The sequence below is a fragment of the Xenopus tropicalis genome, chromosome 2, assembly GCF_000004195.4.
Source record: "Xenopus tropicalis strain Nigerian chromosome 2, UCB_Xtro_10.0, whole genome shotgun sequence".
NCBI lineage: Eukaryota > Metazoa > Chordata > Amphibia > Anura > Pipidae > Xenopus > Xenopus tropicalis.
Genome location: NC_030678.2, coordinates 149,733,062 through 149,805,150, shown reverse-complemented (window position 1 = coordinate 149,805,150; position 72,089 = coordinate 149,733,062). Strand labels below are relative to the sequence as shown.

The 72,089-nt window shown below is 40.8% G+C and overlaps 3 protein-coding genes across 7 annotated transcripts in view; 2 read left to right on the top strand and 1 right to left on the bottom strand.

Annotated features, from left to right (window-relative positions):
- The window catches only part of c2h13orf42 (chromosome 2 C13orf42 homolog), an 8,936-nt gene extending 7,235 nt beyond the window's left edge, over positions 1-1,701 (top strand). Inside the window, exon 3 of the mRNA XM_031896368.1 lies at positions 1,404-1,701. Within this exon, the coding sequence (XP_031752228.1) occupies positions 1,404-1,633 (230 nt within the window). The 3' untranslated portion in view covers positions 1,634-1,701. The remainder of the gene's footprint in view (positions 1-1,403) is intronic.
- A 2,824-nt stretch (positions 1,702-4,525) lies between these two features.
- Positions 4,526-16,543, bottom strand: rnaseh2b (ribonuclease H2 subunit B). Of its 5 annotated transcripts, none has more exons than XM_012956951.3 (11): positions 16,450-16,543; positions 15,205-15,276; positions 14,033-14,140; positions 13,208-13,284; positions 12,839-12,956; positions 12,001-12,065; positions 10,693-10,798; positions 8,736-8,817; positions 7,164-7,206; positions 6,675-6,752; positions 4,526-4,726 (listed from the first exon to the last, which is right to left on the bottom strand). In XM_012956951.3, the coding sequence occupies exons 1-11, from the start codon at positions 16,502-16,504 to the stop codon at positions 4,619-4,621; spliced, it is 912 nt and encodes a 303-aa protein (XP_012812405.1). In that variant the 5' UTR covers positions 16,505-16,543; the 3' UTR covers positions 4,526-4,618.
- Positions 16,544-32,371: 15,828 nt separating this feature from the next.
- Positions 32,372-39,823, top strand: dleu7 (deleted in lymphocytic leukemia, 7). The gene is given in 2 exon segments (NM_001007981.1): positions 32,372-32,832; positions 37,384-39,823. Coding segments are annotated over 2 exon segments (636 nt in total). The 5' UTR covers positions 32,372-32,403; the 3' UTR covers positions 37,591-39,823.
- Positions 39,824-72,089: the final 32,266 nt, after the last annotated feature.

The window sequence follows — 72,089 nt, the reverse complement described above, 5'->3', positions numbered from 1 at the left end:
ACCCCTGTATTCCCTCATTGCTGAAAAGCCATCCAGCCCCTTCTTGAAGCTATATAGTGTATCTGCCAGTACAACTGATTCAGGGAGATAATTCCACAACTTCACAGCTCTCACTGTAACAAACTCTTTCTGAATATTCAGACGGAACCTCCTTCTAATATGACTGGGTGCCCTTGTGTCTGCTTGTTCCTTACTGGTAAATAAAGCATTAGAGAGATTAGTATACAATCCTCTTATACTGCATATTTAAACATACTATGTAAATAGTGAAAAAAATAAAGCAAGAAGGGATCCTTATTATTTCAGGGGGGTCAGTTGGTTGATGAGAACTGGGAAAAAGCAGAAATTCGGAACTGCTATTTTTCATGTCCACACAACAGGGTGGGGGGCACATGGGACATAACTGTGCAGTTAGTTTGTGAGCACACAGGTCAGATTTGAATGCAAACTAACTAAATAGTTATGTCCCATATGCCCTCCCTCAAGTCACTGATTGGTTACTGACCGATAACAGCTTACAGAGCTGTAAAGCAGGAAGTAAGAGTTCTGGCTATTATGTTAGACATCTGTTCACTCCAGCCTTTATAGATTACATTTTTGCCTAACTAACTATATTGAAAACATTTTTTGCGCAATCTATCTATTTTACCCAGTTTTATTTTGAACCTGAACTATTCCTTTAAAAGAGGCTTGGATAATATCTTAAACAAGCATAATATCCAAGGATATTGGGATACTAAAATGTCCAGTTAGTATTGATGTTGATATGTGAGTCTATGTGTGAGTACAGATAGGTTGATATGGGTCTATGTGTGTGCACTGGGGTTCGCTTGGAGGGGTTGAACTTGATGGACTTAGGTCTTTTTTCAACCCAACTATGTAACTGTGTGAGTTAAACACTGGCAGGGTGAGCCGATAACACAGAGGGGCAGACCTATGATGTATAAAGGCAGGATGATGATGTGGTGGGAGCAGACTAACTACACAAAGGGGAGGATCAGAAATTGAAGGGGCATTTAGAAGGGACAAAGAGGACAAGTTAAACACAAATTGGGGCATGCCAGGGGAGGAAGTAGAGGGTGTTACAAATTCACCAGAAAATACCATTAACTGACTAGGCCAGTAAAATACCAGCCACTCTGCTCTTTATTTTGGTTACATGGAATATAGTGGACTTTGTGACAGGGGGAGCAAAAGAAAAAAAAATATTCTGGAGTGGAGGGAATGTGTTAGTAGCTGCTGCTTCTTTTTGGGTCCCTATAGATTCCCATAATAGCAAGCCTCTTGGCCTAGCTCTGCTTTATCTCATAGAAAGCAATAAAGCTTATTTGCAGGGGGCTGGATCTAGTTCTGTAAGCCGAGCATAGAAATGATAAAGTGAATGTTTTCATTGCCTTCCCTAGTGGCCACCAGCAGCAGAGAACATAGCTTACATTCCAACTGGATCCTTCGGGCACCAAGGAGGAAGAATGAAGAGATCTGCACGGCAGCCGTTGTTCAGTATCAGACACAGAGAACCGGCAAGGGGAGCACAAGCATCAAGAGAATAGAGAGGCATCCCATCTATTTACCAAAAGCTGTGGAAGGGGCATTTAACACACTGAAATTTAAGCCCAATACCAAGTCAAAATAAAACAAAAGACTGCACATGTAGAATAATGGACTGCAAAGGAAACACATGTTTTGGGTCAAAGGTCGACTTTTTTAATAAATATTTAAAAGGCCACTACACTACTGAGTGTTTTTTTAATATGAAAATATCAGGAAGAGAAGTCATAGTTATTTCCCATATTCATTTTCTATGAAGGTGTGTTTCAAGTTTTAGCTATTCCCAAGCTGAATGCTTTCTCAAACTGGCCACAGCCATCCTAATCCCCTGCCCATGGCCCTCCTATTCTGTTCCAAAAGGAAGCAGTGGGTGTGACCAGTCAATGCAAAAGTCCTTTTTCCAGACTCAGACTATTTAACTGAGCTTGTGAGTTCCCAGTGGGCCTGTACCCATGGAAACAAGCATTAACGAAGAATGCAGTAAAAATAGCTCTTATTTTGATTGAGTCTAATACAGATCTCTGGTCCTGCGGGCACAGACCCATGGGGAAACATTAGATGAACTCAAGTATTGCTGTGAGCTGAATAATTACAAGAGAATGCTCTCTAAAAACAGAAATAAACCCAAGGATTTGTGACCTGTTTGAGTCCTATATCAACATGCTCTTTAGAGAAAGCTTTTGAAACTTAAAGGGAAACTATACCCACAGAATGATTACTTATCCAGCAGATTGTTTATATCATGTTAGGTGGCCAACTAAAGAATCACACCAAACTGGAATATACTGTATAAATCAGTAAATATTGCCCTTTACATCTTTTCCCTTTTGTGATGGGCTGAGTGCTCCCTCGGAGATCACCTGACAGGAAATAATGCAGCTTTGACTGTAACAGGACGTAGTGTGGGAGTAAAAGACAAAACTTTGCCCATTCATTGGCTGATAGCTTTGGCACATACTACTAAAATAGTATAATTTTACACAAGTGCTATATTTAGATGAAACAGGGTTTTACATTAGCAATATATTTTAATAGAGACCTACATTGTTCCGGGGTATAGTTTCCCACTGATTCATGTTCCTGGGGGTGGGGGGCTAAACATGCAGATACAATAGGAATGGCTTTCATCAAAAAATGGGCATATATGCTTACTTCTGTAATCTCTACAAAATAAAATCCATGACAAAAGTGCTGAGCCAAATTGGGATTTCCCAGCTGCCCCCATAAAGATCTGATATTTAGAAGGCTTAGCAAATGGGGTGGCTTTATTCCTGCGGTACCTCAACATTATTAAGTGCCCTTATGCCCAAACCACTGAACTTCCTGAGCCTGAGAATATTCACCTCTCCTTCCAACACAGATAGAATGGAAATATCTACACTTCCCTGCTTCTAATGAGCACAATTACCTTTTGCTTGCTGGAGGAAATGACTAGAGAAGCAGAATAGAACTCATCTTGCTTTAACCACAGCTGTCAGAGGAGGGTAAACTAAGGGGCTGATTTATCAATGGGCAGTATTTGCTGTGATTCAAATTTTTTTTTTTTTGCTCTAAAACTCATGAATGTAAATTAAGGCTCCCAAAAATTGAATGTTTATTTCTCAAAAAACTTGAATGTGGAACAATAACAATAAAATTGTAGCCTCACAGAGCAATAGTTTTTTGGCTGGGGTCAGTCACCTCAAATAATTAAACTTTCAAAAATAAACAATGAAGGCCAAATGAAAAGTTTCTCAGAATTGCCAATTCTATAACGTACTAAAAGATAACAAATATAAACCACCCCTTTAGCAGTTTTGTTCAATCAAGTTTTTGAGAATCACAGTTTTTAATGAAATAAGCAAACATTCTGGTTTATTTGAAAATATCCTTAGGGGCAGGTTTAGCAAAACATGAGATTAGAGCTCACCACAGAAAAATTCAGCCACTTTTTATTCATTCCTATGGGACTTTTAGAAGCGGATTTATCAAATAGTGAACGTTGACCCATTGATGAATACACTTCTAAAACTCCCAAATAAAAGAATAGAAAGTGGCTAAACTTTTCTGTGAGTCAGTTTCTGTTCAGTCATTTAGTAGTCTGGTTTAACAATAGATTAATGTCAGTAGGAGAAAATACATATATCATTCAAGATGAATATCCTGTGATACAGAGCCCTGTATTGCCTTTAAATCATGAAGGATTTTTTTATTAACGTGTACTCACCCAACTGGCCAAGGGCTGTATGTGGCCAGGCAGAAAAAGGATGGTGTTTATCTGGATGAAACATTACTGTTCCTGCTCGGCCTTACACTGCAGACTTCCCTGTTCCGGCTCTCGGATTTATAGGCGCGTGCCCGCCACTTTTGTGACATCATCCGTGGACAGGTTGGGTGTGGGTTTATAGAGGGGACTAGCCGGGTCTGGTGGGGTTCAGGCTGGGAGAGAGTGGGTTAGGGTCCAGTAAAACTCGACCCGCACATGACAAGTGCTTTGTCACCCGTGAGTTGTCTCTATCACAGGCTGCAAGTAAAACACTTTATATGCAGCAGCTCAGGGCAAATGCATGAAAATGCCTTCCTTAGGTGGCTATACATGAGCCGATAAAGCCACTGACGACTGAGTTTATTGGCCTACGCATGGGGGGTCCTTCCGACTGGCTTCCATGGCTGATATCTGTCCAAAAATTAGCTAGATGTCGATAGGACAGGTTTAAAAATCCCCAAAGGCCTGAATTCTGTCAAAGTGATGCAATCATTTGAGGAAACAATCGGATCAATCTGGCATCACTCACCCCAAGGTGGGAATATGGGGAAAGAGCCTCACCAAACAGATCTCAGTGTTTGGCCATGTTGGTGCATTAAAGTGTCACATGCAATGATTTCAACTGAAGGGGAAAGCACCCCATGTGCCAATGTCCTAATGGACAAACATGGAGGCTGATGCACAAATAATAGTAATAACATACAATGGCACTAAAGAATACAAGAGCAATGCTACAGAAACAACAAAAATATTTTTATTTTATAAAATACATAAACGTTCCAACCAGAACAACAAAAATATTCTCTCTTTTTTTCTTTTTCTTCTTCACTTTGTGGCCTTGGCCTTGGGACTAAAAAACGCTGATATGTTTTTCATCCCACTTTTATCCACTTTAGCCAGTGATTTTTGGGCTGCTGTCATCTTGCTATTGGACTGCAAAGGCAAATGAGCACAATAGGACATGGTTATAAACTCTCGAAACTGTCCCTACCTGTATGTTATATAATTCCATGACAGGCTCTGTATGTCAATGGGATGCTGGGAGTTTTAGTTAGAGAAAATCTAGAAAGCCACAGAGGCCCTTCCCTAATTATTTATATATATGTCATCTCCCCCAGATATTCAAGCACTAGCCCTCGTGCTGTTAATAAATGTGAGCACACCCTTTACAGCTATGCTAGGAGTTACAGTCCAATAACAGCAGGATATCACTGGCGGCACATTCCTCATCTGCACTTTTCATGTTAAATGTTAACCTAAAAGGCAAACTGATCAACATGACAACGCATTTTGTAATGTTTAATAACAGATATCAGGCATAGTACACTGCATAACACTATGATAGGACCTATAAAGTTCTTTTGCTGATACCGTCTCTTCTTTTGCAGTTTGACTTGAGAATGTTTTCTTGTGTTTTTTTTTTAGCAAACACCCCTAGGTGTTACTATGGGAAATACTGCATGGCGCTGTGCTTCTCTGAAAACCCCACATCTCACCCATGTGCTGTGCCTTTACCCTCAGTGTAACGTTGTGCTGTAATAGTTAAGTACAACAGACAGCACTGTCGTCTACTGAACAGAAGATATCAAGAAAAATGGCATTTAGTCTTATTGGTTGCTATTGGTTACGGCACTTGGGCAAACTTTTTGCCTTTTACTACATATTGGGGGTATGTTTTTATGTTTTCATGCTGTAGAATAACACATTAAAGCAGAGAGCAATTTAGATTGAGGCTCTGATTTATGATGTATCAAAAAAACTGTACACAGTGGTAACACCACCAACATCCTAGTATTTAATCATTTGCTGCACTGGAACAATTCATTCCAGCATGGAAAATCCCCAGTACAATAGGTACCGGGGCAAAGATACAGACAGGGGGTATTGCCCAAGGCTGAACATTATCACTAGAGAATGATGTTCCGCTGCTCAAAGCAGCCAGACACATTCCGACAAACTGACACAAGGTTTGATATAAGCATCAATTTGTTTGAACTGCCCTGACTTAAAGGAAAATGTGTTTTTTTTTTAAAAAAAGGGGAAAATATCAGGCTACTGGGAGTCCTTTAAGACCAGCCGTATTTCAGCACCTATCTGGTTGCTAGTATCTCACTTCCCCTAGCAACCAGGCAGTGGTTTGCATGAGAGACTGGAACAAGTATAGGAAAGTATAGGAAAGGGACAGAATAGGTAATAAAAATTAACAATCACAATAAAATTCTTAAAGAGAAATAGTTTTTTGTCTGCTGGGGCCAGTGAAAGCTGAAAAGGGGTAGAAGAAGAAAGCAAATAACTCAGAAACGACAAAGAATAAATAATGTAAACCAATTGCAAAGTTGCTAGGAATAGGACATTCTATAACATATATAAACGTATGCTTAATAGCTGTAGCATATGCCCTCCCTGTGCCTGTCAGAGTGAAAGAGTTCCAGCTTGGAGGTAAATGATTCTATTACTAGAAAGGGTGGGCTCATATACAAACAGTGAGGGCTGTTACCACAGCTCCCAGCCTGCAATGTGAATATTTGAGTCCCAGTGCAGGATTTCATAGCAAATATGTTGTGCTTTGATTACTAAGCCAGTGTGAAACTGGGCCTCAGATGGCCCACCATAAAGTGAGGCGCGGCGGGAGATTCCCACCCTGTACAAAGCAATGCGATACCGTAAAGCAAAAGCGCACAGCAAGTGCAAGTGTAAGCAAAATCATCAGGATGAATCCACAGAATTTTAAAAGCATACAAGCAAGGCAGGGGTATGCACTGCAGAACTATCTGGCTCATCGAAATCACCCGATCCCATTGTACCAGTTCACCGCATGCAATGGCATTTTCTATATGCTTCATACACATGCTGTAACTGGCATTAATGTGACAAAGCCCACCTTTTTGTTCTTGCTGTCTGAATTAAACTTTGTGTAGTCCTCCTCTGCTTCCACAGGCGCCTCAGAAACTTTCCTTTTCTGCAATGTTAAAGTAAGGAAGTTGCTCAGTTAGTCCCTGTTCCACCACCTTTAGCAGCTCACCCTCATACGGCAGGTGCTGTGCCATCAAACTGAAGGTGCTACAGGCAACATGCATTCATAAAAGTACAACAGTGGTGGCACAGCTCCCCTAACACTATCACATGCCTATGTTTATTATGTAAAAAAAAAAATAAAATAAATATATATATATATATATATATATTTTTTTTTAATCTATATGTAAAAGTAATTTGTGTGTTTGAATAAGCTGAGTAATAGTGTTAGTATTCACATCACTGTTCACTGATTTCAGTTAGAGAGTCAGAAGGTTTTGTGCATGCCGAGAGCAAAGCAAATGGAGGAAGAGACCCCAAAGCAGCATCTGAAACAGAAATGTTGTACATGTACCTTTACTGGGGGCTCAGGAGTCGGACTTGACAGATCTGGAAGCCTGTTAATTAAAATATTAAGAAACACTAAAATGCTTGCAATATTGAAACTCTGTTTCTGATATAAAACAACAACCAAGAATTGCACTTTTTTGAACTTAAATAGCAATTAAAAAAGTCAACAAAAGCCAGACCTTGTCAGCAAGTCTCATCTTTCAGTAATATTTAAGTCACTTCATATTTCTGCAGATAACTGTACCCCATCTATGGAGAAAGGTTAATCATGCTACCTAACAAGATCGCTAATGAGCCATTAAAGACAACCCATATATAACATATTTTCAGTAACTGGCAAGAACCACTTGAAAGATTCATACAATCAAAAGTGCTGATACCGGCCTATATAGTGGGTGGGTAGAATTTTGGTTAAGTTTATATTTCTGTAGAAAGCCCCCAGGCAGCATCATTATACAGCTATGAGTATAATAACAAAAAAAGATACAGATACACAGATACAGTTTACCAGAGGCAAGAGCCCGTGCAAATGGGGCCCATGTCACAACGGGGGAGCTATAGCTATTTTGCCTCTGCTGCTGGAAACAAGTAACAATAACAGTTGCTGAATATTGGATTTTGCTTCCCACTGTGAAAAAGTGTCCCACCCCACATAAGGTAACTCCTGCACAACTGCAGTATGTGCACAGGGACAGATTCTAGTTGCCTACAAGACTGGCATGATAAAATGTTAAAAATTCTCCCAGTGTGATGTTGCCCTTTGTTTGTTGTTGGCAGTAGCTTCCTAATTGGACCTGCAATTAGTCTTAGCGATCAGTTGTCAGAAAGTGAGGTTTGCTTTTCACTTGTACTTACTCTATTGTCTATTCTTATTCCCAGGCCAGGATCTGCAATCTGTGGATTCTGGCAAATGCCAGAAAGCTGTAAGATGCTAAAGAGCAGGGGTCCCCAAACTTTTTTTAAGCCACATTCAAATGTAAAAAGATTTGTGGAGCAACACATTAAAAAAGGGCCTAGGGTGCCAAATAAAGATTGTGATTGGCTATTTGGCAGATCCTATGTTAACTGTCTCTGTTTGGCAGTACACCTGGTTTTTATTCAATCAAAACTTGCCCCCAAGCCAGCAATTCGAAAATAAGCACCTTCTCTACTGGGAGCAAAATCCAAGGGGTTAGCCATTTGCTCAGGAGCCACTGGTTGGGGATCACTGCCATAGACAGTTACTATTTATTGGGCTGGTGGGGGCTGTTGTGAACCCCCAGTCCAAACTGGTGTAATCCCACCACTAGCATTCTAACTACAGCTCTTTTCCTTACATCACTATGATCTGCAAAATACAACCCCTTATTTTACATAAACTTCCCTTTTACATCTTCACTGTGCTGTTCGGAAAGGCCACATCCCTGTGCAAGTTAAGTGTCCAGTTGGACATGAATACGACAAACATCTCTGGGCAGGGAGCCAGTCTGACAGCACAGTACCCAGAACATGTAATGATTCAATGAAAAGGCAATAACTTTAGTTGCATAAGACTGCTGTACATGGAAAAATATTTAGCCTACACTTGATGTCTTACCCTAAATACTTTGACAAATCCTCTCGGAGATCTTCGGTGAGATATTCTGAAATCAATCCATGTGCATACCGTGTGTAGTCTTCTACATGGGAAGAGGCAGAAGGACAGGCGATAATCAATTATATTCAGATTAACTCCCCATGAGAACATTGCTAATTGCAAAGAAGCAGGTTGCATAGAATTGTGTGTGTTTAGGGCTTCCCTGCTTTGTAATAAAGTGTGATGTGCAGGCTGGAGCATGGGTGTTTCCAGATTTGCTGCTTGTGTGATTATTACCTTCCCATTGCTTATACACTTACAAGTATGGCACTGGGCTGTAGCACACTGTTATCTGCAATAGGTCTTAATGGTTAGGGGATTGGTTCATGCTTTTTGATCATACCATAAGGGTAATGCTTCCCCAAGCATGTTTAGTCTTCTGGTCAACCAACTGCTAAGGTTGCCCAACTTAAGGCGAAATCGGGCTGATCCCATCGTTTGGCTCTAGGCCAATGATTGGATTATAACTCCCACCAATGCAGACTGTCAAGAAGAGGAATGCGCCAATGCGTTCTTAGCCCCAATGAAAAAATCAAACCCGCCTGCTGAGTATCTGCCCAATTTTTTGTCAGATATCAGTCAAGCATGCCGACACTGTCTGGCTGTAAACTTTTATTGGCCTGTGTATAACCACTGTAGGGGTCAAGCAAATAGTGTAAAGTTGGCAATACACAGAAAGATTTGCTGGCAAACTTTCCAAACAAGCAGATGGGTGAAACTGAACAATTTGGCCCAGGACTAGACCCAGGGACTTAAGGGTTCCTTGCCAAGTGGGATTTCCAAACCTGCCATTTTTGCCCAAACCGACCTTATATCAGCCAGACACCATGCTGTTTTCAGCCCAACACATTTGCAGCTTGTAAGGTTGTACCCTTGTATGTTACAATAAGTTGATGTTTCTAATGGTGAAACATAACAATTGCTATGCTAATACAGCCAATAAATAAATTTGTCTATATTGCAGTAAACTGCTAGCAATTTGCTTGTACAGACTCATAAAGACAATGGTTTTAACAAGCAAAAAAGATTTTCACATTGGGCGGTACCACAGAACAGATCTGACCTGCAGTAGCACAGCTCAAACATGACCTGAAATTCTTAGAGAGGGTGCAAAACTGCACTGTGTAAACGGACTGGAAGCAAAGTCAGCAGCAGGTCCCTCCCTGATTTCACACAAACAGAAATAGTTGTGCTCGGGACCCACGGTGTTCATATCAGAAAAAAAATGAATATTATGTAGTGCATAATCTTCCACTTCCACCTAACACTAAGCAGAATTTTTATTATTGCACAATATATTGAAAAAGTCCCAATTTCTGGTACAAAAACTGTGGGAAATTCTTTTAGCAACTTGCTTGTGGAAGGGCATCTTTGGCAAGTTCATTCTGCATAAAATGTTTTTCTGCCTGGAGGTGTTAAATCGGGAAACTGCCAGAAAACTAATGATATATTGCCAGTATCGTGCAATAGTAAAGTTCAACAACCAATAAGCAGCTTTGATTCTTGCTTATGTGCGTCATGCTTTTCTAATTAGCTACTACTTGATTTATAGAGACAGCCAGCAATTCTCTACTTTTTTAGTTACAGGTCAGTTACAGTGTGAGGCATTCTAAAATCTCAACATTTTAAGGGTCCAGGTTCAGTTTAACCAGGCACTTGGACCTATTCATGCAAAAAAAAAAAAAATCTGGTGCATCCCTAGAATACTCTAATCATTGCCAATGGTTGGGTTAAGTCTGTTACAGCAGGTGATAAATAGCTCTACAAGCAAATCTGAAAAAGACTTTTGGGAAAACCAGAACTGACATTTCAGGTCACTCGCTGCCACAAATGAAACCATTGCTCTGATAAAAGATCAAGAGCCACATTTGGTGCGACATTAGCCTAAGATGCCACCGTGTTTGTTAAAATCTCTTACCTTCTTTAACATCTGATCCTTGTGTATTGCGAATAAAGGTAGCAGACTGTACACCTCCTCCCACACAAATATTACTACTTTTCAGAACCTTAACTGTCAGCTCAACCTGCAAATAAGAAACAACCAGGACTCCATCAAACAGTTTATTTAGACAAGTACAATAAATAAAGCAAACAAGATCACTTATCACTTATGAGAATAATGTATTGGGGTGCGTGAATTACACTCTCATTACTGACTTTTTTAAGCTGGCCACAACTCCTAATGGCTATGGTACACACAGGCTTAGGGTAGGGGCACATGAAGCTGATAAGTTATGCGCTCCTTCATGTATCCTCACTACGGGCATGGTGTCGGCCTGTGCATACTTTTTGCATTTCAACACCATTATCTGCTCTGGGTAACTGCACACAGGCTGACAATGTGCCTGTCAATGGAGCTACTGGAATGAGTGTTCGACAGTAGATTGACTTTCCTCCCTCTGTGTACAAAATGCAGGCAGAGGAAAGTGGATGATCTGCTCTGTGTGCCCCTGGCCTGCGGTAAAAATAGCCTTTAGAAAAATAGCCTTGTGTCATTTGTCTTATGTTTGGGACCCACTGTGTGTGGCTTCCCCACTAACATCAGAAGGATAGGCCACAAACCGCCCAGCAAACCCATTTTCTCCCAAAATTGTGCAATTAACATATATCTGTATCATGTGCTACCAACAGAGCTTTTCTATGTGGAGTGATTTGCAGAGAGAAGCAAAAGTCAAAATGTCCCGTGTGCCACAATCCTAAGGGCAAAGACAGACGGGGCAATTAGTTGCAGCAATTTAAAAAAAAAAAAAAAACTAGTCTCAGTGACTAATTACCCAGTCGCCATTACTAATTGCCATGGCACTACCTCCATACTCAAACATGCAAGTCACCGGGTGTGAAGGTACCCGCACAAATACAAATTTCGGTTACTTTGGTGAGTAGTCGCTGTGGCTAGATTTTAAAACCTGCGGTGACAAATCAACCTGTCTTTCTTGGTGGGATTATATAACATGCCCAACAGATATCTAGCTGACTTTTGGAAAGAGATCAATAGGGACGGACATCAGTTTGGCTCCATACATGGGACAATAAGCTACTTGGTACTGATTCAGCAGCTTAAATTGACCAGTGCAGAGCCAACAAGTCAATCAATCCCTGACATACCCAGCAGTCAGGGCCTGCCCATGCAAATTGTTTCATGCAAAAGAAGACTGGGTTTCTTGTGCTTCCTTACATGTAAAATGTCCAGGGAAGAATTAACTTAAAAACAAAAGATGACATTTACCTTTTTCTTTAACCACACCAATGTTTTTTCTTTGCTGTATTTGTAAAATTTCTTGCTGCCTATTTCTAGAAAATAATAATAATAAAAAAAAAACATTTAAATCTTTATTAAAAGGCATTATTGTACTAGAGCAGTGATCCCTTTCAATAGTGGCACCCTTAAAGTTACATAGTTAAACTGGGATGAAAAAAGACCAAAGTCCATAAAGTTCAACATTTCCAAAAGAATCCCAGTAAACATATAAACATATTAATACCAACCTATCTCACATATATAAACTATATAGACCAATATCTATAGTAATCATAGATTATTGTATCGCAATAGCCTTTATTATTATGCTTATTCAATCTAAGCCCCACTTAAAGGCATACACAGAATCAGCCAACATAATATTACCCGGAAGGGCATTCCACAAACTCACTGCTGACACCATTCATTATGGTTGAACGTGATGGACGTATGTCTTTTTTCAACCCAACTTACTATGTTACCATGAAAGACCACCTATGTAGCTTCAAATAAAAGTTCTGTTTCTGATGCATTGATCTGTTTTTGAGAGAAAAGATCCCTAGCTATCTGCCTATAACGTATAATGCCTATAATGTATGCCAGTCTATAACCCCCTCTAATGTACTTGTGAAGAGTAATCATGTCCCCTCTCAAGCATAAACATCCCTAACCATGACAATCTAGCCTCCTCGACATCCCCCTGGCTGCACGCACCCATGCGCTTGTTCACATACATGGGGTGGGTGAGGAGGCCGACCAGGGTGCCTAGGGTAGGACTGCAACTTTATTACTCTACCCAACCAATTGCAAGTTTTAGTAAACTTACCCTTTTCTTCTGTCACGTGGTGAAGTGATTTTGAGACTGGAGTGCACTGAAGTAGCATGCTGCATGATGGGAACTCTTCATCCACAACAATTTGCTCCACTGGCTGAAATTTTCCTTGCTTAAAAAAAAAACACTACAGTTACGTTACATGTACCCGCTATGCTTATGTTTCTTTTCATTTGTGTTTTATAGCCTTTAAGACTAGTGCCAAGACATGGATAGGCCATGCCACTATATTATTATTGTTTCTGTAATATTAAAATACAGATAGGTTAGGCTAAATTAAAGTGACTGTGTGTAACTGTGTCAGTTTTACATATATGTTAGGTTTAAATAATGGAAGCACCTGAATATCAATGCAAACTGTACCTCTTTATCAGCTTTTATCAAATAGTGCAAAACTAAAAACATTGGATCTATTGGTGTTGCAATCAACAGTCTCCCATCTAGAAAAACAAATAAATAGTAATTACATTACTTCACACATAATATCCAGCATTTGTACTTCACATCAACTGCTAGACTCCCAGCTCAAAATGAACCACTGAAAACTGGCTTTATAATAAAAATTATTTTCAACCAATCAAATTTATGGTTTGCTTCTAAATATTTCTATATATGTAGCTTTGATTACCACCTTACTGCTTTTGGACGAATTGGTACCTGCTGAATAACCTGCATAGCTGTGTCCTGTCTAGCGCTCTTCATTTAGGCATAAGCAAGACATGCACTAGTTTAAGAGCTAATCATCTTGCTCACACACGGATTGTAGTAACCTAGGAAAACACACTACCACTGGCTACGGGGTTGGTACAAATTCCTATCCTCCCCTATTTTTTTTTAATTTAGCTTAGGGAAGGACTGCTGAGTTGCAGGGTTACAGAAGCTCATATTCACCATATACCATACATCCCTTAGCCATTATATGGGCTTTCATATAGCCTTATATTTCTAAAAAGGCTGTTGCAGTCCTTAAAGACAACTTTTTGTTTACCCAACCCAATACAAATCTTTATAACTAAAAATTTCACACAACATTCTGTTTCCTTATAAATGCACAATATGATTTGTTGGAAAGTTTCAGACTGGCAGCATATTTTATGTTGAACTGTGTTGACTTGACTTTTAAATTTAAAAAGCAAGGTAGATATTGCTAAAAAGAAAAAAATACAGAAAATAATGACAATCTCTCACCTTGTTGAACAGTCTGACCTATAAACCATGACCGATATTCTTCATGGAAAGCCTTTACCTCACAGATTTGCTGACCAGAGTCAATAAACAAGAACATAGATCCCTTATCTAGAAGACAAAAATAGTTTATAACATTATAAATTCTGTTAGGATACATAAAATTGCCCTGCAACATCAAAGGCCACAACTTATTGTATCCTTCTTTGCTTGCCTTACATCTATCTATTTGCTCCCTGTTAAAGGTCTTCTAAAGGCAAAAAATAATTTTTACATTTTTCCATTAAAAAAAAGAAAGAGATCGCCAATATAAAAAAAAGTATGCAATACTGTGCATTGGAAACAATCTCTCCTCTTAAAAGATTTGAACAGCCACCAGCTGTTCTGAAGGGATACAGCATGCGGAGTTGTTTCTCATTGAGGTTAGCCCTAGTGAGAAACCAACACATAATTCTGCGCACTGCTTCCTTACCCTTCAGAACTCAGAGGAAGAGTGAGGGGGAAGGGGGGAAGGGGGAATTCAACAGCAACAGATTAGGTTTCTTTTTATAAAAAACGTAAAAAAATTGTTTATTTTAGATATCATTCTTTTTTTTAAAAAAGCTTAACGTTTTTGCCTTTACGCTGTAGAACCCCTTTAAGCTGAACACACAGGCCAGTCCGCTCATTTGTTACCCAACAGCTATATTGGCTACATCACTTTAAATTTCAGCTTAAAAAGATAATTTGCTCGATCGAAAACCAGGGACTAGCTTGGAAAAATCAGATCAGCCGATGATATTATATAAATGCAGTCATACGCAAGCCTACTGCTAACCTTATGCAGATACAGTGGGGAGCAGCACAGATTGCAGTTACTTGGACCAGTTGTTATAGGTCAGGAGCCCATTCTCTGTGGTCAACCCTAAAAATGAATTAGTGCTCTCCCTAACCGTAAAACCAGTGTCGGATAACGATAAGATCTGTTCATGTATTGTGTATGTGACAATATCCTTGGGGGACCTACAGTGCATTTGCAGGAAGTCACTTTTGTACGATTGGTGTCAGTCAACTATTTCATGTTTAGAATCATTGCATTTAAACATATGATTGATATCAGAACATTTGTCGGAAGAAGACAAAACCGTAACTGTGTCCCAATATGTACCCCGCAGAGCCTAATGCTTCTAACATACCTGTACATGGAGCTCGCAACTTTGCAAAAATTGTCTTGTCACTCAAGTTCTTGGCATCATCAGAAAGTGATTCTAAAAGAAGATAAAATAAAACTATGAAATAATTGAACACAAATGAGATGCTATCAGGGCAACCTTGGAGCTGATTTCCCCCAACGTGCCTGGGAGCCTTACTCCGGCTCTCTCATAGTGTGGGAACCGCTGGCATCATACACGGCAGGCAGAGGAGGGTGCGGGAAGGAGCTCTGGGTTCAGGGTTACAGGGCACACTATAATATGCTGCCACACTGGCACTTACTATTATGGGGTGTTTATTAGTGCCCATTTGATGAACAGAATATGCACATTTAATTGGCATACTTGCCCTATATCAACTTATAAGATATAATGCATGTACTGAATTCTATGTACTGACCAGGGCCGCTGCTGGCCAAATGGGTGCCCTAAGCAGAAATTTACTTTTGTGCCCCCTCCCCCAAATATTATGGAAGTAAAAATAAAATAATAAAAAAAACACCTACTATAGGGGCCCCACACACAGTGCCCCCATAGTAAGTGCCCCCATAGATTGATTGAACTATCCGGGACAGTGGGATGCACTATAAAAACTGGCGGGACAGTGTTGGGGGGGTATGTTATAATATATAAAAATGTTTTTTTTTTGAGCAGCTGGGATGGTGCCCCCATGGGAGTAAGTGCCCTATGCAGACTGAGTACTCTGCTTATAGGGAGCAGCGGCCCTGGTACTGACACAGGCCATGCCATCCTATCCGGCTATTACTGAACTACAACTCCCAGTATCCCCTAAGGACTATGCCAATAGGCAGACAGATGAATCCCTTATATTTTATAAACTCTTGCTGAAAAGCGAATTTGAGCCCCGTACACTGCACAATGAATGCCCCCCAAGCCCCGTACCGACACACCCCAATGTACCCGGTGCCAGCAGCACCCACTGCTCGCTCTGCCCACTCCCGGGCCGCTGTCTCCGGGACACCATGGTACCGGCCCAATAGCGCGCTTAGCTGCCAGCACTCGGGGGCGGAGCCTCCACGATTGAACCGGGCGCCAGCGTGAGAGAGCACATTGGGCGGGGGGGTACACGCGTACAACCGAAACATAAACTTCAATGCTAGAGGAACCGAGGAATAACATAGTGCGTAGGACAACTCATTTTACTTTGTTATATTTAAGTAACAGTATCTCTCTTTCCTAGAAAAAAATACATTGGATTTATTAAGTTACTCTGTTTCGCGGATCCCCAGTGGCGCCTGAGATGGTAGCAGCCGGCTGTCGTCATGAAGCTGAGGAAAACAGAAGCCTTACTTCCGGATGCCCGCTGAGTGATGCTTTAGCTCTCTGGGGGAAGTTGAGCAGCAAGTTTTATGTTGGTGCTGAGTTTTCCGGTGCCAGGCCATTTTGTTTTGCGCCCTGTGAGTGTATACTCTAACAAATATCCAAAGTTCATATCACTTATTCGATCGCGATGTCCCCTCTCGGTTTGTGCGCCTGTGGTTCATGTAGTGCAACTTTTACATGCTACTGAGGGCCACAGAGAAAGCATAATTATTTGTAACTGTGGTTGTCTATGGTCACTAAGGAATTCTTGTCTTTGTTTACACATTCAAAGAAACTAATACCGGACAACTTGGAACAACTACTTGTTGGCCTGGGTGCAACGTTTGCAAATACTTCCAAATATCCAGCATCCCTGCCAAGAGACTTATTCACCTCCCCTATTTCTGTGGTAGTTAAAAGGGCTTTTCCCAAAATATTGCCACAAAGGTGAAAGCACAAGCAGGTAGTATTCTCTTTGCATCTGCCTAACCCACACTCATGTGCCAGATGGCATTCCACTGCTTCAGGTCGAAGACACGCAGAGCTACTTAGTAGCAGCTATTTGTCACAGCTACTAAACGCCAGAAATTACCCTGCCATAGACAATACTGAGAATTTCCTCTGCTAAAACACACATAGAGACTGTTATCAGTAAATGATCAGCATTGTCTTTTTCTGTACCTGTGATAATTAGCTGCTACTAGTAGCTCTGTGTGTCTTCACCCTTAGGGCTCTGGCACACGGGGGCAATTAGTCGCCGCGACAAAACTCCCTGTTCACGGGCGACTAATCTCCCCGAGATGCCATGACCCGCCATCCCGCTGGCGAACATGTAAGTCGCCGGCGGGATGGCACACGCGGCAGCGCGATTTCGCGCAAATCGCCCCGCTGCGTCTGCCATCCCGCCGGCGACTTACATGTTCGCCGGTGGGATGGCAGGGGTAGGCAACTCGGGGAGATTAGTCGCCCGCGAACAGGGAGTTTTGTCGCGGGCGACTAATCTCCCCTGTGTGCCAGAGCCCTTAAGGTCCCCAGGGCCAAACAATCGAATTCGCCTACATGCCTCCCCGTTATCACCCACCCGTAGGTGGGGATGTCGAGTGAAGATCTGCTTGCTTGGCGACATCGCCAAGCGAGCGGATCTGCCCGTGTATGGCCAGCTTTACAGTCCAGGGGCAGTATGCTTTCCAACACTCCAGCGACATTGGCACTGTGCTACTAAACATTTCCACCTTACAGAAACAGAATTAACAAGTTAATCAGGGCAGGCCTAGCAGGGTAGAAACTTGACAAACTGATTTATTGGAAAGGTGCCATCCTATGATGGAGCCATGCTGAAAGCCACAAAGTTCTTCAGTACTCTTCATGTACTACAAACAATTGCAGGAGACTGCATGGCTCTTTTCTTGAATATGTACAGTGATAACTAATGGGGGGGGGGGGGGGTGAGGAGCCAAACTCACTAATTAAATGTGGTGTCTATGTGCTTTTGCCCATGTAGCACATCTGCTCAGTTTAAAAAAAATTGTGGATTTAAAGAAGTCTAATTTAGCAATGGTTTATTAGATTAATAAAATATTTGTTCTCCCATTTCGACAGAATATTTTGTTTACAATGTATTCATTCAAAATGCCACGCAATGATTCAACCATTTGTATAGCTGAGGAATCCAGACTAATTGTGACTCTTTGTAGAGCATAAACCGTAACAATATGCTTCTATGATATTTTTTTGTGGCTACCTATAAAAAGTGTGCGTTCATGTATCTGAATCAAACTGGGCTGCTTAGTTTGGATAAATGTAAAGTCATGTGCAGAAGACTTTTGATCAATGGTTAAAGGCTTGCCAGGCGCAAACAATAATCTGCGACAGTTGTGTATGGCGGAACAGTTTATTGACAAATGCCCTCCAGATGTTGGATGATGGGTATGAGATTGTTCTCCTAAACAGTGGAAGCTGCCTGACTTTCTTAAAGGGACAAGCCTAAATTCACTGTTGGCAACCTGGTCGCATACCCCCAACAATCAAGGGGCAATCAAGCCCATTACCCTTAATGATATTTAATTCACAATTCCCATGTTAGTTGTCCCTGAGATTAGATCAGACCCTAATCAGAGCACAAATAACTGTTAATAGTTACTGTTAGTTATGCGGACCCCCTGCATTTAAAGGTAACGCTAATGTAACGCTAAAAATTAAGATAAAATTCCATCATATCCCCCTCCAACAATATTTGTACCCTGCACAATGTGCTTGTAGCAATAAAACATGCTTAGTAATAACACAAGAGCCTGGAAAATCATCTGTAAAGCCACAAAAACTGACTTTTGGTTTGAGGCGGTGATGTGGAGCATGCACATAGGGTCTGGCAGAGTTTTTGTCGCCCTATCGCCTTTATAAGAAAGCAATTTATCATACTCCCATCTTTGCATTATGTTGGTTTTTGTGCTCTTAGCACTGTATGTCTACTTAGAAGGATCTGGTGTTCAGTTTTGTACAGTAAATACCAAGCTTTGTAGCAGCACTTAGTGCCAAACACCTACTGCTGATGCTAATAAAATCTTGGTATACATAATAATGGAATGCAACATGCTTTTACCCTGTATGAATCACTGGTTAGGTTACATCGTAAGTATGGGCTGCTGTTTTGGGTATCTGCTTACTGGCATCACCACTGGGACATGACTCATGGTGAGAAGTGGAGGTTTTGATGAATGCTTATGTGGTATTCCCAAAGGGCATATAGCACCAAAGTGTGAAAAAAAACATTTATCCATAAAATATTTTCAAAGCCTATACATGTGAATTGTGTTAGGAAAGGCATAAGGGTAATGGCATATGGCACGTTTTGCTGAAAAACACCCTCCCGTAGACAAACATGATACTTGTGCCGACCCTGCTGATGCAATCACACAATTATTGCTTGCAAATGCTCACTGGTAAATATTCTATAATTGCACAACCATTTTATTACTATGAATGGCATTTTGCCTCCCATCCAAAAGTTGCAATGGTGTCAAAACACGCTGTGTGCCATTAATGTGTATTTTAAACAAGCAGACTCACGGCTGGCCTTAAAGGAGACATATCCTATAAAAATTACGAATGTACCAGAGAATTAAACTCCTCTAGATATAGAAGGATTGTGCTAAAAAAGTTGTATTTCAGACTGATTTATTTAGAAATTCCACCAAAACTCCACTAGCCCTGCCCATCTGTTCCACTTCTCTGGATGAGCTGGGGAGCCGGCGGCCCTCCGTACCCTGCACTGTAGGAGAGGAACCAATCAGCAGCAAGGCTGACCTGATAGGGAACTGAAGCCTGTCTGTGCTTGTGTGACTGCAGGGCTGTGATTGGCTTTCCCCCTCCTACTGTGCTTCTGGCAGGGACCGTTAGGACACGCCCACTCTTCATTTCACACTGGAGAGAGAAGGATCTATAGGGAGCTCCAATAAAGGTGCCATTGTTACAGATAGGGTTAATGTTTAGCCCAAAGGGAAACCAGCACCGGATATTATTCATAATTGCCTACAAAATTAGGGTTTTCCAATTTATACTATATGTCTCCTTTAAAGGATAAGTATTTTATTGTAAGGGCTGTGACACACGGGGAGATTAGTTGCCTTTCTTCCTGCATGCAGATTTATTCTGTTTCTCTATTACAAGCAGCTGAACTGCAGCTCTTTTACTGACTTACTTGTCTAGTGTGAAGCTCTGCCCCCTTTGTGTCGATAGCGCTATTAGTAAGCAACTGATTTTGAGCAAGTAGGTTGTGTCCATGGATGCAACTGACAAGCAAACCTTGAAAATAACCCCAGGTCCAGGCTCACAGTAGTTCCAGAGTTTCCAAACATTGTCGCACGTACAGTGGATATAAAAAGTCTACACACCACTGGTAAAATGTCAGGTTCCTGTGCTGTACAAAAATGAGACAAAGATAAATCATTTCAGAACTTTTTCCACCTTTAATGTGACCTATAAACTGTACCACTCAATTGAAAAACAAACTGAAATCTTTTAGGTGGAGGGAAGAAAACCAAAAAAACTAAAATAATGTGGCTGCATAAGTGTGCACACCCTTAAACTAATACTTTGTTGAAGCCCCTTTTGATTATATTGCAGTACTTAGTCTTTTTGGGTATGAGTCTATCAGCATGGCACATTTTGACTTTGCAAGATTTGCCCACTCTTCTTTGCAGAAACGCTCCAAATCTGTCAGATTGCGAGGGCATCTCCTGGGCACAGCCCGCTTCAGATCAACCCACAGATTTTCAATCAGATTCAGGTCTGGGCTCTGGTGGGGCCATTCCTAAACTTTAATCTTCTTCCGATGAAGCCATTCCTTTGTTGATATGGATGTATGCTTTGGGTCGTTGTCATGTTTAGCTTTCTAGCAGAAGCCTGACGGTTTTGTGCCAATATTGACTGGTATTGACTGGTATTTGGAACTGTTCATCATTCCCTCAATCTTAACTAAGGCCTCAGTTCCAGCTGAAGAAAAACAGCCCCAAAGCATGATGCTGCCACCACCATGCTTCACTGTGGGTATGGTGTTCTTTTGGTGATGTGCAGTATTGTTTTTGCGGCAAACATATTTTTTGGAATTATGGCCAAAAAGTTCAACCTTGGTTTCATCAGACCATAACACCTTTTCCCACATGCTTTTGGGAGACTTCAGATGTGTTTTTTGCAAAATGTAGCCTGGCTTGGATGTTTTTCTTCGTAAGAAAAGGCTTTCGTCTTGCCACTCTACCCCATAGCCCAGACATATGAAGAGAATGGAAGATTGTTGTCACATACCACACAGCCAGTACTTGCCAGATATTCCTGCAGCTCCTTTAATGTTGCTGTAGGCCTCTTGGTAGCCTCCCTGACCAGTTTTCTTCTCGTCTTTTCATCAATTTTGGAGGGACGTCTAGTTCTTGGTAATGTCACTGTTGTGCCATATTTTCTCCACTTGATGATGACTGTCTTAACTGTTTTCCATGGTATATCTAATGCCTTGTAAATTCTTTTGTACCCTTCTCCTGACTGATATCTTTTAACAATGAGATCCCTCTGATGCTTTGGAAGCTCTCTGGGGACCATGGCATTTGCTGTGGGATGCGACTAAAAAAATGTCAGGAAAGACCAATTAGAGCAGCTGAACTTTATTTGGGGTTAATCAGAGGCACTTTAAATGATGGCAGGTGTATGCTGACTCCTATTTAACATGATTTTGAATGTGATTGCTTAATTCTGAAGACCGCTACATCCCCAGTTAGAAGAGGGTGTGCACACTTATGCAACCACATTATTTTTTTGGTTTTCTTCCCTCCATCTAAAAGTTTTCAGTTTGTTTTTCAATTGAGTGGTACAGTTTATAGGTCACATTAATGGTGGAAAAAGTTCTGAAATGATTTATCTTTGTCTCATTTTTGTACAGCACAGGAACCTGACATTTTACCAGGGGTGTGTAGACTTTTTATATCCACCGTAATTGTGTGCAATTCTTCAGTGCATTCTAAGGGTGCAAGTACCTTTGTGAATAGCATCAATGCCTGCAAAATTTACTATGAATTCTAGAATTTGTATTTGTGCTTGCGTTTATGAGCCCTATGGTTCTGTCAGCCAGCTATGACAGAGCATGGCCTTGTGGCTAGTTTAATAGCTTATGTTGTTTTTAAAGGCAGTGTTTTTTAAGTGAGCATACAAATAGGTTTGCTCTGCCTGACATTGCCCTAGAGCTGTTCCTTTACATACACAGTGGGATAAAATGCTCTGAGAACAAGAAGAGACCCCATGATATTATCCTCTCCTAAAACATGCAGGTTTTCACTCAAACAGAAAAGTTGAGATGCACCATGCTGAGAAATGCTGAGAAATGTAAATAATTTTGTGATTCTTTTCCTGCACTCAGCAGCAAAGGCACAGACAGTACTGTAGTATCTGCATATTCACAATGTCTATGCAGGTTATTAAGTAAAACAGGAAGGGAGCAATTTATTTCCATACCAAATGCTTTACAGCAGAGCTCAGCCTTTCAAATCTACACAAGAATAGGTCCTGTTCCTTTTTCAAGGTAATCAGCTTGAAAAAGGAACTAAAATGTTCTGAAAGCTTGCTATGGTTATCTTAGTTAGCCAATAAAGGTATCACCTTTATACCACTTTTGCTATTTTTTATTTCAAAAGGGTTACCCTGTAAACATTCATATCTACTTGGATAAGTCTAACAGCACCCTTGTATAGCTAACAGGGATATTATAGTGTGTGCTATTTCTGTTACATATTCACCTCTATAAGAAGTATATAAGGTTTAACATCCAAAAGATTGCTCTCTTGTCCCACCCAAGCAAGTGTTTTTTGAGCAAAGGCCCATCTGCCACTGCACCATATCTCTCACATACAGAGAAACTGACTCTATTTAATAACATAAGCAGGGGTGACAGGCAGACAGGGGTGCTTTGTGTACCGTATAAAGACGGCGAGGATCATCATAGTCAGTCATAAATGCCAGAGTCTCGCCTTCCCACAAAAGTGAAAATAACTTTTAAAGGAGAATGCAAATCAAAATGTAAAAAGCATACTGCCCAATAGTCCTCCTATTGTTTAGTAAAAACGCCACACTTTTGGCTCACCTAATCAAATATTTACTCAGTCACACTTACTTCACATTTTCTAGAACAGGCAGCCATCTCTAAAAAGGTATTCTCCCTTCCTTTCCCTCCCTGCTTCATACTGCACATGTGTTTCATTCACTACCCCCCCTCCCCTCTGCCAGATCCGCTTCTGATTGGCTGGTGGGCATGTGTAGCTCAGAACAGGAGACAGGACCCAGTTACACACATGCTCAGAGAATAGGAAGGCTGCCGCTGGCACCTACAGGAAAGGGAGAGAGATTTCAGTGATGTCACTGTAGTCTTCACACTGCTGTAGGCTGCCAGCACCATATCTCAGAGAAGCAAGCAGGGATCTGGGAATTTAGATATGCAGTAAGTACTTAAAAAGAATGCCTTTAGACTTACTTTTAATTTATATTAACCTTTCTTTGTCCTTTAAAGGAACAGTAACACCAAAAAATGAAAGTGTTTTAAAGTGATTAGAATATAATGTATTGTTGCCTTGCACTGGTAAAAGTAGTGTGTTGGCTAGAGGAACACTACTATAATTTATATAATAAGCTGCTGTGTAGCCATGGGGGCAGCCATTAAAGCTGGAAAAAGGGAGAAAAGGCACAGGTTACATAGCAGATAACAGATAAGCTCTGTAGAATATAATGGGGTTTTATCTGTTATCTGCTACGTTACCTGTGCCTTTTCTCATTTAAATGGCTGCCCCCATAGCTACAAAGCAGCTTTGTTTATATAAACTATAGTTGTCCTTCTAAGGCAAACACACCAGTTGTACCAGTGCAGGGCAGCAGTACATTATACTGTAATTACTTTTATACACTTTCATATTTTGGTATTACTGTTCCTTTAACAATATCAGCAAATTATTTGTTCTCCAAAACAACTTCTTTACTTCTTTACAGGTGGAGAAAAGTGAACCAAACTCATAGGGGCACATTTACTAAAATGCGCTTTTTTTTCTGGCCTTGAAACGCAATATGGTAAAAATTTGAAGTAACCACAATCATTTCTGTAGTTCTAAAATGTCTCAACAATGCTTTTATTGTGCGTACGAAAATATCGTAATTGCGTTCCGAAAGTCACAAAATGTTCGGGCCGAAAAGTTCGTAAACACCACAATAACCCCTCTGGCTTTGAAGCCTTCCATAGCACTCAATGGCACTCGACAGATCAAACCTGGCGAAAAGATACTCCCGATGAAAATGTAACCAAAGCATTAAAGAATTCTGAAATGTTTGTATTCTTTGCGCAAAATATGTTTTTTGTGGAAATTTACCAAAATTCTACAATTTAGAAAACATGCGAATATATCTCAAAATTGTTTAGTAAGACATGGGGAAGCATCAAAGAGTGTTGCCAGCATTTTGCCACCTGTATGATTTCCAACTTGGCGCTCTGGGTGGCAAAACAGTCCCATTTGCCCCTGCATTGACTTTTATGGTAATCACCTGGACCTTGCCAGTTGACTTGGGGTGAAATGATGCTTGGTTTTCAAGCAATAATTACCTGATACACTAGGTGATTACCATTCAGGTCAATGCTGGGAAATTATGACCATTTTGTCATACAACATAGTAGTCTTTTAAGAAACAATAGCTGGCACATTAAAAATAAGACCCACTTTGAAATTTACATTTGTGCAACAGTGTCTGGGTAGGGTTGTCACCTATATTAAAAATTTACCAGAAATGTACTTGCTGGTCAATTTGTAATGGCCTATAAATCCCTCCCATTCCTCAAGTGCTGATCACCCTTTATAACCGTGGGTCTACCTTTGCTCCGCCTATAACCCCGCCCAATTACTGGCCCCACCCAACTTTCCACCACCCAGTCCACCCCTTATGTCATAGCCCCGCCCAAAACCTGAAGGCCAGCATTAGTTACAGAAAAAGGTGGCAACCATATATCTGGGAAACACTGGAAAGGTACACATCTCCCAGAATGCTCTATGAGACCCAGCATATGATGAGAATAACAGAGCCTGTGTGTAATCAGCCTGAGGTAACTAGTACAGGTGTGTGAGTGGTGAGTCACCTCCTGGGGGCAGGAAGCTCTCTGCCATGGAAGCAGGAAGCAGTGAGAGAGTTGCTAAGGCTGATGCCACACCAGGCGTAGGGCTGATTTTTTCGGCAAGCGGAAAAACGCTTGCCGAAAATTCAGCCCTACGCCTGCTACTTGTGCCTTCCGAATGAATGGAATACGCTCGGGTGCAGGCACATGTAGCCGATATACTATATATATAGACTTTGCATTCTCTCGCGTTTTCATGCGTATATCGGCTACATGTGCCTGCACCCGAGCGTATCCCATTCATTCGGAAGGCACAAGTAGCAGGCGTAGGGCTGAATTTTCGGCAAGCGTTTTTCCGCTTGCCGAAAAAATCAGCCCTACGCCTGGTGTGGCATCAGCCTAAAGCAGGGATATTATTAAAAGGAAACTCCTAAGGAAAGCGAAGGTAGTTAAAGAAAACTATATGATGAACTATTTGCCCTTAGTGGGGCTAGGACTTTGTTGGAGAGAGCAAAACCTGTAAGGCAACCCAAAAGTCCTGGCCTCTGTGCCATGTTGAATGGCAAGAGATTACCTTACACTATAAACAACATCGCTTTTAGCATGTGATCAGTTGTTCAATGAAAGGCACATGTATGGTTCAGAACCAGCATTTATCAAACATTAATGCCTTTTCACTCAACAGGAAAGGCCACGATGGCGCTATATAAATAAATGATGATGATGATTATTGTAAAGGTTTTCTCTTTTAGCATCACTGCCTAGGAATCATTAACTACAGTAATGGTAGTGAAATGGAGATATAACTGTACTGAGTGCTTCCCTGTAGCATTCTGGCAACACCCAGGGTGTGATCTGAATGTTGCTGGAATGTGCTGAGCAAGGGAAAATTAAGCTTCTGATTCTGAAAAAGAAGTTATTTCACAAAGGAGTAAAATAGTCAAATAGTATGCATATTTTCCTTTTACATGGGTTGTGTTCCCATCTTTGGAGACAGGTTAAAGGGTTAGGGTTGCCACCTCTGTCCGAATCATAATCTGGACAAATGGTGTGTGCCTGCGACATCAGTGGGCATGTTGGTGGCACAGTGGTGGGCTGGTGAGGTTTAGGGGTGTGTATGTCTATGATATCATGTGCCTCATGGATCGGGAGATTTTATCAGTTTTTTTAACCTTCAGAAACTGGGGAGGGGGTGGCAATCCTATAAAGGGCACTCAAACGGGGGTGATGGAAAATACAACGGCAAACATAAAGGTATATGCTTTATACATGCAACAACAGCTATTTTGCAGAGCTTTCCTCCTTAGAACAATGACAAACAGATGTTTTGGTGCTGTGTTTTAGGAATGCTCTACATTATTTTACACAGCAAGACAGATAAGAAAGCCTCACTGGGCTGGAGGTGATGCCATTTCAATACAAATGTAGTGGGGAAAGCATTCAACAGAATCTGCATATGATTTACCCAAATGAACTATAATTTGTGTTCATATTGGCGCACCGTGCTCAAGTTGTTGAGGGTGCATCTTAGCATTTAAAAACTTAACTTCTAGACAAAATGTGCCACCGTGATTATATAAACATGCATTTTGCATCTAAAAAACTGTGCTTCCTATTTAAATGGCACGTCTTGAGTTACAGGAACTATATAGGGATTGGCTGGCTTAGTGTCGGTAACACTACTAAACAGCCTGGAAAGTGGAACAGCAGCATGGTGCTAACAAGGTCTGGTGTTTGCCAGTAAAGCAGTAAAAAGACAACATTTAAAGGCACATTCCTTCTGTTTGTAGCGCAGTATTATGCAGTGGCAAATATTGTTCTTGCCACTAACCCCCAATTGTAATCAAAGGCATTAATTTGCCCAGGTGCAGTAACCCATGGAAACCAATAAGATGTTTGTTTTCAACAGGTGGCCAGTAAACGCTACCAACTGATTGGTTGGTATGGGTTACTGCACCTACACAAGGGAGTATATTTATCATGTTGTGTAAAAAGTGGAGTAAAACATCAGCGGTGATGTTGCTCATAGCAGCCAATCAGATGCTTTGCTTTCATTTTCTAACTGTTGAAATCTAATTGCTGATTGGTTGCCCTGGGCAACATCACCGGTAATGCTTCACTCCACTTTTTACACAGCATGATAAATATACCCCCTAGTGTCTTTTTTTTTTATTATTATTATATTTATAACCCATATATCTTCCTTTTAAATGCTTGCCACATACTGTAGGTTACCCCGTTACCCAGAAACATAGCCTCTACTGCACTCGCATGGTAGTACTTCCCTCTCAGCGCTAGAGGTACTACGATTTGTGAAACGAGACTCACACACTATTCATATTAGGGCTGTATTAGCCAAAATTCCTTACAAACCTCAGTACAGGAAATGCCATCCAATAATCATCTGGTGTGCATCCTAAACTTATTTTTTTATAAGTGACCCAGAAATCCTGTCAAGTTTGGATGATATTACTTGGTGTCCCACCCAAATCAGTATTGGGCCCTGTCATTTTATTTTCTGCAAGTCTGAATGTCAAATTGTATATTTGTCTATAAATTACATAAGGTTATTTAAGTCAATAAACTCCCTTATAAGCACACAGTGCCCTCAAACATCGCCATGCTGCCGGCTATAAATGAACCACTGTCACACAGCAATCACTTATTATTACTATGGGTATGGGATCTGTTATCTATAAACCTGTTATCCAGAAATTCCTTAGCGACCTGGGAGTGCTTTGAATGAAAGACCTGAATAGAAAAATAAGTAATAAAAAAAAATACATGTTAAGATTTTAAAAGAGGTTTGTTATGGTAGGATCAAGCTTATCCTGAAACGATAGTTTAAAAGTTCAATTTTCCCATCAACAAAAACGACCATTTCAAATGATATCATCTAGTTCAGGGGTCCCCCACCTTTCTTACTCGTGAGCCACAGCCAAATGTAAAAAGACTTGGGGAGCAACACAAGCATCATAAAAGTTCATGGAGGTGCCAAATAAGGCTCAGCTTACAGGAAGCTTTATTTGGTAGTAACTTTTTATTCAGCCAAAACTTGCCCCCAAGTCAGTAATTCAAAAATAACAACCTGGTTTGGGGACACTGAGAGCAACACCCAAGGGGTTGGGGAGCAACATGTTGCCCCCGAGCCACTGGTTGGGCATCACTGATCTAGTTGAAGCTAGGAAAACTGCCTGCTTGGCCCTGCAAACAATTGGGCAATGAGCAAATGTCATTGTTAGCAACAAAAATTTTCAAACCTGCCCAACGGATATTCTGTCCAATATCGGATGAAAAATCACCAGATGTGCAATCGTTCAGTCCCACTAACCTTATGAAAATTTGATGGATTTGTCCGATCACTCTGAAATTGGTAGTTAGGGAGAGAAAAATCTTAAGGTGTACGGATAGCTTTAGAGGATAATGGCACATAATTCAAATAAAAAATAAATAATGAAGACCAATAGAGAAGTTGCTTAGAATTGGCCATTCTATAACATACTTAAGTTAACATAAAGATATACTACCCCTTTGATGCGACTGCTTGAATTGCAGTTCACAAACACCTGGAGGGCTGCACTTTATACATCTCTGATTTTTAACCTGGGGCCCCAGGATTTTTCTTTCTCAGTAGTCCTATCCCTGGCGCTCAGGTCCATAACCTGTACGTATGAACCTGTGATTAGTGCAAATTAGCCTTAATATAAATGACATAAGAATGTATTTTTTATAGCGTAACCTTCCATGATAAACAGGGTGTTGATTAATTCCACCCTTCCTGAGTTTCAGCACAGCACGCGTGGAATGGGCCATCTAGTAGAACCTGTTGTTTCACTTTGGGTTATTTCTTCCCGCATCTAAATATAATTATCTGGGCTGAGCATAATTCTTAGCTGTTATTATCATTCTCGTAGCTACATGGGGAATAAAATAGGAACAGTCACTCACAGTCACGGGCACCCACATTACGGTAAGGCTTATATTCTCTACTTATGGCTACAAGATGGGATAAGCTGTGGGAGGAGGGAGCAGGTGTGAAACAGTCTGGCCCAGGGGTAGTTAGGATGTTTAAGCACCCTCAGTGGTTATACTCAGAGGGAAAGGGGATTTATTAGAATGTGTGATAAGCTCATCTATTTCTTAAAAGGACAAGAAAAAGGTGGATTCACTGGGAGGCTGCCAAAATGTTTGGGGCCCCACAGTGAATCAATCACTAAGATTTATTCCCTAGGCTGGTGATGTTTTTAGAAAAAAAACCACAGCAACAGCTTTTTCCAGGCATCAAAAAAGTATTCCAAAGTAGCGCATAATTGGAAATTGTTACTATGTGGGCCCAAACTGGAAATAAGGGTGAGTATACATGGGCAGATTTTAGCTGCTGATTAGGAACCTTCAGATTAATTCAGCAGCTTATCTGTCCATATATAGGGCCCTCCAACGGGCCTCCCGGACTGATAGTTGGTTGGTTACATCTGATTTTCCCGTCAGATCAAGGACAGCTTATTGATCCCCACTGACTTTGTCAAAGCACTTGAATTGTCAGTTTTTTTTGGTCACCTCCAATCACCCGACAACTGATTGAACAAAGGTTTTCAGGAAGTTACAGGGAGCAGTGTGGTCCTTTTGGGGGATTTGGGGAAAAAGTAGATTGAAAGATAAATGGCATACACTGGTAAATGTGTATGGCTAGATAGACAAACAGACAGACGATAGATAGACAGACAGACATATCTCTTTTCTTTAAACCTAAAATTCAGAAAGGTCCAAATTAAAGCTGTATATATATATATATCATATATCATTTGGTGCAGGTATGTTGTTATATTGCACTTTGTGTTTTTTTAGAAAAATGTCTTTTTAATCACTATGATGCTGTATTTAGCAATTTTTTTTAACTTAATATTGATTGCCTGATGTAGGTATGCTGATGCACTGCACGTTATGCTATAATTATGTTCACTGATATGATGTCACTTTTATCAATTTGGGATGGGCTATTTATGTATGGTTGTAATTAGGGTGGCGTTACCTTGAGGAAGGTCCCAACAGGGACCGAAATGTAACGTTGGCTGTATGTTCCTACTTATATATATATATAAAATAAATAACAGAGTGCTTCTCATTGTATATATAATTTAAAGAAGGAGGAAAGGACACATAACAATAAGGATATGACTATTTCCCCCCAGCAGTTAAATGAAATCTATTAGGGCTCTGGCACACGGGGAGATTAGTCGCCCGGGACAAATCTCCCTGCCTGCGGGCGACAAATCTCCCCGAAATTGGAAATCGCCGGTGGGATGGCATATGCGGCGCATCACGAAGTTTCCTCTCAAGGCAATTTCCCTGAAATCGCGGACGACTAATCTCCCCGTGTGCCAGAGCCCTTAAGAGTTTTTTCTTCAGTGGATCCCCACCATAAACTGCATAATGAAAGAAGCTGTAATTCTAAGCAACTTTATATTAAACATTAATAGTAAAAAAAACCCTTATTGGTTTTAAAGCTTTGTGCAAATGTAACTGGAACTGAAGTAGTGTTTGTTTATCTCTTTCTGTTTTCTGCACTCACTGCTGGTTCTGACCTTGAAACAATATAGCAGAAATCAGTTCTCCTCCAGGATTGTTAATCCGCTGGCTTCTGCAACATTTTCAGATGTCAGACCTAGTCATACAGGGACCACTGCAGCCTTCAATGAAAGTATATTGTGAGAATCCCATTTGCTTTCTTAACCACAAACAGAACCATTTAAATAAAAGCAGGAACACCATGACAGACGGGAGATTTGTAGCCCAGCAGTAAATCTACGCTACCGTGGGCGTCAAGTCTTCCGAAAATGCCTTCCCATTTACTTGCCTTTAGATGGCTGCAAGTGAAACACATTAATTGCCGTGACCTGGCTCAATTGTGGTAAAATGCGAAAGAAGCCAATTTCCCACGATTAAGCCAGATTGCTGAGAATAATGTGTTGTGGTGATCCGAAGCTAAGTGAAGGGGAAGACATTTTTAAAGATTTAGTGAGATTTGATACAGATGGGAGTATACCTTCTTTTGGGAAAACACCAGATGTCCTGTTTCGCTTTAGGTAAACTCTACATATATTCTCAGAGCAAAAGAAATGCTGAGTACCTTTATCTAAATGACTCATTAACATTTAATGTACATTCAGCTGGGTGGTTTGGCCTATTCTAACAGCATAGCCTGAACATCTGGGCATGTATGTCATGGGGGAACCTAAGAAAAAGGAGCACAGTGCAAGGCCCAGAACACCAGCATACAAAAGAGGCTGGTACTTTATATGAGGGGTCATTTACGATTCCTCAGGCAAAGGCGCAAGAGCGCACCCCTTGGGGCTTATTTGGCCAGTACTTTTGTCTGGTGGAATGGCTGCACTGTGCACCTCACACTGGATAGAAACTGCAGCACAAGTACACAACAGCAACAGGCAGGTCAGCGCGGCTCTGACAGACAGGATGCCTTGTTACCACATGTAAAACACTTTATATGCAGCAATACTGGGTAACTGAAGAAAAATGAAGGCGCAAGTACCTGGAATTGCTACTAGAAAGTGATTGCATGCTGTGATTCCAGTGAATCCAGGAGGAGCTATTTCCGGGCACTTTATCGCCAGTGGGAGAGAAGATTTCTGATGGACGATAAAGTGCTCTGTCATTGGCCTTTGTTATGCCACTATTTCCAGGTCACTGTCACCTGAAAAGGTCAGACACAAGTGTTGCAGGCAGTTCCCATGCAAGTCAGCTGCAGTGGATTTTGGCACTTTGGTGCCATATTTTTGCAATACATAAAGATGTGCTATTTCTGCAGGGTCAGTGGCAGACAGGGCTCAGACAAAGCCTCATTTATTAGTAGCCCTGAAAATGTTGCTCCAAAACAACCCACAGATTTAAATGTAAAATGTCACTACACTTTTCCAGTCTATAATGGAAGTGGTGACACAACAACAAAACACAGCGATTAAAGTAGCCCATGTGCCCTACACAACATGTTAATGTGATTAGCAACCAACGTGTAAATGTAATTACTCCAGCCCAGTGCGCACAGTAGCCATTCATGGAGCCCTTCTTACTATCTGCGCTATGTACTAACAGGCACTCCCGATAGGCACCCTGGGGTCAGTGGGAGGTCTCAGGTCGGACCGCACACTGTGAAACAGCAGTATATGGACTTTACACCTCAGATCTCTCATTGCAGTTAGTGAGGGTGCGATTGTGTCGGAGACATGATGCAGAGACCCGGAATGGTCGGAGTCGCGCTAAACCACCAGGTCACAGCGTTCCACACGCTCAGGGCTTTGCTGCAGGACAGGGGCTCAGAACCCTGTGTTCTCATAGAGGAACCGCACCCCCTGCCCATTACCGGCCTCACTGCACTGAATGATGAATGTGCCGGGGAAGGTACCAGCACCAGTCGCACCAGGACTGCCAGGGAACTGCAGCCAGACTCTGCCAGCTTATACTCTGCCTCCGTCACTACATCCAGCGCACTAAGGGCAGGATCTGCAGCGGGGACTAAAGCCCCTACACTGGCACAGATGGCATCGCAGAACCGCCTTTCCAGGGTCACCAACTCCACCGCTCAGCTCTTACTGGTGGAACAGAACATGCTGCAGCACCTACCGCCGGAGCGGCCCCTTGGCATTCAGCTGAAGGTAAGCGCTGCCCTGTAATAAGCCTACTGAGATACTGCCATCTAGTGGCCATTTGCGAGGTTTCCTCTATATAGTTTTACCTTGATATTTGTACCCTGCTTGTTATAATACTGCTTCTGCTACTGCTATTACTAAGGGAATGGGACCTGCTATGTAGAATGGTTGGAATCTGGAGTTTTCCAGATGAGGGATCTTTCAGTAATTCGGATCACCATGCTTTCAGTCTACTAAAAATAACTTAAACATTCAATAGAACCAACAGGATTGTTTTGCTTCAAATAAGGCTTAGTTATAGCTTAGTTGGGATCAAGTACAAGATACTGTTTTATTACTACAGAGAAAAATTAAATCATAAAAAAAAAATATATATATATTATTTTGTTGAATGGAGTCTGTGGTGTCTAAGGTTTCCAGATAACACATCCCATACCTGTATTATAAGTATAATCTGATCGTTCATCCTTACTATACGGATTACTATAATCCGCCTCATTGTTTATGTAGGTCAGACTTTACTATGTCTGTCCCTGACCTAATGAGCTCTATACAGTCACACTCCTATTATCACCTGTCAAACAAAAGGACTTAAATTAAACAACCTTTTATTTTGCCCTCTGTGTCCTGTCATAAAATTGTTTCTGTAAATGGTTACTAGGCTGCCCATAAAAGATTTCCCCTATGACAAAATACACCTAAAAACAATAAGGAAATTAAAAACCTTTAAAATCTATCTATCTATCTATTATATACAAATATTATACAGTAATGCTATAGTGTACATAGTTAGGAGGTCATGGTTTTCCACTACCCTATTGGCCATCCAAGGCCGTCACTGCCAACATGAATGAGGATACTGTTCCTAACTCCATAACTAAGCCTCTGTCATTGTGGCTTCTTATTTTATGTATTAAACTACAAACCTTCCCTAAACCTAAAGTTTAAACAAAAAGACATATTTTCCTGTCTCTGACTCCAGGTACCCAAAATTGCTTCCAACTCTGCAGCTCTGAATAGAAGAGTCTCAGCACGTCATTTGACAAAAGAATGCTGTTTATGACTAAAGACACAACAGGATATTCCTGACTCTCGTGCCTGAATGTGGCAAAGCTGCGTGTATTTTATAACTTGGCACTGCTATGAGTAATCGGATGAAGTAACATCCTTTCTTATGAAACTGTGCCCTGTGTGGGCCAAATATTCATTCAGGGCACTCTTGTTGTGCTTTATAGGCGAGTATCTTTCAGACATAGCCGTGCCAAAACTTTACCTAGCAAAAAAAAAAACCAAATTGTAAAATGTGCAGTATTTTCTCTACCTACAATGATCAGTAATAATGATTCATTAAATATAACTGAGATTTCATGACTGACCCTTCCAAAAATGAATTTTGTTTAAAACATAGTATAGCAGTTATAAGTATTCAAATTAGGAAACTTTCTAACAAGTGTTGGTTGTGCACCACCAGAAAGCCAATTACTTGTGCAGATCTGCTTTATCTCGCACCCCCTGCATACAATGGACAATGGATTGCCCAGCTGCTATTTTCTTTTTCCCTCGCTAGTGATAAATCTAATTATCCCGGAGCCAGTGGGTAGACATGAGATGTCCCATTGCTGATTCCATCTTAGTGTGTTTAATGTCACAATGAGATCACAAGGCAATTTACAGTATATTTACAGTTATTTGTGGGTGAGGGGCTTAAGGTGCCCATACACTATACAGTGCTGTCCAACTGGCGGCCCGCCTCTGTGTGGCCCCCCACCTGTCTGGCTGCTTTGATGGCTTACTCTTGTGTAAGATTTAAATGGTATCAGTACTGTGATTAACTGTCCCCCTGCATGGTTAACACCTCAGATTCAGGCTGTAATCCCCCTGTATTGTTTAAACATGTAATCCCCTGTGTTGTTCACACCTTTTAATCTCTGCATTGTTCACCCCCTGCCAGGGCCGCTGCTGGCCAAATGGGTGCCCTAAGCAGAAATTTACTTTTGTGCCCCCTCCCCCAAATATTACGGAAGTAAAAATAAAATACTAAAAAAAAACACCTACTATAGGGGCCCCACAGACAGAGCCCCCAATAGCCCCCATAGATTGATATAACTATCCGGGACAGCTGGATGCGCTATAAAAACCGGCAGGACAGTGTTGGGGGGTATGTTATAATATATAAAAATGTTTTTTTTTTGGAGCAGCTGGGATGGTGCCCCCCTGGGCACACATAGGCAGGGTAGGGCAGGCAGAGTATGGCACACACAGGCAGTATAGGGCAGGCAGAGTATGGAACACACGGGCAGGATAGGGCAGGGAGGGTATGGCACACACAAGCAGGGTAGGGCAGGCAGAGTATGGCACACACAGGCAGTATAGGACAGGCAGAGTATGGCACACACAGGCAGGGTAGGGCAGGCAGAGTATGGCACACACAGGCCAAGTATGGCACAAGTATGGCACAAACCAGCCAAGAATGGCACACACAGTCAAAGTATGGCACACGCAGGCAGGGTAGGGCAGGCAGAGTATGGCACACGCAGGCAGGGAAGGCAAAGTATGGTACACGCAGGCAGGGTAGGGAAGGCAGAGTATGGCACACACAGGCAGGGTAGGGAAGGCAGAGTATGGCAGGTTTTTGCTGTACTACAACCATTAATATGGGTATGGTCATGTGATAACATGGGTGTGGTTTCAAGTGGGTGCGGTTTCAAAAAGGGGAGTGGTCAAAACTGGCTTCCATTATTGGCCCTCCACCACGTAGGTCGGAAAAATTCTGGCCCTCGGTACCACAGAAGTTGGACAGCACTGCACTACGCACTGCACCCGCCCTACGGGTGGGCGATAGCGGGTAGCAAGATCATTTGGCCCTGGGGCCAAATGATCAGATTATGTAGGCGGCAATGGGGAAGTCGGTTCGGGGACCGCATCAACTAGCCGATGCGGTCCCCGATCCGACTGGATTTTCTAACCTGGCCGATCAATATCTGGCCAATTTCAGGCTAGATATCGGTCGGCCAGGCTGCTCTGTTCTGCCCATACATGGGCCGATTAGCTGCCGAATCGGTCCAAGGGACCAATATCGGCAGCTATAGTCGGCCCGTGTATGGGGACCTTATCATTTTAGCACATTTCCTGACTACTGATCTAAACTGATTTGATGCCTAAAGTTATAATTAATTGCAGGCCTATGCCCAGGGCCAACATCAGAAAATTTGGGGCTCTGTACAAGTTATTAATATGGGCCCCCCATAAACAGAAGCGCACAATACTAAAATCCTGGCCCACCCCTTGTGTGTGCAATATAAACAGCTGATGTTACTCTATAATAAGCAGTAGGTCTTTATAAATATATATTGCATACAAGCTCATATGTAAAACCCTGCTTCATCTAAATAAACCATTTTTATAAAAGTATACTTTTTTAGCAGTATGTTCCATTGGGTAATCCTAAATAGAAACACAAACAAGCCAAGGCACACATACATGCTAGGCCCCATCAGCCAATTAATGGACAAAGTTCTGCCTTTTGCTCCCACACTACTTCCTGTTACAGTTAGAGCTGCATTATTTCTGGTCATGTGATCTCTGAGGGAGCACTCAGCCCATCACTAAATGGTGGCTCAAGGGAAAGGATGTAAAAGAGCAATATTTACTGATATATATATTCCAGTTTGGCGAGATTCTTTAATAGGCCACTTAACAAAATATAAACTATCTGTTGGTTAAGTATTCATTATAGGGGTATAGGGGTCCTTGAAAGTAATGTAAGTTTTTGCACAAGTTACGTAAATTGCATAAGTGTAAGGGCCCAATAATGATGCTGGTCATGTAATTCAGTAAATAGATCCCAATATAAACAGCTGATGGTACAAGGATCCCCAACCTCTTTTTAACCTGTGAGCCACACTCAGATGTAAAAAGTGTTAGGGAGCCACACAACCATGAAAAAAAGTTCTTAGGGGATGGCTAATAAGGGCTAGCCCCATGTGGCCTGCTGGCCAGCAGGAGGTGCTGCTTGGAGTAAAACTGCATTTTTTTCCTCCATTGAGGCCACTGGGAGCAGCATGAAGAGGGAGGTAAGCAACATGTAGCTCACGAGCCACTGGTTGGGGTTCACTGTTCTATAACAAGCAGCCCATATAAATAGTTGAAACAATAGTTAATTAATGTGCAAATAAGTCAGTTAGTTGATTGGGGGGCAACTGAATTTAAGTTTTTAATTCATTGGGGATGAGTGGAGTTTGCCCCTGCCTGCCACTGTCAACCTTCTCTGCCTTCTATTTTGCTTGATATGCAAGTTTCGTTTGATATCTGGGCCAGAGTGGCTGGAGCAAATATACCCCAGGCACATTCATACTGAAGCAGGCTGGCCTACCTGTTGGCAGTGTAAGGGACATGGATATGGAGGCCAGCCTCCCAGTTGTCCTTCTGGAACATGTTAAGAATAACTTGGTATAAATATTCTGTGTGCTGATGACTACATGGAGATGCCATGGCTAATTCACAACCCAGTATATATTGCAGATTCTCATAACACTTCCTGTGCCTTTGCTCCTGCAGGACAGCATTGAATTCAGAAACATCTGCACGCATATGGCTCTTCAGGAGGAGGACCGCAAGTTTGATAAGGATGTGAATGAGGCCCAGCAATGCTTAAGGACAATCATCACCAATCTGATCACTGCCCTTTTAGCCCTGAACTCAGAGTTTTGTGCCGCTGCCGCCGAGGATCTGCGCTCCATACTGAAAAAGCTCACTGAGGACTGAACAAAGATAGGACTGGTATGGAACAATAGGCAATATGAATGGAAAGCCAGGAGTTGCCATAACCTATACAGTTATTGCACACAAGGAACAATTCATAAAGACTGGCACGTTCCATTGCATGAGCAGCACAGGGACAAGATGGCTTCTCTGGTGGCTTCTCTTCTCTGACATCTGACAAACTGGCAGACATTCGTTTATCCTAAATAACACAATAATATGACATGTGAATATTTATGCTGAGTAAATGGTAGGGTGAATTTTAGTCAGTCTGGGATGCCTGCAGTTCAGCAGCCACTGGGAGTTGCAGTTCAGCAGCCACTGTAGGGTAAACAGTAATCTAATCTAGAGGCCTGAGCATGGGCTTCAGAGGTCCTGAGTATAAAAAGGAATGTTTTCTTTTATTTGCAGTCAGTATTATTTAGTGTATTTATTTATCTCTTTATTATGTGAAATCATGTTATGTGAAAACTCAGACTGGTCTCCTTCTGACCAATTCCCCCTAGACTGACAGTGTTATTCTATTCCTGACTCTCATTCATCCATGCTGGAACGAAGCGCCTCTGCTATCCAGAGAATCTGTGCAGCACCCACCATGTCTCCTCCTGCCTACTCTTCTCTCTGCAGGTTGGGACCATGCCTACTGCCTGCCTAACCCTGCCTCCCATTGCCCCTTTCCCATAGGAAGAATCACTGCCCACTGCCCCCCATTCCTTTTTTGCACAGTTTTCGATGCTGCTATTTCACATTTGAACTATAACAAAGTATCGCCTGGCCAGTGGTGTAACTATGTATACAGCGGGGAAGTGCAGTGCCAGAGGGCAAGGGGGGGGGGGGAGGAGGGACTGGTTTTGCCGGGCCCCCTCAGAAGATTCACAGGGGGGCCCAGAGTGACCAAGTTACGTCCCTGCCCCTGGCATTGGGAAACACATTGTGCAACAGGTTCTAGAACAAGCAGTGTGTTACTGTTGTGTAGCATCTTTTTAACTCTTTTATGGACATTACATAAGTATTCATTTGACAATTTGTTGTTTCCTGTATTTGCCTTTATGTCACACACTTCTATAGGTCCAGCATTCAGGGCATATTGAAGTGTGATGGACGTGTGTAAGGTTCAAAACTGAACTTCTGTTTCCATCATCAGTGCAATAGTAACTTTAGGTGTTTATTAATGTAAATGACAACCTTCTTGCCCAACCAATTTCCTCTGCACCCTCATGGCTACAGATCCAAAAGGCTTATGGCACATCTGGCCATATATTGTAGCTTGTCAACTTGCATTTGTTTTTAGACTCCATTTTATTCCATTAATGTAAATGACAAGCTACACAATTTTGGGAAAGTATGCCTGGCGCTGGGCCCAAACTAGGGGTAGGCAGAAGAGGCACGTGCCTATGGCACAATGATGGGAAGGGGCGAGCACATACCTCAAGTGTCTGCCTACTCCTGCTACAGGGGCCCTTGTCCCCCCACTGCACACTTAAGCTTGTCCTATTCTGTGTTGTCACCATGCACGCTTTCCCCTGTACGGGGGGCTGGTTAAGGCACGGTTACCAGCCGGGTTGCCTAGGGCACATTGGCAGGCTCTGGCTTGGCACCTCATGGGCTAAATTAACTTTTTACATGTGCTATAGTGCAGTTGAGTCTGGTGAATGCATCCTATAACAACTGCAGTAGCATACACTGTGGGTACATTCTCTGTTTCTCATAATTCTGAAATGTGAAGATGCCAGAATAAATGTTAATACTATAATGCTTGTGACTATATGTTTACAATGCGTTGTTTCCCATTGTGCTCACATATGGGCCCCAGCACATTTGGACCCCTCTTGGATACTTTGGATAACTGTGCCTTAGGGCCCAGTGAGAGACAATCGCCTGTGCAGTCACACAGAAATATTGCTTTCTTTGTTACTGACCCTGAAATTGCTGTCCAATGGCAGTACTGACAATCTAGTGCATTATGGGCCTGGCACAGACACACAAAAATTTATTTCATGGTTTCCAATAGAAGTCTATGGGGAAATTCATAATTGAATTAGGAAATACGCTTTTCTCATTGGATTGAATCTGGTTCTATATCTGCCTTTGCTTATACAGCCAATTTAATACAATTCTTATTTATTTGCCTTACCTTTTTGAAATACACTGTGAAACCTACCTAGAGTATTGTCAAGAATGTTTATTTAAACTGTTATAATATTACAGTTTTAGTAAAAAATCTACAGGTACAAAATAACTGTCCCAGTGTTTTTCTTATCTAATTCTTCTATAAAATACCTAAGATCGATTTTGTTTCCAATTCATTGTCGTGTACACAAACCTTAGTCAAGATTTTAAAGGGCTGTGCTATTTTCTATCACATCAGAGCATCAGGTTTTATTTCTGTATTTTAAAAGTTCAGTGGATTGTTTGTTATGCTTCAGCTTCATGAAATAATTTAATTTCAGGCAGGGAAAACCACTATTCAGAAAGCTTCATATTACAGGAAGGCCATCTCCCATAGAGTCCAGTGTCGGACTGGCCCACCAGGATAGCAGGAAAACTCCCGGTGGGCCCAGGTGTCAGTGGGCCCTATTGCTTTAAACTATTTGGCCAATTGCATGGTCATTCCCTATTTCTGTATGGGAAAAAGATATGGAAGGATAGAGAAAAGCGACTTATAATTGCAAAAGTGCTCAAACACTGAACACTGGGTGCTCTGAGCAATTTTTCATTATTATTTTCCATTATGCTAATGCATAACAAATGAACCACAGAACATTTATTCATTTTAATAACCATATATGGATAAACTGAATGTATGTTTTTGGGTTCATCAAACTATCATTAGAGAAATCACATTTTGGAGAATATTGGATAAACTATATCATCCTTTGACACAATGTTGTCATCACTTCCATCACTTGAAAGCAATAGTTTTTACAGATCAAGCTCCATTTGAAGTTTCAAACTTTGGCCAGGTCCAAGCATTGGGCAGGGTCCCCCTTAGCTCATAGCCTATATATATATATATATAGCCTGAATCTCATAGGTATGGGATCTGTTATTCAGAAAGCTCCATACTATGTTAAAGACATATCCCATTTTAATGTAATAATTTACATTTTTAAAATTGATTTTTTCTCTGTAATAATAAAACAGTACCTTGTACTTGATCCCAACTAAGATATAATTACCCCTTATTGGGGGCAGAACAGCCCTATTGGGTTTATTTAATGGTTAAATGATTCCCTTTTCTCTGTAATAATAAAACAGTACCTGTACTTGATCCCAACTAAGATATAATTACCCCTTATTGGGGCAGAACAGCCCTATTGGGTTTATTTAATGGTTAAATGATTCCCTTTTCTCTGTTATAATAAAACAGTACCTGTACTTGATCCCAACTAAGATATAATTACCCCTTATTGGAGGCAAAACAATCCTATTGGGTTTATTTAATGTTTAAATTATTTTTTTAGCAGACTTAAGGTATGGAGATCCAAATTACAGAAAGATCCCTTATCTGGAAAACCCCAGGTCCTGAGGATTTTGGATAACAGGTCCCACACCTGTAGTAACTGACCTTCATTCTGGGCTTTAAGGTGTATGTAGGGGAGCAAAAGGCCCTTCTACCCAATACTTACCCTAACTGATCTTAAGGGCTCTGGCACACGTGGAGATTAGTCGCCCGCGACAAATCTCCTGTGTCTCGGGCGACTAATCTCCCCCAAATGCCATCCCACCGGCGAAAATGTAAATCGCCGGTGGGATGGCATATGCGGTGGCAAGTTTCCTCTCGAGGCAATTTGCGCAATTTCACTGAAATCACTCCGCCGCGTATGCCATCCCACCGGCAATTTACATTTTCGATGGTGGGATGGCAATCCGGGGAGATTAGTCGCCCGCGAACAGTGAGTTTTGTCGCGGGTGACTAATCTCCCCGTGTGCCAGAGCCTTAAGGCTGAGCCCCCATGCTATTGCTCCAAGCCTCACAGGGGGGCAGCCTAATAGCTTTGGTAACTGCTCACATAACCTAGCAAGTGCTTTGTATTCCTGCCAGTTACTTATTAACAGAATGCATACTGAACCAATTGTGGGCCACTGCCTCCCTAATAGGATTGTTACCTTTTTTGTTTTGGTAGCGCTGTTAAGTTATCGTACTCTGGTGGTAGCAGCTTCCCTCATGAAGCTCTGAGAGAATGAGAGTACATAAGTGAGGATGGGGAGGCCCAGGCACCATTCTGCATGACAAGTGTGAATTTAGCAAGAGCCACTCAATGGTATGACATGCAATATGTCTGCAGACCTAGGAGTGCAGCCCTGAATCAAGAAGCTGCACTTTCTCAGCACCACCTACGCCATATCAGAACTTTCCCACCGGCCCCTTAGCAGGAGGGTCACGCTCGCAATAACATTGTTATGGTATGAAGTGGTTTTGGAACTGTAAAACAGGGCCACTTTAAGGTACCAGTGGGCCCATGGCAAAGATCTCATTGGCAGGGCTCAAAACTGCTCCAATAAAAAGCTCCAAATAAATACCTGTGCTTACTGAAATGGATATGAGGTCCAGGCTTGCCAGTCGGTACCACAGTGCTGGAAAATTATGAACTGTGGTAACAAATGACAGTTTCTATTAAAAATATATAATTTCTAAACATTTGTTCTAATATAAAGTAAATATTAAGCTTACAGCTGTTTAAAATGAGGGGTCTGCCATTTTTGGGGGATGCTTCAGTCAAAGGTAACAGCAGATGAAGGGTCTGATGGTGGGCCCTGGGCAATTGCCCCTTTTGCCCATTTATTAAAATGACCCTGGTGCAATCCACCACCAGAAAAAACGATAGTACTTAAGCCCTTTACTGCTGAGTCAGTCAGACAGACAGACTGAGAGCTGAAAATTGAACCTGTTGAAATAATGAACTGGGATTTAGGCAGTGTCAGAGGTCACAGCACATGCAGCATTTTGCCCATTGCTGTTCTCTCAATAAGAACTTCTGCATTCAACCCACCTCCAAAGCACAAGCATTTCCTTGCTGCAGAGAAACCCAGGGAGCATACTTATCATTTATTAGGATTGAGAACTACTGCCATCAGTATGGGCCAATGTTCCCTCTAATTTCACCTTGGCTGTGCACATGGAGAAGTGAGTGGGTCAAAATAACCACAAAATGATGTGTCGTCACCCAAAATTCTGTGCACACCCGAGAGCACAAACAACTTAGAGGGAATTATGGAAAGCCCGTCTCCCATAGACTCCATTTTATCAAATAATTTAGATATTTAAAAATGATTTCCTTTTCTTCCATAATAATAAAACAGTACATTGTACTTGATCCCACCTAAGCTATAATTAATCCTTATTGGAGGCAAAATAATCCTATCAGATTTATTTAATGTTTATATTATATTTTAATAGATGTAAGGTATGGAGATCTAAATTATGGAAAGATCCCTTATCCAGAAAACCCTATGTCCCAAACATTTTGGATAACGGGTCCCATACCTGCAGGCCCAGGTCCGCTCCCTGCTCTGAACTTCATCTGCAAAAATACCAGACACATCTCTGGTCTGACACATGTGCGCAGGGGGCTGTGTGATGTACATATGCGTGGGGCCAAGTTGACCGCAGGAATGGGGTGTTTGATGGGGGGGGAGGGCTTGGGGTGGCAGCCCTGGTGGGCCCCAAACACCCCAGTCTCACCCTGCATCCTGGCCAATTCAGGCTCATGGGCCTCTGATTGATTAGCCCTGTTCGATATAAAAAAATGTAGGGAAACATTAGGCCCACTAGAGGGAGACAAAGCCTAACTTTTTTGTGTTTTATTTTTAACTTTGTAAATGTAATGTGGTTGTTATGCGCCTTCCTTAATAAAAGAATACCGTATTTACCTGTCAGTTAACCATTATCTGCAAATCTAATTTACAATGCTGCCTGTAAAGTATTCCTCTAATATGGCAGGTAAAATCTACCATACATATAGGAAATCTGAGCCTCTGCTATGGAGGAAAGCAACACTGCACTTTATAGCTTATGGTAAAAAAGAGGGGTCAGAAGAACCTCTTTAATATACTTGACAGGCATTTCATAATGTCATAATAATGATAAGCTATTAGATAGTCAATAATTGGCACAGATTGCTTTGTATTCTGTTCATTTGTAGCATGGCACTGGGTACATACAGTATACTGTCATTTAGTAGTTTTTAGTAAAATGTTGATCCAGAACAACCATGCCAGACCAATCGTTCAGCTTATTGACCCGTGTTTGTGGCCAAAAGGATGGCGTAAGAGTTAAACCTGGCTGGGGACTGAATAGATCTATTGGAAAAGTTTAAAAATCCCATTGGATGGAGGGAGGCTGCTTCAGCCTGTTGATGACCTTATTATGATCCATTTAGGATAATCCAAATAATTAGATTGGTCTGAATTGGCCAACCACCCGAGTGGTTGAGATGCCAAAGCTCTGCTTATTTGGAAACCCAACGTAAAACCTATTAATTATGTGAGTGTTTATATATAAATAACACTCAAGAGCCGTAAATATAATGTAAATGATATTTTTATAAACAGTTTAGTGATGTCATTAGTTATAATCGCTGCTTACTGATGTAGTTTCTGTCACATGATCACTGAAACTTGTGCATTATAATAAATAACTTACCCCCTGTTGAAAAATATCAGGATATTAGAAGTCACCTCGGAGTTCCATAACCTGTATATGGTCATAGAACTGACTTAACTGACTTATAATATCCTTTTATTTACAATACGGGGTACGTTATTCACTATGAATATTATTATTATTTACCACCATGCAACTTAATAGATTCAATAGATGAAAGATGCAAAGACCGAGATGCAGACACACATAAAAACTAGTCAATAAAGGTAAAAAATATCCTATGTTCCCCAAAAAGACTGCAAGTTATAAGACTTCTCATTGACATTGGGTAATTTTTTTTGCAATACATATATTTAAAGGAGAAGGAAAGGCATTTTGGCATTTTATTGCCAAGAGATTAGTCACAATAGTGCAAGCTAGAACACAATATTTATTCTGCAGGATGATTTACCATACCTGAGTCCTTGAAGCTCCCTCTGTTTATTTATGATAGCAGCTGCCATTTTAGCTTGGTCTGACTTTACTTCCAGGCAGCAGTGTGCAGGCAGGGAAAAGCTCTCAGCTCAGATATCAGTAGAGAGGGGAGCAGGGTCGGACTTGGGGGTGCAGGGCCCACCAGGGCTCCCGCTTCGGGGGCCCTGCAGGTGCCCCTGCCAGCCGTGTCCCCTACCCCTGCAGGGGCCCCCCTAACCCCCCCCCGCAGGGCCCCCACCCGACGTCCTCCCCGAGCGCGTATAAATTGAACACGTCAGGGGAGGAACAGTCAGTAGGGGGAGCGCCAGCAAAGGTCGGAACGGGCCGTCGGGGCCCACTAGGGCCGGGGTCCCGGTGTCCCGGTGGCCCAGTCCGACCCTGGAGGGGAGAGAACAGAAGGGGGGGGGGAACAGATGAGATGAGAGAGGAGCAAATGAGCAGACTCCTGCCGTGCCCTGAAGGATTTTTCTGAGAGCAGGAAGTCTGACACAGAAGATCATGTATACAGAATAAAAGGAAATAAATGCTTTTTCTTTTTCACTGAGGATTCAGAGAGTGCTTTAGCTGTATTTACATAGACCTTTCTAATAAAGCTTACTTAGTTTTTATCTTTAATTCTCCTTTATTAATGTGTCATAACTGACACCACTAAGCAGCAATTATAACTGATGACATCATTTTCCATTCTGTGAAGCCATGTAGTGGTTAATATTGTAAGGGTGAAGATACATGTGGCGATTAGTAACAGTGACTTTTTAAAAAGTCGTGACAACTAATCCGCTCAGCGAAAACCATGTGCAATTGGTCACAGCGACTTATACAGTAACCTTTGGCAGGAAAGTTGCCACAATTAGTCACCGCAACTGACTTTTTAAAAAGCTGTGGTGATTAATCTCCCCATGTGTCTTCGCCCTAAGAGTTGCTATTAAGAGTATAATCCACTAATGTAATCAAAGGCACTAAGTTTGCCCAGGCACTTACTGCCTTATATTACATAACTCCATTAGAGGCAGAAGCGCGTCGCTGTATTATAGAAGCAGACAGTGATCCGTCAGTTGTTATAGCCTCTCCCACCATAGCACTTAGTGGTAAAAATGCCAAATTCCTACACTTTCTGCAGTATTCTTTTTTTTTCTCTACTCCTCATCCTCTCTGCTGAAATATTTAAAGTTTTTTTGGTGCATTCACACTTGCTCTGTATTTTGGTATATTCCAGTTTGCAAAATGTTTGACTGCCACTTTCAGGGTTAAATCCATATTAGTGCAATGCTGCTTCACCCAGTTCAGTATACATGGTACTCCCTATTAGCAACTGGATAGGACTGCAGGAAAGTGATATAACAGATGTAACTACATTAACCTTTACATCTGGCAGGGTGAGCCCACATTTGTTATTCATAATAAACGGACAGCAGGGATTTATGATTCCCCATACGTGCAGGGCAATACCATACATAATGTTATCTTAGAGAAAACCATTCAGTTATTACAATTATCAGTGGAAACAACTACAGGTATGGGACCTGTTATCCAGAATGCTAAGGACCTGGGGATTTCCGGATAAGGGATCTTTCTGTAATTTGGATCTCCATACCTTAAGTCTGCTAAAAATCATTTAAATATTGAATAAACCCAATAGGATTGTTTTGCCTCCAATAAGGATTAATTATATCTTAGTTGGGATCAAGTACAAGGTACTGTTTTATTATTACAGGGAAAAAGGAAATCATTTGATAAAATTAAAATTATTTGCTTATAATGGAGTCTATGGGAGATGGCCTTTCCGTAATTCAGAACTTTCTGGATAATGGGTTTCCGGATAAGGGGTCCCATACCTCTATTACCATAAAGGAACAGTTCAGTGTAAAAATGAAACTGGGTAAAATGGATTGACTGCGCAAAATAAAAAATATTTCTAATATAGTTAGTTAGGCAAAAATATAATCTATAAAGGCTGGAGTAAGCAGATGTCTAACATTATAGCCAGAACACTTCCTGCTTTCAGCTCTTTAACCTGTTAGTCAGTGACTTTAGGGGGGGGGGCACATGGGACATCAGTTTGTGAGCACGCAGGTCAGATTCAAATGCAAACTAACTAAACAGTTATGTCCCATATGCCCCCCCTAAGTCACTGATTCGTTACTGACTGATAACAGCTTAGAGCACTGTAAAGGAGGAAGTTGTGTTCTGGCCATTATGTTAGACATTGGAAGCAAAAGGCAGATTTCTGTCCGTTAATTGGATGATGTGACCTAACATGTATATGTGCCCTTGGTTTGTTTGTGTGCACTGTGAATCTTATGATACCCAATAACACATACTACTAAAAAGTATATATTTATGAAAATGGTTTATTTAGATGAAGCAGGGTTTTATGCAATATATGTTTATAGAGACCTACATTGTTTGGGGGTATAGTTTTTCTTTAAGAACAAAGGAAGGGCTAATATTGGGCCAGTTGGAAATCTATTAAAGGTCCCAAATTCAACTGTCTGTTTTCAACTTGTCCTCATTATACCCCATTTAATTTCTGTAACCCAATGCCTTTGGTTGATACTTTTCTTGGCCTCTTCCCTCTAGTTAATGTTAATAACAATACCACTTTTTCAAATGCAAAACCAACGCAGAAACCCATTCATTTTCATGCTATAATAAATTGCATCAGCTGCACTGTGGCTGAAAAGAACAGTCATCTCCTGTCTCGGCCAGCATGAAAAGTCTTGACTGATTCCTGTGGAATCTATAGAGAAAGCAGGTTAAAGGATACTGTGTAAAAGGCAGAAATGAAACGCATGTGTGCCAGCATTACTCATGTTTACTTTGTTTGCTTTACTCGATAGCACAGCTGCACACACAAAAATATGTTGTAGCTTCTTTGGATTTGGTAGCTATTAATTTCTTTTTAACGGAACCCAAATGTTCATGTTCATCATTATGATGAATGCAGCCCAGTGGTGTATTTTATGACATTCAAAGGAGCCTTAAACCCTATAAAAGGATCTAGCTAGAAATGCTGTCGTTTATAGACTGATCCTATTGTACCAGGTTCAGCAGCCCTATAACAGTTAGGATCGGTGCCATCTTGGACTTGGGTAGGCCACACGGCTGTTAATTCTGGTGCAGAATACACTGGCTTCTATGCTGCCACATATTGTGAATCTTGAATAACTACTACTCAGCCTGTGAAATTTTAAATTTATATTCTATATATACAGTATATTGTGCCATTTATATTCTATATATACAGTATAGTGTGCCATTTCTATTCTATATATACAGTATAGTGTGACATTTATATTCTATATATACAGTATAGTGTGACATTTATATTCTATATATACAGTATATTGGGACATTTATATTCTATATATACAGTATAGTGTGACATTTATATTCTATATATACAGTATAGTGTGCCATTTATATTCTATATATACAGTATAGTGTGCCATTTATATTCTATATATACAGTATAGTGTGACATTTATATTCTATATATACAGTATAGTGTGCCATTTATATTCTATATATACAGTATAGTGTGCCATTTATATTCTATATATACAGTACAGTGTGACATTTATATTCTATATATACAGTATATTGTGAGTGGGTCCCTAAGTTCAGGTAAGTGACAGCAGCACAGAGTATGTGCAGGGAATCGGCAGAAAAGAAGATTGGGGGCTACTGGGGCATCTTTGGGGGCACAGATCTTCCCTGCTAAAGGGCTGTGGTTGCCTTGGGCTGGTACAGAATCCAACACATCATGTACAAAAACATAATGTACAACATTTCTGCCCTACTTCTATAGCTAGCCTTTAGTTCTTCTTTAACAACCAAACAATGGATAGCTTGGACTATACCTCATTGAGAGTGCCACATTGAAGATTGGCAGTCACCATGGCTACCAGTAAGATTCTCTTTTAAAAGGGAAAACTGGGAGCAGGGCTCTCTGTGTCGAAATGTGTGTTGGGTAAAAAATGAAGAGGGCATGCTTTTTTGGGTTGACACTCAGCTGTTTGTTTAATTCGCCACCCACGCACTTCTTGGAACAATGTCTCTTTTCAGATGTGCACAAGAGAGATAGCATCTCCTATGATTCCAGCTGGAATGAGCACAAAGATATGAAACAGAATCCATTGAGTTGCACAATTGCTTCTCAGTAGCTTGATTTCTTCACCGCCCCAACCTTCAGACAGAAAAAGGATTCTCGCCTTTGGAAGAGACTATTTTAAGAACAAAGCTTTGATGAAGATGGTATAACAACCCATAAGTTGTGTACAGCGTTCCCAGAACATTTTAAAATGGAAGTGACAATGTATAGCTTGTCTGTGTCTCTAATTAAATTCTAATTAAAACTTGGGGCTTTTGATTTCTAGGAGATGCTTTTCCCAAAAGTTATTGTTTTGGGTTTTTTTAGCAGCCGATTCTATGTCGATTGTCTATGAAAGAATTTGCTGCAACAGATGCAAAATGGTACTACAATATAGCAACATAGTAGTCACACATTAAACTCTGAACAAATCATGTTAGAAATGTGTTGCCCCTCTTTGACTGTAAAACAATAACCAGCTAGAATGGCTATAGAGCAGGGGTCCCCAACCGCCGGGCCGCGGACCAGTTCCGGGCCGTGGAAAGCAGGGCAGTGGGCCGCAGCGCACCCCCCCTCCCCAGCGTGTCGCATGTATTACGCGGCGCGCCCCGCCCCCTTGGTCCGTGGGAAAAAAAATTTGCCTCCTACCGGGCCGTGCTGCTGAAAAGGTTGGGAAGCCCTGCTATAGAGCATGGGGTACACTGGACTGTAACACACAGGATGGGCCTTGGTAATATGAAAGGATCAGTGCAACTACAACTCACTTATGCTGTGTGCAAACTCAAACAGAACTGGGTTTTATAGTCCAAGATAATTGATCCACAGGGATAAGCACAAAATACTCACAATGCAGATTTAGAGCAAATGGATGGGCAGGTTCAATGCAGAGCAAGCAGAATAAAGATGTAGCCAAGTAGCTTGGGTTTCTACCTCCAGTGGTCGGATCCCATACAGCAGACCTGGATCAGGGAGAACAAAGCTAAACCTGATACACTTGTCACTACTACGGTCCCTACACTAGGTAGCAGAGCCTGTAAAGGAGACTACTCCCAGCTATCTCTCCTGGTTGGAGCTGCTCTTTCTATCCCTTACTAACTATCTCACTTTCATAGAAAGTGTTATTACAAAAGATATCCTAGAGGTACTGGTCAAAAAACTGCAAATAAAAAATGAAGACCAACTGCAAATTGTCTCAGAATAGCACTCTCTACATCATACAAATTTGAAGGTGAACAACCCCCTTTAAAACTATAGGGATTGATTGCCCTATAGGTCCCAATGAATGGTAGACCTTTTTTTTTAATTATCAAGACATTCTCTACAATGTTTTTGTTGCACAGAGACCAGGCCTAGAGGAGGGAGGCCCAACTAAAGAAGAAAGAAATGTGAAGCTGCAGATGTTGTTGTTTTACAGCTCCCAGCAACCCCCACCTGACAGCCTTTGCCTGTTTTGTGGCATTCGGGACAACCTTGGCACACACAGAAAATAAAGCAGAGGAGTACAAAGTATCACTAAGACCTGTGTGCAAAACACATGCTGTTCTTTAGTGTTAGTTAGCGTCCACTTAGCAACATAGAAGTTAACTGACCCTATTTATCTATACAGGAGGCAGTGAAACTCTGAAAGCATATTAGTGATGTGTGTGTTTTTCCTCTCTTTCCAGTATCTCTGACCATAACTGATTGGATTTTGCTTTGAATTCAGCAAACTGAGAGTCCAGCCTTATATGGCAGTCGTTTAATGCAGTTATTAATGTATAATGCACATTCATGGAGTAAAGGAATAGTGCTACTAATTGGAAGCACCCCTAAGCTCTGAGCTCCATTTCTGTTCACCAGATTGTGTCTGTGACTTGTTCCATGTAATGAACAGTAATCACCATATATATAACAATGAATTAGCTGGAGAGCTCTGTGGTATCTGTGGTATTTTAATGTACTTTAGGGAAAACAAACGTTTACTGCACATTTCTTTTGTCAGCCAAATATACAAATACAGTCTCATCAAAGGAGGCTCCATAACTACTTTCCTTTCTGAGCTGCTTGTTATACAGGTATGGCACCTGTTACCCAGAATGCTCCGACCTGGGGTTTTCCGGACAAGGGATCTTTCCATAATTCAGATCTCCATACTTTAAGGGGACCATTTACTAATCATATTTTTTTTCCAATTTAGATTTTTTTTAGCGATTAAAGTTACAGGAAAAAAAAAGTTTTTACTATGATTTACTATGCGACAAAATGGCTAAAAAAAAAAGACAATTTGCAAGTAGTGGTGAGCAGCTTCGCTGATAAATGTGCGAATCTATGTAAGCTCTAAACTCACATTTTGATAAATCTGCCCCTTAAGGGCCGATTCATTAAAACGCGAGTTCGAATCCCGAATGGAAAAAATTCGGATTGGATACGATCATTTCTGAAGATCTCAAATATCACGAAAATGCTTACGAAAAAATCGTATTAGTCACGATAATATCATATTGGCGATCCAAAAGTCACAAAACTTTCCTACAGAACGATTGTAGACAGCGGCAGAAGCTTTCCGAATTTTTCGCACAAGCTTCCGAAAAAGTTGCGCAAGTGCACGAAAAAGTCTCGCGGGCGTATGAAAAAGTTGTGCAAGTGCGAAAAAATCAGCAAAGATACAATCAGAGAGTATGAATGCACGCTCCGAGCGTTCGTGTCTTAGTAAATCTCCCCCTTAGTCTAATAAAAAAAATCATTTAAACAATAAATAAACCCAATAGGACTGTTCTGCCTCCAATAAGGATTCATTATATATTAATTGGGATTAAGTACAGGTACTGTTTTATTATTGCAGAAAAACGGAAGTCAATTTTTCAAAATGTGAATTATTTAATTAAAATGGAGTCTATGGAAGATATCAGATTGTAGCACCAGATGTGTATAAGTAGTATTCATAATAATTGCGTGAATTGCATGATAGAAATACAAAGTACTGTGGGTCGCTAAGCCTGACTAGCTATTCCATTTCCAAATTCTAAACCAGTGAAGTTGCTAGGCAGCTTCTCCTATGTATTTGTTCAGTGTTGCAGTAGCCGCTGACTCATTGGGGTAACTGTGAAGTTGATAAGGAAAGCTAGGGAGTTTCCAACCCAAGGGAACAGTGACTACAGACCGCAAGGCAATTTATAACATATGAGGCATACTTTCTATATGACGTCTGCTATTCCTTGAACAATTTGACTTTTTAAACAATTGAGATGTAACAAGACCATTGTGGAAGTTTGCAATAAATACCACATATTTATTGCACTAACTGGGCTTCCAATCCTCTTCAGTATTCAAGAATGTTCCATTTTTTTCCAAAAATTATTTCCACAGAATTAGATTTTTTTTATCCAACAGCACATTATGTATTTCTTGTTACAAATACACACACTTGTTACAAATACACACACTTGTTACAAATAACAAAGAATGAAATCAACATTTGTTTGCACAATTATATCATTTTCAAATCACAAGATATTACTTAATAGGGTATTTGCGCTGTTACATCATGATTGCTTCATATACTCAAGGCCCCGTGATGCTGTTTGGACTTTTCTTAAAGCAACAAGGCTGTAATATTTTGCTCCTGCACTGAAAGAATAACCCCAGGTCAGGGATGTCTTGAACCTTAAGTTTTATTAAATCACAGCTGCAATATTTCCCAATACTCAACAGCAGGAGGACTGCATTTGGGAGACCAAAAATGGACACTGTACTGATATTTTATACAGGTATAGAACCCATTATCCAGAATGCTCGAGACCAAGGTTATTCCGGATAAGGAGTCTTTCCATAATTTGGATCTCCATACCTTGGGCCTGATTCACTAAAGGGCGATAAAACGTGCGCTATTTTTATTGTGCGCTAAAATTTTTACCGCGGCTTAATTTTGGCGATTTTTCGCACGATTCACTATAAGCATACTCGCGCTTTTTTATGCGCGATATTGCATGCGTTATTTAACTCGGGAAAGGCTATTTCAATGCGGTATTTGCCGGTACATGCACTAATACGCGAATAATCGCTGCATATGAATGGTATCATATAAATGGTAGATGCTTATAAATAGTAGCCACTAGTGATGAGCAAATGTGTTCTGGTTATCTTTAGTGAAAAATTAGCAAATCTTTCGAAAGATCCATGAAACGGCAAAAATGTTGTGCGGGCAAAAAAATTGTTGCTATGACTATTATTTTTTGACACTTGTATCAATTTTTGGATGTGCGGTGAATTTTTGCGTGGCAAATTTTTTCATGCGTTTTGCCATTGGCAGATTGTTTTGAGAAACGCATGAAAAAATCAGCCGCGAAAAAAATTCAACGCACGTCCAAAAATTCGCTGCGAATATAAATAGTCGCGCAAATGAACGCACGCCATGTTAGCCATACACGCCAATACTTGCAGAAAATTACTGTATTAAAAATGAACATTTCGCTGCAAACTGGCAGCTGCGTCACTCTAGGGGAAATACAGACTTGAATAAATAACACTGTAAGTCCATATTTTATTGCAAAAAATCATTTACTGTGCTTTTGTATAATTTTTCGCCTGCCTGTAGTAGGTGTTAATTTTCGCATAGCCGAATGCGATATTTAGCGCGCAAAAGTTATAGTGAATCATGCGATCATATTCTTCTCAGCGCGGAAATTAACGCAAAACAGTAAAACTAGTGTGAGAAATACCGCATGCGAAAATGGCGATTTTTCGCACGCGATAATACTATGGTGAATTGCACGCAAATTATTTTGCGTTTTTTAACGCGAAAAAGCATGCGATAATTTTTATCGCCCTTTAGTGAATCAGGCCCCTTATGTCTACTAAAAAATCAATATAACATTAATTAAATCCAATAGGATTGTTTTGCATCGAATAAGGATTAATTGTATCTTAGTTGGGATCAAGTACAAGGTACTGTTTTATTATTACAGAGAAAAGGGAATCATTTAACCATTAAATAAACCCAATAGGGCTGTTCTGCCCCCAATAAGGGGTAATTATATCTTAGTTGGGATCAAGTACAAGGTACTGTTTTATTATTACAGAGAAAAAGGGAATCAATTTTCAAAATCTGAATTATTTGATTAAAATTGAGTCTATAGGAGACGGGCTTTCCGTAATTCGGAGCTTTCTGGAGAATGGGTTTTCGGATAACTGATCCCATGTACTTACCGGCAATTTCATTGGTTTGTAGATGTTACTGAAAGGGGATTTTAGAGATGTGCTAAGCCAGTCTGTGGAAAAGTGACCCCAGTATATTATATATATATATATATATAGATAGGTAAAGGATGTCGGCACTCTTAGGATTTCCACAAAAAGTCACAAAAATAAAGCTTCTTTTTTAAATGCAAGTGGTGAGTTTTATTATTTCCTTCCTTCCTTCCTGGGGACCCTACCAATACATTTAAGAGAGAATTAGATTCCCTGCTTACCTCGGCCCTTAATGCGGGGTGGGTGGACTTGGACACTGCCCAATATATGAACACGGACTACCCACGCATACCCATTATTTATACATTACCAAAGATACACAAGTCACTTTCAGCACCACCAGGCCGACCCATTATCTCTGCAGTAGGCTCACTGTATCAACCTGTGGCTACTTATATCGATTCATATCTGCAACCTGTGGTTAAGTCCATGCAGTCCTATGCACGGGATTCCACACGTGATACAAAGACTTAAAGACCTCGGTGACATCCCTACGGACAGCCTTCTGGTTACTATGGACATCAAAAGTCTGTACACGGTTATACCCCATGACCAGGGTATATGGGCAACCCGCATCGCATTGGCACTAAATCCACCTAACAAAACACCCATTGAGTTTCTCCTTCAACTTCTAGAATTGACCCTGACTAGAAACTATTTTCGTTTTGAAACCTCCTTCTATCTCCAGACGTCAGGCACCGCAATGGGTAGTGCGCTGGCACCCTCGTATGCCAACCTTTTTATGCTCCATTTTGAGACTGAACCCATCCTTCCCCTACTGGGCGGCTCTATCCTCACTTACTTTCGCTATATCGATGACCTCTTCCTTATCTGGACAGGTGGGACAGAAAGCATGCTAAGATTCCATCAGGAACTGAATTCCCTTGATAATCCCATTAAACTCACCCTGAGTTACCATGAGGATAATGTTGACTTTTTAGACTTAAACATATTTAAGTCAGGTCCAGGACTGGGTACCAGACTTTTTCGCAAACCTACCAACCGTAACTCCATACTGCATGCGACTAGCCACCACCCTCCAGCTACCATTAGGGGCATCCCTTACTCCCAGTTCCTGCGGGTAATCAGGAACAATAGCTCATCCGACACAGCAAAAACACAACTCAACGAAATGTATAATAGGTTCCTCGAACGAGGCTATACAGACATCCAGCTGAACCAACAACTGCAAAGGGTGCTTCTACATACGCAGGATGAGTTGGTCTACAAGAGAAAAACTGAGGCGAGTCAAACTACCCCCCTCATTTTCACTACTACATACAGCTCTACATCCTCATCCTTATCTAAAAGCATCCAGAAAAACTGGCCAATGATTAGCCAGGATGAAACCTTATCACTGTATCTTTCTAATAAGCCAATGCTGGGCTACAAGAGAAGTAGTAGCCTGAGAGATCTACTAGTCAAAACTGACTTCAAAGGGCCCCCCAAAACTCAGACTGACTGGCTATCTACACGCAAGAAATTAGGTTGCTATAAGTGTCCCGATTGCACTACATGTAGATGTTTGCTCACGGGCCCTGATTTTCCTCACCCTCTTACTGGCAAACGACTCAAGATCACCCATAGACTGACATGCACCTCTACATATGTTGTGTACACCATTACCTGTCCATGTGGATTGTACTATGTGGGCAAAACCATCACTACTCTACGTGAACGCATTGGAAATCACCGTCCTGCAGTGAGCAGAGCAGTAAAAGAGGGTAAAGCAGACCAACCGGTAGCGAGACATTTCCTTAAACTGAGGCATCCTTTACCCACCTTTAAATGTATGGCCATTGACTTTCAACCTCCTCTTCCAAGAGGAGGGAACAGGGACCAAGCGTTATTGCAGAGAGAATCAAGATGGATCCACAGACTGGACTGTGTATCCCCCAAGGGCCTTAACGAAACATTGCCACTAGGATGTTTCATCTAAACCATTCCTTCTGCTTCTGCGCAGATTGTTGGCTACCTTGTAACTAACCTGTTTGCTTTGAATATAACATTGGCTACTGTATCAATTCATACTATTCTACCAAAGCTACAATGTATATTTGCCTTTCAATATAATATCGGCTTAACTGTAACCTTTTTCTACCTTGATTATATTAATGATCATGTTGTCCAGAAATACTGTATGAGACTATATTGTTAAATATCTTTTTGCTTTATTTTAATCCTTCCTTTCTCTTGGGTGTGTAATTTTGGTGCATACTCTGCCTGAATACCTTCATTTGCCCACTTGGATCCCGCAGCGACCCAATTAAGGGGTAGCAGGATGTACCCCGGCATGCCCGCTTATAGTGCCTCATGCATAGCGGCACTATTCGCTAGGACAGTGACCCCTTTGGGGCACCTGTACCCTTGGGACATGCATTACTTTGGACTTGCCCCGCGGGGGGCGCTGACAGGCCTGGGACGCGTTTACTAGTGGTGGCATTTACTGCCATGGAATTTTCGCTAAGTAGGACAACTAAGGGGCTGTGCACAGTTACTTGGCTACTACCAAGTATGTGCATTCCCCGAGTGCCTCCCACTCTGGACTGTATATACATATATATATATATATATATACTTATATATTATACAGGTATGCTATTTTAGCTCCATTCTCTTTTTTAAAAAGTGCTTTGTATTTATATACAGTTAAGGTATGGGACCTATTATCCAAAATGCTCGGGACCTGGGTTCTCTAGATAAGGGACCTTTCTTTAATTTTGATTGCCATACTTCAAATTTGCTAAAAATCATTTAAGCATTAAAGTGGTGGTTCACCATGTTATCAATTTTGTATGTGGGGGGGGTCGCTCTATTAACCATTTTCTTCTCCTTTAAAATGAACTATATGGGAGATTGACTTCCTGTAATTCAGTGCTTTCTGGATAAGAGGTCCAATACCTTTTAGGTTTATTATCAAGCAGCACTATCTTTGAATACAGTTTTTTTTAAAAAATGAGTACATTGCAGGAATCCCACAAAACAAGCAAGCCAAGCTTGCACCCAAAGGAGAAAATATCTAGCCACCTGTGGAAAAACTGATATATATATTTATCTATTATGTGTAATATATATATTACATATAATTTCTCTCAGATGTTTTTTGCCTAAAAGTGGCAAAAACATTTCAAATCCATGGTGAGACTACAGCAAGTTTTCCAGGATTTTATTAGCTGGATTCTCTCAGCTTTCTATCATGGTCTCAGCAGACGTTTTTTTTTTCTTTATTTGTGGTTTGAGAAATATTCTTATAGAAACTATATGGTCAATTACTGAGTCATTCGGGAGGTAGAAAAAAAATTTTTTTGTCTCATTTTACTTTGGGGAAAACATTTAGCAAATAAAAATGAATTGAAAGAAATATAGACATTTTATTCTGGTGAAGGAAAAAGGTTGAGTGTTCCAGTTTTTATAAGACGGCACACAGTGAGCAAAGTGCAAAAAGAAGCTTCAATCTGTCATTTTCTTTCATTTGCCCACTGTGTGGGTCACTGTGTGAATAGCAAATGTCTCTGTGCTCCCTGTCAGAGTTCAGAGACCTGCTGACTGCTCTTTAGGCTGCGCTAGATGAGGGAGCAGGGGAGGCATGTAGAGTGCTTCCCTCGTGCCCCTACCTTGCATGGCATTCTAAGGCACAAGGTAGCAGTGAAAGGAGGCACTGCTGACTGCATGGAACACTCTTGCACCCCTTAGTGCTCTTGCACTCACTCCCCTGCAGTTGAAATCACCCCTTAAGAGACCTATCAACCGTACTGAGGTTTTGGGGAGGCAACCATATTTATAGTCCCAGCAGGGGTGCAGCAAAGGCAGGGATGGGATATAATGGGTGTGGTTGGGCATAGCAGGACATGCTTAGGGTGTAATTACTTGGTTTTTGATGTCTGTTGGTTATAGTTAGTTGGTTGGTTATATTTAAATTCCAAGCAATGGCAAGTCAGTGTCTCACAAAGGCTGACTGTGGCACGGTCTAACTGCTTGGGTAAAAAGGTCCAGGCTGCTTCGGGTGGATTAACCACACATGGCACAACCCTGTGTCTTATCCATTGTTGGTTCTGTGTATGCCCATTACAAGCTCATGAATTCTGCCTGTGCCTAAGCTGCCTAAGGACGTGGGTTCATAGGTCCCTTTACAGAAAATACAGCCCTGCTTTTTTTGTACAGTGAACAAATATTATATCTTTCTGGGGTTATTTCAGTTTAATGTGTAGCTGTTGAAATAGAACACACACAACAGTTAATACACCGATGATTGTTATAGCTACACATGTGCTATTGCCATACAACACAATTTAATTTAAAGAAATTCTATATCACTTTAGTACTGATGGTATTTGTGCTACCGAATCCAGATAATAAATATATGGATAAGCTCCAGCTGGAAACCTTCCCAGGGTTTGTACTCCACAACTGGCTCCCGTTATTATGCAGTTCTCCAGCTTTCCTGTGGGTGATGCTGTTGCACTGTAGATTCTGCAGAGCAAGATTTGTAGTTTAATATTTTCTCCACTGGGTATTTGTGTATTTTCCCCTGATGAACGTTTAAACTTCAGCTGTAAATCTGTGTCACTTATTAGGCTGGGAAATTCATCTATACCATACAGACAATTTGCCAGTAAATAATACAGCTGGCATTGGAACTGGTAGTGTTCCAGACAAAGAACTTAGTAAAGGTGAAGGCTGCTAATGGACATGGCTACAGAAATTGCTATTTGGACAAAATCTCCATTGATGTTAAAAAGTGTGTGGACAATGATTTTTTGTAGTGTGCTGCTTCTTGAAATTGACTGCAGATGTGCCTTTTGGCATTTGAGTTATCATTTCATTGTAAATGTGATGAACACAAAGATAAAATCCAATGCTAAAGAATTGTCTTAAAGGTTTATAACTGGGGGTTGTGCAGATGCCTGGGGAGAGTCTATGATTTCATGTTTGCAGGTCCAGACTAAGATTTATAATAAGTTTTGGCATCTTAAGTTCAAAGAGGCCCAAACAGCTCCCCCCAAAGGCCCAATTAATAGTGTCTGTGGCATTTGCCAGAACCAACAGATTGCCAGTCCGGGCCTGTCAGGTTGGGTACCCCATTACATTTGATACAGTTCCTTGTTTTTACATATCCCTAAATGTGCAATTAAGGCTGTTGCCACACTGGGCATGTGGCGTATATTTTCGGCAAGCGAAAAAACTCTTGCCGAAAATATCACCATAAGCTTCTACCTGTGCCTGCATGTAGAAGCGAATGAATGAAATACGCTTGGGTTCAGGCACATGTAGCCGATATCTGCCAGAGATGTGAAGTCTCGTGTTTTTTGGCGGATATCGGCTACACGTGCCTGCATCCGAGCGCATTCCATCCATTCAGGTGCAGGCACAAGGTAGGCAGAAACTACAGTAGCAGGGCGTATGCTCGGCAAGCGGTTTGTGGCATCAGCCTAAATGTCATGTGAAATCATTACCTTTAAAAAAAAAAAAATTTAAATAATTGTTTTATTTTAAAGTTAGAAAAAAGGAAACATAGAAAGATATAACAAGCTGAACGTTCCCCCATATGCCCTCCTGAGGTGGCCGATATTGGGTTGATCCAAACTATAGAATAACAACAGTGGGGATACAGACCGTCAGGGCAAAGACTGCATCAATGAGCCAATGTGATCTGACAAACATCTGGATGATTTTTGGCCAGATGTCATACTAACATGATGTATAAAAAGGAACCTGATTATATATAAATATTAAAAAAATTCAGCCCTGGACAAACATTTGAAAAGGATCATTGAGGACTTTTTAAAGGAGAGCCAAAGTTTAGAAATGTTACACCTAATGGTTTGGGCTTTTCTAGCAGTCCACGGCCACTACAGCCCTTCAGCAATGAAGATTTGTGCCTCCAATTATGCCCCCAGTAGAACCCCACCTGTTATTCTGCTAATTCACATCATATGCTCAGGGATTGTCACGTTATCTGAATTTAAGGATTGACTCACAATAAACAGTATATATATAATATGACATTTCTATCAGGAGTCTGATTAGTAATACATTGGACTAACATATCATGGTAGCATATATACCAGTTCCCGGTATAAATTCGTTAATAATTAGCCCTGTAACACTGGCTACTCTGTGACCCTTACTGCCTAATGTTTTGATAATTTCCAATGACCCCAAAGCTTAGTTTTTTAACAGCAGCCCAAGAAACTCTGAGCATGTGCAGTGAAGCTGACTTGCAAGAGAATGCCTAACAAGATCCAAGATGGTGAACGGCTGTGGACAAATTTGAAGGTGTAGATTATTAGTGATATAGGTCTGCTGAACCTCTGGGCCTTTACACTGAGCTTAGTATGTACAATACAGCATTTCTAGCCAAAATCTTTCTTAGGCTTTAGTTTCCCTTTAATTCCTAACTGGTGAAAGCTGCAAGGCGGTCATGATTTGATGTTGTTTTCATTAAACTTTTGGTGAAGTTAAATGTCAAGTGACAGAGGATATTCAGTAACATATTTTTGATACACATTCAACATTTTATGTTATTTATGCCATGCATTTTCCATCTTTTAGAATGCAGATCCTTTAGGGTGGATTTACAGTTGTGTTGAAAGATGTGATGTCATATGGTAAATATAAAATAAAGTTGAATGTGTGAGACGCGTCTCACATAAATACAAAACCGGTGTGCCCACTCCCTTGATGGGCTGCCAGTATTTTGATCTTATTGGCTGAGGGCTGCACGCACACTCATTCCATAGTGACTGACACATTCTTGAGTAGCGGACAAACACACACTATAAGGCTGGGAAATCTGAATTAGTTTTGTTGTTGTGTTTAGTTTTTGCACCCCCCCGGATGCCCTTATGGTAGATGCAAGATGTTTAGATGTGGGCATATGGATTGGAGATTGGAGAGCCAAGAGTTTTAGTATAATAAAAGCAAGCTCAGTCTGATGAAAGGACTGATTTAAAAATAACCCACCCAAAAAAAAGTAGACATCTCAGTTAATTTTAATATTCCTTATCAAACCAGAGGAGGATGCTGCTCTTTTATGACTGATTTTTTTTTTTGTGACTAAATATTGTTCAAAAATCACAAACTAAAATGCTAACTTACATTCCAAGAAACTATGAACCAAAATGCACGCACTGACCCCCTCCTACATCCATACTCACCACCCTGATTATTTTCTCTTGGATCATACCATCACCTGCCAGGAGGGAAGGGGCAACACAGTGTTCCAGACAAGATAATCAGTCAGTCGTAGTCATAGTCATAGTCAGTGTTGCACCTCTCACCTCACAGTGCTCATAGGCAAGAACTGCGTGCCACTAAAAACCAAGTAAATTTAAATTATAGGTAGTAAAATAATAAAATATAGTGGGGCAGGAATGTTCTGCATGGACTGTCTTTTAAAAAAAAAAGTCAAAGTGAACCTCATGCACAATGTTTTGAAGGAACACATTGACTTGCCATTGGCCAGCTTGGCTGCTTGACAGCTTCAAGGTGTGGCAGGTACCTGTGGATGGTTATGTATGTATGTATATCTTTATTTATAAAGCGCTACTTATGTACGCAGCGCTGTACAGTAGAATACATTAATACAAACAGGGGGTTATTAAGATAATAATAGATATCAGAAGTATAACAATAAATACAAATACGTTGTAAATACAAGATACAGTTGCAATAAGTTAAAAGTCAAAGACACAAGAGGATGGAGGTCCATGCCCCGTAGAGCTTACAATCTATATGGGAGGGTAACAGACACAAATAGGCAAATATAAGTGCTGTAGGTCACAGTGGGTGACACTACAATATAAGTGCTAGCGCTAGTAATTTGGTCATTTTGGACATTTGGTTTGCTAAATACTGAGGTAAATGCCTTAAAATTGTATTTATTAAAATGATGTGTCAGACTTACCAACTGATAGGGACATGCATTTCATCACCATTTGCCTGAAGGGTGTGGCTTTATCTTGTGCACTGCTGGTGGGAGGTGCTGAACTTTGACAGACAGGAAGCAGCAAACATTCTAGCCAGATCTAAGCACCTCCCACTGACAGGACACAATAGAAAACTGCGCCTGTGTTACTCTGAAGAAAAGAGGTGCAGACAAAAACATTTCAGGCATGTAATCAATGGACAAACATCAGTTTGGTATGTCCCTGTAATATTAAGAATCATCTACAGGGGACTTAATGCATCGTTTCAAAAATGTTTCCTTTTCACTATTGTAGTAACGCAAAAAAAGTAAATCTGTAAATCTGATGGTGTAAACAATAATTTCGATTGAATTTGCCCATGAGTAAAGATCACTGGCTGAATTTAGAAAAAATCAAGCATATATATATATATATATATTCATTGAGAGAGAATTTTGTGGTCAGTTGCATGTTACAATGTTCTCTAGCGCTGCTAAGCAATAATATAAAGTTTGTACAATAATATAAAGTTTGTACAATAATATAAAGTTTGTACAATAATATAAAGTTTGTACAATAATATAAAGTTTGTACTTAACAGAAGCTCTTTAAAAATCTCTGAACGATTTTTTCAAGAATGAAAACTAAAAGCAACACTTTGATGTAGAAGTGAATGGCTTTGCTATATATAGCGTGTCTAATCCTGACTGGGAAGCAATATGTAGGCGGACAGAAGGTTTACTCATTCAAGGTGCTCCTTCCCTGATGCTACAGGAAATATGGCTGGATTCCTCAGTTCTTGCACAAATCAACAAGTTTTCTTTACCACCACTGCAATTACTGCAAGTCAGTTTTAAAGTAAGAATATTCAGGCAAAATATACAATCCTTGGAGCTATTAGTTAGCCCAGAGCGCTACATCCTTCTCCCAATGCCCGCTATCTATTCTTACCCTCTGCCTCTTGTACCTTTTCTCAGGAACACTCCTCACACCCCCTTTGCCAGGGAAGAACATAATTTATAAAGACTGGGCAAAACTGCAAATGGGCAGTAACCTATAGCAACCAATCAGCAATTAACCTTTTTCATCCAGTGCAGGCTGAGTAATGAAAGTAAATACCTGATTGGTTGCCATTGGTTACTGCCCAGGTGCAAATTTGCCCAGTTTTTATAAATGACCCCACTGTTACCAGCTTTGCTAAGTCAGGGCCCTTCATGTAGGTCTCTGGACGCCCTTCCATGGGAGGACCCAGGGACTGCCTTGCTTTGGAGCCAAATCTATGGGTGGGACCCAAAGTTATTATGGAGCCCCTGCGGCAGCATCCAGCCAGATCCAGTGAGAAAGAGACTGTCCAGGAGATCAGACAGGTTTCCTCTTCATCCTGTGTGGAGCTTGGCCAGAAGGGAAGGTCTAGATCCCCAACTGTTCAGAGAGAGCCCATCTTGTTACCTGCCAAGCTGCTAGATATTCAGGAAGTGCCCGGTGCCACTGTGAAGGGTGTCTGTACTGCAGAGCTGTTAACTCCAGTGTGTCTGCCATAGGGAAGGTATTGACAAGGATACAAGAGTGAGGCCCCTGTGGGAAGACAGGTGTTGTTCATGTACCTGCTATGTGGAAGTAGCTACTAAGTCCAAGGAAAGGTGCTTTGGGGAAGGTAGCGCTACCTGGGGTATAAGAGCTCTTGGGAAGGGATACTATGATAGTGTATGCGCTGAATTACTCCGACTCATTGGTGGGACTAGAGCTTTCCTTTTTTACTGGCTGTCTTCTACAGTGAGCTACAACATGAGTTGTCTTTACTGGGTCCAGCTCCTGAGCCTTGTTTCCAGTTGGTTTGCCTTCCTGGTCCCTCATATTCTCTTGAATTGTATGCTAAGTACACTTACATCTCTCAGTATTTCAGTTCTGGTGGCTATACTTGAACATTACAATATACTATACAGCTTATTTATGCCCACAAGTGCAGTTGCAGTCCCGCACTTTTTCCTGCAGTGAGTTGCATGTAAAACCTCATCCGTTAAAGGTACTTGTGCCAAAACGCACTCCTTGCACTTGCACCAGATAATTGCGCTTGGTGCAGCTTAGACCTTTCTGCTTTCTGTTCCAAATGGACTGCTGCTGAGCCCAATGACACAGGGGAACCCTGGAGCTACTGTCACCTCCTGACCAGACGGTGCACTTGTTTAAAAGCAAAGTGTAAATATGTCAACAATGTAATAAAGAATAAAAGCTATAAAATCAAAGTCCAACTACCATGCAAGTAAGAGCCTTTTCAATTATTTGGCATTTCAAGTATTTGTTTCAGCATTGGAATCTCTTTTCATACCTGTCATATTTACCTTTAAAATGCCTGATATTCTTCTTTCAGTTCCCATGCTAGTATATAGCAGGGCATGAGTCCGTTTGTATCACAAATGCACATGTAGAGTGTCTGGGCAAGGCTTTGCACTCTCCATGTTCAGCTGGCTCTGCGTTATCCTAGTTCCTAATTTTAGCTTGCCTTCTGTTTGTGTATTTCAGTTTGTTCCATCTATAAAAAAATAGAAGAAAGTGAAAACTTGTCAGCAGAACACTGTGCCAGTCAGCTGCTAAGTCTAATAAAATATTAGCGAGCACAAAGATGGCATTTCATCCTACACAGATGCCAAGAGGGATACAAACAGTGAGCAGAGGAAAAAAATACAAATAAGAACTGGAAAAGGGTCAGAGAAAAGCAACCATTTAAAATTGGCTATTAACGTAAGTGGAAAGGCTTGACGAAAAGCAGTCATTTCCCCTAAAAAAGAACAATGTTATAATAAACAAATACAAACATCAGTGCAAAAAACAAGTATTTTTTTACAATCTGGTATCGCACAGGTTGGATGGATGGGACTGAATGATGTTTAACCCTTTCTTTATAAACATTTTTATCCATATTTGCAGTAAAGTGTATGGTGGAAAATAGTTATTTGCTGTTAAAGTTCCTTAAAGGTAGTGCCAAAAATGTGAGGCACGCACCAGTGACTATAATGGCTTCTTGCATGAGGCCTTAGGCCAATGCTCCTTTTCACTGAAAACGGCACTAGCCGGGGTACTACTGTAGAAGCGCCATGTCTTCTTCCTGTTCTTGCACCCCCTCTGCCAGCCATGTGCAGTGCAGTAAAAAGCTGGCCTTTTGCTACTAACATTAGCTTATCACAATACTGTACATGCACTTCCAGACAGGACCATAGAGAAAATCCAGAAAGGAGAATATGGTGGCATGACATTCCTATAGTAGTGCCCCAGGCTGATATATTTTGAGACAATTTGCAATTGTTCCATATTTTTTTGTTTTTGTGTTTTGTGGTTTTTGTATTATTCAGTTTTTTTTATTCAGTAGCTCTCCTGTTTGGAATTTCAGCAGCTGAGTGGTTGCTAGGGTCAAATTTAACATAACAACCAGGGAGGGGTTTGGATGAGAAACTAGTAGATGAATAGGAGAGGCCTGGATAAAGATATAAGTAATAAAAACAACAATAACTGTAGCCTCACAGAGCAATAGATTTTTGGCTGCCGGGGTCAGTGTCCCTGATTTGAAAGCTTGGAAAAGAATAATAGGAAAAAATAAAATTAGCGTGACATATATTATTTGTATAAAAGGCTCATTAACAACTGCAAGAGCCAATGGGTCAATAGTATGCCAAACCCCAGAAATGGTGCCAACTGGACTTATTCAACTGAAAATATTCAGTGCCATTGTGCCCAGCTGTGCTGCCATTGCATCAGGCGCAACTCCCCCTTGTGACTGTAACAACGCTGAAATGGTAAAAGCTGCATTATGGGAAAAAACATGATGCTCGAAATTGCACTTGCAGATGTAAATGAGGCCTAATATCTAGTATGTAGTAATATTAAGCTCTCTGCATAGAGTAACTCTTGTTAATAGGATCAGGCACAGAAGAAATTGAAAGAGAACCCAACAGTATATTTTCCCTCTACACATTTTCAACGATCGAAAAATTACACTGCACTTTTGTCAGCACTTTGTCGCTGTCTGAACTTTTCCGAGCCCCCAGTGGCCTCTAATAGACAGATGAACAGATATACAACTTGACTTAATGATATCAGTGGTGCATTTCTCAAACCCCCAGTCACATACTAAAGGCAGTAGGTGAAAGCAATGATCTCTGTATCAGGCCTTCATAGATGTCTCTGAAACTATTCCCACACAGAAACACACTTGCATTCCGTCTCTAGGGAGTAAATACAAGAGATTCTGTGGTAAAACAGTCTGGAAAAGCATTTAGGTCTGTAAACTACAGATAAAATGATGGGGCCAGATGTGTCCCTTGGGCCACTGACTGGTTGTGAACCTTATTTGGACAAACATGAAAGGAGCTGGAGGAAAGCGCAGAACCAAACAGTCTGTAGCTTGGAAGCTTTGAAGATTTTTTAAATAAATAATCTTGCATTTATTCTATTTTTTCATGTTTGAGGGAAAATTTCCACAGAATTTTTCACTCCATTTCATTTATTTGGTGACAAAAACAAAGCATTAACAAAAAGAAAACCAGTTTCACGTTGGAGATTATAATAACACTGAATACAAAATACACAGATCTGATTAAATTAATTTTAGATTCATTGTTCTGCTTTGAGAGGAGTTTCCTCATGGAGTTTATAGTGATTTACAGATCCACTGGCTTTTATGGTTCCTGTGATTTAGCATATTCCACCATTGGATCTGTGTGAGTGTAGATTTATAGTCTGGCTTTGTTTAATACACAGAGTCATTTTCATATAAAAATAATGAAAAAATCAAGCAACAAAATAAAGTCAAAAATATTATTTGTTGGCTGTTATACATTGTGACTTCAGCTGTGGCCTGGAAGGGGGCGGAGGAAGCAAAACTGTGGGCCCTAATCATAACAGTGGTTCTTTCTTTTTCTCAGTCACTTAGCCTGTCCCTATTGTAGCCCAGAAATGGTCTATATGAGATCAATCTAATTTTCTATGAATTTGCATTTAGAGTACAGGATCTCACCAATGTATTTATATACCTCCTAGCATGAAAATGAGTGCAAAGAGATGAGTGAACATGTCAAGCCTTTGCCAAAATGTTCATCACTGGTGTAGAGAGACTTATGGGCCCCAGTGTAAAATCTGCACCAAGGTTCAAACATTTGCATTGGGTCCCCACCCTCTCCCTTTCTCCCCATGCAGGCAGCATCCCAGGGCTCCCTGGGGTCCCTAGAAGGGGAGGGCCCCAGTCCAATTGTAGGTAGGCAGGTAGCTCACAAAAGTTTACAAAAGGGTGTATGGGGGGTACTGTGTATGGGGGCAATTGGGGGCACTGTGTATGGGGGGTACTGTGTATAGGGACAATTGGGGGCACTGTGAATGGGAGGTACTGTCTATGGGGGCACTGTGTATGGGGGGCACTGTCTATGGGGGGTACTGCCTAAGGGGGCACTGTGTATTGGGGGTACTGTCTATGGGGCACTGTGTATGGGGGGGTACTGTGGGTATTGTCTATAGGGGCAATTGGGGGCACTTTCTATGGGGCATTGTGTACGGGGGGTACTTTCTATGGGGGCACTGTGTATGGGGGCTACTGTCTATGGGCCAATTGGGGGAACTTTCTATGGGGGGTACTGTCTATGGGGGCACTTTCTATGGGGGCACTGTGTATGGGGGGTACTGTCTATGGGGCACTGTGTATTGGGGGTACAGTCTATGGGGCACTGTGTATGGGGGGTACTGTCTATGGGGGCACTGTGTATGGGGGTACTGTCTATTTGGCCATTGGGGGCACTGTGTATGGGGGGGCAAAACTGGTACATAGTTATAACTCACTTATAAATGACTGCCTGATCTCTGTCCTATGAGGGTATAGGACATTTTGCATCTGATCCCACCATTTCAACTATATAAAAAGAGTATTTTTTGAAAAAAAAAATGGGGTGTGGTAATTGGGGCATGGTCACAAAAGCGGTCATGAGCAAAACAAAATTTGCCTCGCTGCGTGCGCCGAATCTTTTTGTCCCTCTTTTCATTTTTCAAATGTTGGGAGGTATGTATCTCTCAGTGTATAAGCTGAAGATGAAAATGCTATTCAAACAATAATTATACAGTCTTATTACATTACTGCACATTAAAAATGAAAAATCTATTCAGGAAGATGAATCAAGCTGAGAATTGGTTATGGGTAGGGTCAAATAATTTTCTTATTCTTATATAATTATTGCATTTTTAAATTGCACAGCATTGAATGTGCTAGATTTATTGTAGGACTACAATACAGCATACTGCTAACTAGTTTTGTACAAATATGAATAATGTATATATTTATATTGAATGTATATTGAATTTGCTGCATTTAGATGTTTGATTGACATATTAGAAGGTCGACATAATATACCGCCTGTATAGGAAATAAAATATTAATAAATGACTAATCAGACAGGATGATGGATGTCTGTTCCGAACTTGGGGTTGTGTTTATGAACATTGGAGACAAACATCACCTGTGATGTTGCCCATAGTAACCAATCAGTTCTTTGCTGATTGGTTGCTAAGGGCAACATCACCAGTGATCTTTGTCTCCAGTGTTAATAAATTCACCCCATGGTGTAGAAAAAGCTGATTTAAAAAAAAATTCTAATTTTTTGTATTTGGACCTGTCGTACTTTGATGAATGTGCCCCTTAGTGTTGACTTGTTCTGTCTACCATGAGTGCAAAATAATTACTCATGAATCTGAACACAGTTTTGGACACAGGGCAGTAAAAGTGATGATTATGGTGTCCTGATCAGTGAAACTGCCGTGTACTGCCGAAAAAACTTATAAAACTGCAGAAAAACCTATCAAAAGATGATTTTATCTCATGCCAAATGCACTGGAGCCAACAGGTGATTTTTCTCCCACTAAATGCATTGAAGTCAATGTGCATTTTTCTCAAGTTTTATTTTTAATGCCAAATACATTAAAATCAACAGCCAATTTTTCTTGTGCCAAATGCTTTGGAGTTTTCTCTCTAGTTTATTCTTATCCATATGCACTGAAGTCAATGGGCATTTTTACTTATGTTTCTCATTTCATTATAGAAAAACAGAATGCATAGGGAAATTCTATTGCAGATTCAAAAAAAATCAAAGTCTGCCAAAAAACTCAAAATATTTGTTCATCCCTATATCTGACATAATTCTCTGTCCTGAATTCATTTCAAATAAATGTCAATATATGTTGTAGAGAGCAGTTTTTTTGCAGTTTGCTTTATATATTTTTGCTGTGAGGGTATCCGCTATGTATTGTTGGGGGCACTAGTATATAGGCCAGTATCTGGTTGGACCAATGAAGTCTCACGCTGCTACTAGCATAAGGAACTTCTTAAAAACCAAAGTTGTACATATCAGCAATATCTTGCCTTTGCCATCATGATGAATGGTCCCAAATGTGCCCCATGGGTGCTTCTAAAGAGACAGACATTATTTGTTATATAAAATAACAACAACACTTTAATAGCTTCATGACGATTTTGGTGCATTTCCCTTTTAAACATAAACAAACACATTTTTTTCCTTCCAGTCGACTATTTTATTTTTCCATCTGCTTGCAAACTCAATCCAAAAATATCTTAACCTTTATCTTGAAATACACAATTATGTTATCATAATACATTACCAACGCAAGACACAAACCAGTCAAACACACATCACGCAAAATTTAATGAAAAAGATACACTGATTTTGCCTTTCACATAATCATGGGACCACAAGAGTGTCTCAGGGGGACGCACTAACATGAGAAGGAAAATTCATAGAGCAGAAACCATGGTTTCAATTTGCTACCACATGGTTTAAATTAGACCTATATTTATTAAGGTTGTTAAATGTGCAGATTAGCTTAGGGAAGAAGGTCATTCAAGTTAAGAGAAACCATGTATAGTACTTCAGTTAACAACAACTTAATTATGCTCTAAAATGCTGAGTAAATCACACAAACATATGTTGACAAAAGTTCTCTATGATGAAATCACTTTAAAAAAGCATTAAAATGTAGAGTGGAAAATGGATAATTACTTGGCTCTTAGGCATTGTAGCGTAATGTGTCTAGTACGAGTAAGCGTTTCTAAATATAAAGCTGATTGAATATGCTCGATGAACACATTTCATTAACTGATAGAGATTGGCCCAAACAGGAGAAAAACACAGGAAGTATCAGAGATGTCGTCCAACCCCATATCATTATGGTGATAATGGTTTTCAAGCCATATTTCATGTTACTATTTACAGTAAAGTGGAATTAACTTCCAGAACAGGATCCTTATTATGGTAATACCTTGGGGTTATTTGGCATCTCTGGGGTGTGCATGTAGCCGGGGAGTTGGAAGAGGAAGGCCAATAATTCAAAAACGATTTTTGAATTGAAAATGAAGACCAACTGAAAAGTTGCTGCGAATAGGCCATTCTATAACTTACTAAAGGTTAACCTAAAGGTGAACCATCCCTTTAAGGGTTTGGACAGCTAAAAGCTGGTCCTACTTTACAGTTGGGAGGGAGTGATTTTTCCCTATCTTGGAATAAAGTATTTTCCTGGCAGTTCAGTAACTGGCCACGAGAGGTCATAGTTCTTAGTATTTAAAAGGGGAAGGCAACATGTGCTTGGCCTCTTTGGACCCGTTGGAGGAGGTGGATGGGCACAAATAGGCCAAGTAGGTGAAGATAGTGAAAGGATACTTTTGTAATAGCTCGAGAGTTAGGATGAGGGTAGAGAGTGAGCAGCCTGATGCTCCAGCGAGGAAAGTAGAAGGATTATTAATCCTGGGTGCCACCTGGCAGAGTGGGGACTCGGATGTACACACCTATGGATAGAGGTATTTCCACAGAGGTTCCACTTAGAGGATCCCTGATTTGGGCATGCACCGCTAGAAGCTTTGTTCATGAGTAATTGCTGAATAACTGTACTGTAGCATCTGTGACTGCCCTCCAAGAGGTTGTTCTATATTCGTGTAAATAAAAGAGTTATTTTATGTGTTTCATAAATAGTAATACAGCTGGTTCTAAACCAATTTCTGGGTCACAATATTGATTAAGAAAGATAATCTAGATGTCTTTGACAGTAACGGCTTATGCAGGGAGCGAACGATGGCTGATGATAAGGGCCTAGGTTGGGGGGGGGGCATTCCAAGTGGCCTATCCTGCAAGCATCATACAAGTGTAAACTTTGTAACATTGTGAATGTAATTCCCAGTATCTAGCCACACTTTTAGATAGAAAATGTGGTCTGAAATGGAATCTGTGGCCCTCATATGACTAAATTACATTGTCGCATACATTTATTGACTTGGGTATCTGTATATCAGTTTTAATTTGATATTGTTCCTTAATAGGGATTTAGACAAAATAAAGAATTACTCCGGTCTATTGCACAGGACATTCTACAGTCCTTCCTGCCTTCCATTCCAAATTGAGCGCTGCAATCAAATTGCCAACGATTACCCAACGCAGTATCATTTCAATAAATAAACTATCATTAGTAAAACAGAGGCATTTCATTAGAGAGGAGTTAATATGAAACTGTAGCTACTATTTTAAGCACACTAGTCTTACTGGCCCATTAAACTGGTTAACTGGCACACTGGTGTTAAAAGTGACACCACTCTTTCTGATACAGGTATGGCATCCCTTATCCAGAAACCAGTTATCCAGAAAGTCCCGAATTACAGACAGGCTGTCTCCCATAGACTCCATTATAAGCAAATAATTCTAATTTCTGAAAATGTTTTCTTTTTTCTCTGTAATAATAAAACAGTACCTGTACTTGATCCCAACTAAGATATAATTACCCGTTATTGGGGGCAGAACAGCCCTATTGGGTTTATTTAATGGTTAAATGATTCCCTTTTCTCTGTAATAATAAAACAGTACCTGTACTTGATCCCAACTAAGATATAATTACCCCTTATTGGGGGCAGAACAGCCCTATTGGGTTTATTTAATGGTTAAATGATTCCCTTTTCTCTGTAATAATAAAACAGTACCTGTACTTGATCCCAACTAAGATATAATTACCCCTTATTGGGGGCAGACCAGCCCTATTGGGTTTATTCAATATTTAAATGATTTTTAGCAGACATAAGGCATGGAGATCCAGGTTATGCAAAGATCCCTTATCCGGAAAACCCCAGGTCCCGAGCATTCTGGATAACAGGTCCCATACCTGTACCAGA

Coding starts and splice junctions, on each gene's coding strand:
- rnaseh2b (XM_012956950.3), bottom strand. CDS start 16,204: ATGGTGTCCCGGAGACAGCGGCCCGGGAGTGGGCAGAGCGAGCAGTGG. Junction 14,141..15,204: donor GTTGCGAGCTCCATGTACAG/GTATGTTAGAAG, acceptor TTTGTCTTCTAG/ATAAGGGATCTATGTTCTTG. Junction 8,818..10,692: donor AGGATCAGATGTTAAAGAAG/GTAAGAGATTTT, acceptor CTTCCCATGTAG/AAGACTACACACGGTATGCA.